General features: G+C 40.7%; 2 protein-coding genes across 3 annotated transcripts; both read left to right on the top strand.

Annotated features, from left to right (window-relative positions):
• The first annotated feature begins 3081 nt into the window (after positions 1 to 3081).
• Positions 3082 to 8579, top strand: MAGEC3 (MAGE family member C3). The gene is made up of 2 exons (XM_074391638.1): positions 3082 to 4338; positions 6915 to 8579. Exons 1-2 carry the CDS (start codon positions 3293 to 3295, stop codon positions 6952 to 6954), a joined length of 1086 nt encoding a protein of 361 aa, XP_074247739.1. The 5' UTR covers positions 3082 to 3292; the 3' UTR covers positions 6955 to 8579.
• A 7902-nt stretch (positions 8580 to 16481) lies between these two features.
• Positions 16482 to 24690, top strand: MAGEC1 (MAGE family member C1). Of its 2 annotated transcripts, XM_074391775.1 has the most exons (4): positions 16482 to 18767; positions 20102 to 20194; positions 20350 to 20456; positions 20792 to 24690. In XM_074391775.1, the coding sequence occupies exons 3-4, from the start codon at positions 20453 to 20455 to the stop codon at positions 24163 to 24165; spliced, it is 3378 nt and encodes a 1125-aa protein (XP_074247876.1). In that variant the 5' UTR covers positions 16482 to 18767; positions 20102 to 20194; positions 20350 to 20452; the 3' UTR covers positions 24166 to 24690. The 2 variants fall into 2 exon arrangements, with proteins under 2 accessions (XP_074247876.1, XP_074247877.1); XM_074391776.1 differs by lacking the exon at positions 16482 to 18767 and having other exon boundaries at positions 19815 to 20194.
• The last annotated feature ends 36258 nt before the right edge of the window (positions 24691 to 60948 follow it).

Raw genomic sequence — 60948 nt, 5'->3', positions numbered from 1 at the left:
TACCGACAGCACATAGTACCAACATAATTTATCACTGATGGTGTTAATTTCATTCCCATGGTGACATAGCGTTTTTCAGTTTTCTTCAGGGTAAAGTTACATTATGTTTTTTCCCCTGTGTCATACTGTTATCTTGGGATGGACGGGAAGACCCAGGACCAGCCAGTAGTCAGATGAGGCCTCTGAGGGAAAACTGCAGAGATTCCTTGCCCACGAAGAGGGGGATCCACAGAAACCAGCTTCCCACCTGCTGTCATCCCTGGGAGGCCCTGGGGCATGGTGGCCCACTGTGATGTCCCCTGACATCTTAGTGGGTAGAAAGAGGAGAGGGCTGTGCTCAGGTGACTCTCATTTCAGATCATGATGAGAGAAGGGACTCAGGACCTTCCAGGCATCCCCAGAATGATGCAGAGGAAGAAGTGGTGAGATATCCCACCCCAGACACAGAAGGACCCACAAAAACCAGCCCTTGTTTTCACGCCTAGGAGGCGTTGGGCAGGGCCATTAGGGAGAGGTGCTAGCGTGATTCATTTCCTCTTGGGGTTTCATGGAAATAGGAACCTGGATCCGAGGAAAAGTCTCTGGAGAGGAGGGGGACAGAGTGCAGGCCCTGTCAGGAATAATATGCTAAAGAAGACTGAGGGGCCTTCCCACCCAGTTTCAGACGGAGGGCAGTGGAGCCCTGCCTGGGGCCTGGGAGGCCCTATCCCACCGTGGATGGATGTGTTTCTACCTCTCTTGCACCTCGCAGGTCTCAGGGATGGGAGGGGCTTATTTGGAGGTGAAACACTCCGACCCACAGAGGCAGTGAGTCCAGGCAGTTTCAGGAGTCCAGGTGCAGCCCCTCAGGAAGGCTGGAAGGAAACACCCAAGGCTGTTAGTGCCCCTCCCCTGTCCCTGTGCCTGCTGCCAGCTCTGGAGGACCCCATCAGGGTCCCCAGATGTTCAACTTTCCGACTTCCATTTTGGGAGTCAGCAAAAAGGAGAGGTTTTCTCGAAGGAGGGCAGTTTCAGTTAAGCAGAGAGAGGAGCCCCAGGGCTGGCCACTGAACAATAAGAGAACTTTGTCGACAGACCGCAACCTCCCAACACGGAGGGGAGTCACAGGCTGCACCCAGCCACTCCCTGCTGTCAGCCCTGGAAAAAGGTGGGCTATGAGTGTCAAGGACTCCGGAGGTGGGAGGGAAGAGGTTGGTAAGGCTTAGGGAGTGAGCAAGAAGGCTTGGAGCGCATCCGAGAGGTGGGAAGGAAGAGATGAAAAACAGGAGGCGAGGTCGGGGATGAAAACGAGGCTGAGAAGGGGCGGGGCGGTTCCTCCGCGGAGACGAGGCCCCACCCCACGCTGCCCCTGCCGTCAGCCCTGGTCAACCCCCGCAGGGCTCCCGGATGTGCTTTCCCAACCTCCATCTTGGAAGCCTTGGAAGGCATTTCGTGAGGAGGCTCGACTTAGGTCAGCCGAGGGAAGTCTTAGACCCGACCAGTTCTCAAGGTAAGGGCCCTGAGGGAGAACTGAGGGACCTCCCACCATAAAGGGCAAAAGCCCCGGCGTGCCCTGCCCCTGCGGTGGGACGTGTAGGTCACAGAGAGTAAGAGGGCAACCAAGGTGTGACGAACGTGTCCTCCTGATGGGAATATAGCAGCCGACGGCTGAGGGACGGATCCTCCTGATGGGAATAGAGCAACCAAGGGCTGAGGGACGGGTGGTCATGACGGGAATTCGGCAACCGACAGCTGAGGGACAGATCCTCCTGACGGGAATATAGCAGCCGACGGCTGAGGGACGGGTCCTCCTGACGGGAATAGGGCAACCAAGGGCTGAGGGACGGGTCCTCCTGAGGGGAATACGGCAACCGACGGCTGAGGGACGGGTCCTCCTGACGGGAATATAGCAGCCGACGGCTGAGGGACCCGTCCCCACCACAGAAGAAAGGAGGTGCTGGCCCTGTAGGGAGTAAATAGGGAGATTTTGAGGAGGATTAAGGGAACCCCCACCTCAGAGGACAGATTCCCAGAGATTCCCACTCTGTCCCTCCTATCAGCCCTGGTAGAGCAGCTCCCCAGTTGCCTCAGGCTGAGCCGCGGCACCTCATTTCTGAGTGAGGGGTGTAGGGGAGGGGGAGGCTTGGTCTGAGGGTCCCACGGCAAGTCGGCAGAGGCAGCTGCCTCCGGTTGGCAGAGGGAAGATTCCCAGGCCCTGCTGGGGATAAGAGTGAGGACTGAGGTGTCACATGTGCTTCAGAGCAGATGTGAGGCTGCCCCGACTGCCCCCGTGGTGGAGTATGGGACGTGGCTGCCTCCTCACTACCTCCCTCTGCTCTCAGGGATGTGGAGGTTGCGCTGAGGTTTTGCCGCAGGCCAGCACAGTGGTGGGGACATGGGCCGATCTGAGAAAATGTGACAACGCTAATTGAATTCTCAGGGGGCCACAAACCCCAGAACTGTGGGGCTCTGGGTGTCTGGCCAGCCCCAGCTGCAGTCTTTAGTCAGAGGGGCTCTCTTGCTTTTTTTCTTTTTTTTTTGGCGGCGGGGAGACGTATCCCTCTTGTCACCCAGGCTGGAGCGCAATGGCATGGTTTCTGCTCACTGCAACCTCCGCCTGCAGTGTTCAAGTGATTGTCCTGTCTGACTCCCAAGTAGCTGGGATTACAGGTGCCCACCACCATGCCTGGCTGATTTTTGTATTTCCAGTAAGACGGAAATACATGTTGTCCAGGCTGCTCTGGAACTCCTGACCTTAGGTGGTCCACCCGCCTTGGCCTCCCAAAGTGCTGGGATTACAGGCACGAGCCATAGTGCCCAGCCCTCTCTCATTTCTTCTTGCAGGTGCTCCAGGAACCAGGAGTTGAAGACCAGGGTCTGAGTTGCACTTCTAAAGCCAGCACAGCAGAGGAGGCGCAGGCAGTGCTAGGAGTCAAGGTGAGTGCACACCCTGACGGTGTACCAAGGGCCCCACCCCTACAAACAGAGCAGACCCGGCAGCACCCAGTCCTAACCACCTACTGTCAGTCCCGAAGCCTGGGGTTCTGCCTACCAGCTGTGCCCCGAGGTGCTTCCTCACATCCTCTTACAGGTTCCCAGGGAACAAACTCCCTAGGAGTATAGGAGACCTGTGAGGCCCTAGAGGACCACTTTAAGAGAAGGAGAGATGGAAGGACGCCTTTGTCAGATCAGTTATGTGTGCCTTTCTCAGCCGAGGCTACTCACACTGTCACTCTTTCCTTCAGGCCTGTGGGATCCCATCATCTCCATTCCTACTCACACGTTTACCTGCTGCTCCTGAACAACAGGCCTCATGCCTCTTTTTCCAAACCTTTCACGCCTCAGCTTTGATGAGCAAGACATCCAGATCCCAAGTGTGATAGAGGACTTGGTAGATGCACCGGATTCCATAGATGAGGAAGAGGAGGATGCCTCCTCCACTTCCTCTTCCTCTTTCCACTTTTTATACCCCTCCTCTTCTTCCTCGTCCTCATCCTCACTTTGTAATCTAGTTCTGAGTGCTTCAGAAGATGAGGAGATACCTGTTGCTGGGATACCACCTCTTCCCCAGAGTCCTCCCGAGATTCCTCCCCAAGGTCCTCCTGAGATGTCTCCCCAGGGTGTTCCACAGAGTCCTCCTCAGAGTCATCTGCAGAATCCTCCCCAGAGTCCTCTGCAGAATCCTCCCCAGAGTTCTCTGAACTCCTGCTCTTCCCCTTTCTTGTGGACCCTATTGGAGAAGGAGTCCAGCAGTGAAGAAGATGAGGAAACACCTGTATGGCAGGCTTTCCCAGATAGTCAGTCCTTGAGCAGGTATGTGCTAGATGAAAAGGTGGCTGAGTTGGTGCAGTTTTTTCTCCTCAAATATCAAAAAAAGGAGCCTGTCACAAAGGCAGAGATGCTGACTACTGTCACCGAGAAGTATAAGGACTATTTTCCTATGATCTTTGGGAAAGCCCATGAGTTCATACAACTGATTTTTGGCATTTCCCTGACTGATATGGACCCTGACAACCACTGCTATTTCTTTGAAGACACATTAGACCTCACCTGTGAGGGAAGCCTGATTGATGACCAGGGTATGCCCCAGAACTGTCTCCTGATTCTTATTCTCAGTATGATCTTCATAAAGGGCAGCTGTGTCCCTGAGGAGGTCATCTGGGAAGTGTTGAGTGCAATAGGGGTGTATCCTGGGAGGGAGCACTTTATATATGGAGAGCCGAGAGAGCTCCTCACTAAAGATTGGGTGCAGAGAAAGTACCTGGAGTACCGGGAGGTGCCCAATAGTGCTCCTCCACATTATGAATTCTTGTGGGGTCCAAGAGCTCATTCAGAAGCCAGCAAGAGAAAAGTCCTAGAGTTTTTGGCCAAGCTATCTACTACCATCCCTAATTCCTTTCCATCCTGGTACATGGATGCTTTGAAAGATGTGGAAGACAGAGCCCAGGCCATAATTGACACCGCAGATGATACCACTGCCATGGCCAGTACAAGCCCCAGTGTCATGTCCTCCAACTTCTGTCCTGAGTGAAGTCTGAGGCACAGTCTTCCCTGTGTTTGAAGAGGGCAGTCGAGGTTCTAGGCAGTGGAAGGCCAGAGTGGAGCTAGAGGGACCACAGTGTTCTTTGTGTTCTTGTTTCATATGAGTGACTTAGAGTTTAAAAGTTTTCTTTGTGTGTGTGTCGGGGTGGGGGGAGGGTGTATTTTACAAATGCTTCTCCTCCCAGTAAAGGAGTTGGTCTTTGACTCAAATTCTAGCATCTTTGAGTTTCAATCTTAGTTTATGAATGTTATTTACACTTATGTTGTCGTTTGTCTGGTTTAAGAGAGAGTGGTATTTCATAAGAAAAATAGGGAAAACCTGTCTTATTCTGTGAACTGAAACAGTATATTGTGATGTTCGGTAATAATTTTCTTTAAAATGTGAAATAACTCTGCAGTTAAATGGTGGAACAAAATAAAGTATGGTTGATATATTTGCATGTCCTTACCCTGTTACTCTGTTGCTCTTCCAAATTAAAGATACTGTACCTGGATTTGCTTGGCTTATTCAAGAAAGTAGCAGAAAATCAATCTTAATAAATGAAAGCCTCAGTGACTATTTGCTAAACATTCTTTGAGCATTTACTTGTGGAGGGTGCTCTTAGTAGTGGGGATACTATGAAAAGCAAGACTTATCTCTACCCATAAAATGGTAGAGTCTAGGAGAGAAGCCATGTCAGGAAGGTGGTAAGATATTCTCTGTAATCTAAAGAACATCTTAAAAATACTGGGGAAGTGGGACTCCAGATGTGAACCTTCAAATGAGTTAAGGCAGTTTTGAGCTTTGGGAAACTGCAGTTGCTTCTGTGGGAGCTGATTGTCATGAAGCTGGGTGGTGGCAGGGGCCAGACTCTCAGAAGGTGAGAAAAAAGCCTGGAGTGGAAAGCTACTTGAGCAGTTCCCTCTGGGTGAAGGATGAGGCAGAGAGGAGTCACCACATGGGGAAGTTATGGGAGGTGTCCTGCAGCTCTCTTAACTGGTGAGCTTGAACACAGTGCAAGAACTAGGTGATTGATAGCAGTCATCTGCAAGGATTTCCTGAGAAATAGGGTGATAATCCCTTGAAGTGTTGCTCAGAAGCCCCTAGGCTGGCACTTATTTGCCTGGCCTGGGAGAGCCAGCACCCGCTCCATTGAAAGACGTTTAATTAGGTATTTTGAATGTAATGTGAGCAACCTGTAAGCAAGGACTAGATTTTTAGTGACAGATAAATAAAAACAGTGGTTTGGATGGATGAGCAATGGGGAAGGTGTAAAGGAGTTTATCTTTGCCTCAAATTCTAGCATCTTTGAGTTGCATTCCAGCTGAAGATGCCTTCCCTCTTCCAAATTATACAACATACCCTTTCAGAAAAAAGTATTCTGAGTTTTATTTACGAAATCAAAGTTTTGGTTAAGTTGGGTTTCCATGATGCATTCACCTGCATATTCTCTGAGATGTTTTGGAAAACAAAACGTAAGAGCTGCATTTTGCCCAAAAGACAGTGGTAACCTTTGGTGTTATAATCATTGATAACAACTGCGATTTATTAAAATTCCAATATATGCCACGCACTGTGGCAGGTATTTTACTCACATTACATGGATTCCAGCAATTCTACAGGACAGGATTTATCAAACCCATTTTACAGATGAAGAACCCAAGGCTCATAATGCGTGATAAATTCCCAAGATTACGTGACTAGCCTGTGACAAGGTTGCGACTTGAGCCCTGATCTGAATTCATTTAGGGCCACACTGTCCCCACCTAGCTTGAGGAAGGCCTTTTCCTGTTACTTCTTTTCACACTTCTTTTTTTCTTGAGACAGAGTCTCCCTTTGTTGCAAGGCGCCAGGCTGGAGTGCAGTGGCGTGAGCTCAGCTCACTGCAATCTCCGCCTCCCGGGTTCAAGCAATGCTCCTGCCTCAGCCTACCAAGTAGCTGGGACTACAGGTGTGTGCCACCACACCCAGCTAATGGTTTCTGTTGTTGTTGTTGTTGTTGTTGTTGCTGCAGTTGTTGTTGTTTAGTAGAGACGGGGTTTCGTCATGTTGGCCTGGATGGTCTTGATCTCTTGACCTCATGATCCGCCCGCCTCGGCCTCCCAAAGTGTTGGGATTACAGGCGTGAGCCACACGCCTGGCCCTTTTCACACTTCTTACTGTCTCTCAGGTGAAATAAAGTTGAACCCTGTGGCTAAGATATTAGGTTAGGCCTACAGATGGAAGATAAAAAAGGGAATAAAGTACAATTCAGGGAATAGTATTGGCTTTCATTACCTAAGGTCCTCTTGTTCTGAGCCCTAGGTTTCTTGAGAGCTGGCTGTCCAGGTGCTGGCAGATTTGTCCATCCCCAGCATTTTTCACATTACAGCCCCCCTCCCTTTTCATCTTCCCTTTGTGCTCTCTTGGTTAGTCCTAGAGTTTTTAGCCAAGCTGTCCAGTACCATCCCTAGTTCCTTTCCATCCTGGTACCTGGATGCTTTGAAAGATGTGGAAGACAGAGCCCAGGCCATAATTGACACCACAGATGATGCTACTGCCATCCCAGTGCAAGCTCCAGTGTCATGTCCTCCAACTTCTGTCCTGAGTGAAGTCTGAGACAGATTCCCCCTCTGTGTTTGAAGAGGGCAGTCAAGGTTCTATTGCAGTGTAGGGCCAGAGTGGAGCCGGAGGTACCACAGTGTTCTTTGTGTTCCCGTTTTATATGAGTGACTTAGAATTCAACATTTTTGGATGGAGTGGGGGGGATTTTTTCAAATGCTTCTGCTTTTGATTGGCTTAATTCACTTCAGGATCTTAGTTTATGAATATTCATCACACATGTACTGCTGTTTATCTGGTTTAAGAGTAAGAATGGGCCGGGCGCGGTGGCTCAAGCCTTTAATCCCAGCACTTTGGGAGGCCGAGGCGGGTGGATCACGAGGTCGAGAGATCGAGACCATCCTGGTCAACATGGTGAAACTCCGTCTCTACTAAAAATACAAAAAATTAGCTGGGCATGGTGGCTCGTGCCTGTAATCCCAGCTACTCAGGAGGCTGAGGCAGGAGAATTGCCTGAACCCAGGAGGCGGAGGTTACGGTGAGCCGAGATCGCGCCATTGCACTCCAGCCTGGGTAACAAGAGCGAAACTCTGTCTGGGAAAAAAAAAAAAAAGAGTAAGAATGTGATAATTTGTAAGGAAAAAATGAAACCCTTCTGTCTCGTGATCTGAAACAGTGTAATGTGGTGTTGGGATTGGAATTTCCTTTAAAATGTGAACGGACTCATCATTTAAATAGTGGAACAAAATAAGGGATTGTTAATTTTTGACTTTCCTTATCCCCTTTATTCTGTGGTTCTTGAAAATTAAAGATATATATTTGTTTGGCTTATTAAAGAATTAACAGAATTTAAATCTTAATAAATAAAAGCATCACCAACTCCTTTACTTGCTGAACATTATTTCAGCATTTGCCTGTGGGAGGCACTGTTGGTAGTGGGGATATTAACAAAACAAGGTTTATTCCTACCCATAACATGGTAAAGTCTAGGTGCAGAAGCCATAGCAGGAAGGGTAAGATTTTCTCTACGATCTAAAGAATGAGTTAAAAGAGTGGGGAGGTGAGACTCCAGTTGGAGCCTTCAAGTATGAAGGCCTTAAACTAAGGCAGTTTGGGGCTTCAGGAAACTGCAGGTGCTTCTGTGGGAGCTGATTGCTATGAATCTGGGTGGTGGCAGGGCTCAGACTCTCTGAACGTGAGACAAAAGCCTGGCATGGAAAATTGCTCTGAGCAGTTCCCCTCTGGGTGAAGGATGAGGCAGAGAGGAGTCTCCCCATGGGGAAGTGACAGAAGGTATCTTGCAGCTCTTGTACTGGTGCACTTGAACACAGTGCAAGGACTGGATGATTGATACCCATCATGTGCAGGGGTTTCCTGAGAAATATGGTGATAATTCCTTGAAGTGGTGCCCAGAAGCCTCTAGGCTGGAACTCATTTGCCTGGCCAGGGAGAACCAGAGCCTGTTCCGTTGACGAGACTTTTAATTGGGTTATTTTGAATGTAATATGGAGAACTGTAAACAAGGGCTAGGTTTTTAGTGAAGCATAGATAGAAATAGTGGTTTGGATGGATGAGCAACGGGGAAGGTGAAAAGGAGTTTGTCCTTCACTCAAAATCTATGATCTTTCAGTTGCATTCCAGCTACAAAAGTCTTGCCTTACCTAAAGTATACGATATATCCTTTCAGAAAGACAATGTACTGAGTTTCATTTAGGAAGCTGAATGATTGTTTGAGTACTTCCTCTGTGAGGTATTCAGCTACATATTTTCCCAGATTTTTGAATCATAAAGATTTAAGAGTGGATTTTTTTTTAAAAGGTAGCAGTAGCCTCTGGGGTTATAATCATATTTGATTACAACTGCCATTCATTAAGTTCCAGTGTATGTCAGACACTGTGCCACGTGCTTTACTCACATTATGTATCTTCCAGCAATTCTGCAAGACAGGACTTACCAAACCTATTTTACACAGGGGAACCTGAGGCTCACAGTGTTTGATAATTTCCCCAAGATCACGTGGCTAGAATGTGACACGGTTGGTACTTGAACCCTGGTATGAATTCATCTAGGCCCACACTGTTCCCACTGCTCCCCAGCCTGAGGGAGGCCTTCCGCCTGTTACGTCAGTTCTCTTCACTCTTCTTAATATCTTTCAGGTGACCTAAAGATAACCACATGGCTAAGATATCAGGTTCAGCCTAAAGAAAGAAGGTGACAATGAAAATGAAATACAATTCAGGAATTGTTGTGGCCTTTCTTTACTTAAATTCCTCCTGTCATGAGCCCTAGGTTTCTTTAGAGCTGACTCTGTCCAGGGGTCAGCAGTTTTGTTCAGTCCCAGCTCTTTCCCACATTATGGGACCCTCCTTGTGACCTTCTCTGCATGCTGTCTTACCTAATTCTGGAAGCTGGCCTGCTGATCAGCTTGTCACTAAGGTTTCTTCTTGTGAAGACTGGGCCTGGCTCCCAGGGTAGTAGCCTGGAGTCAACTGCCCCTTCCCTGACATAAGCCATTCCTACTCCCCACAGAAGTTCCCTGACTGTTTTATTCTCCACCCTGGATCCTCTATGATAACAACAGCTCTTTGATGTAAATGTGCATTTTGGACAGTGATGTTTCAGTACCTACCATGGGCATCTTCAACACACTCTCAAAGCATTTCCACATAAGCTGGTGAGTAGAATCTTATTTGCCACATAACATACTGGTTTTAGGGATGTAATGCTAAAGCCAGAGACAGAGTTTTTGAAATCATCCTGATATTTGACATTAGGAGTAGGACTGTAAAAAGATTTATTTGAAACAGGCCACTGAACACATACAAAGATGAATGAGTTTTCATAGGTAATCCAAAACCAAAGCTACCCTCAAAAACTTTGTAGGTGAGAAAAGACTATAGAAATCACTTTGTAAATAAACAAGAAGCCGAATTTCTTTTTTTTTCGTTTTTTCTTTCTTTCTTTTTCTTCTTCTTCTTCTTCTTCTTTTTTTTTTTTTTTTTTTTTTTTTTTTTTTTTTTTTTTTTTGAGACGGAATTTTGCTCTTTTTGCCCAGGCTGGCGTGCAATGGTGTGATCCCCTTTCACCGCGACCTCCTCCTCCTGGGTTCAGATGATTCTCCTGCTTCAGCCTCCTGAGTAGCTGGGATTACAGGCATGTGCTACCATGCCCAGAAATGGGGTTTCTCCATGTTTATCAGGCTGGTCTTGAACTTTCAACCTCAGGTCATCTGCCCGCCTCGTCCTCCCAACGTGCTGGGATTACAGGTGTGAGCCACGGTGCCTGGCCGAGAAGCCAAATTTCTGAAAAACAAAACACAAAATTCTGACATCCACCTATGATATGAACAAGGGTTCCTTGGTGGACATGCTAGGTCTGATTTAAAAAGAAAGCAGTAGTTATCCATCTTTCCAGTGTCTCTTGTCTGTGTACCTGCACCACAGGAAAATCCTGATCTGCAGTGTGTCACAGACACCTGTACAACTGTAGGAGGCCAGGCGCAGTGGCTAACGCCTGTAATCCCAACACTTTGTGAAGCTGAGGCAGGCGGATCACTAGAGTTCGGAAGTTTGAGACCTGTACAACTCAGGAATGTTCAGTCATTGGAAGGTAGCAGAGGTTCACAGGGTAAGATATATACTGTACATCAAAAGGAATGAGAACATTCTCAGCCTTAAGAAACTTTACAGGTTATTAAAATGGAAGTGCAGAAAAGTGCTATTGAGGGCAAAAGGTGGAGCCCTCCCTGCCAAGAGTTAAATAATTGTTTTAAAACCAGATGTAATATTGTATTTGAAACTGCAAGTTTCCTAATAGGATCTAAAAACAGTTGGATGATTTCAAGGCAATGTTTGCCTTCCCAGAAACTATTATGTTAATAGTTGCTTGTAACTGAGCACTGTAATAGTTTCTGGGTAACAGTACAAGTGCCCATTTCTATCTCATCTGCCTCTCTTTTCTGGTTGCATATTTGTAGTTAGGCCGAAGCCAGTGCAAAATTCACATGCTTTCTCTTCGTTTCAGCAGTTACCATGTTGTAATGTGCAGCTAAAAGATGAAAGCAGCTTTAATTCCTGAATCACATGAGAGCCGAGACTCGTTATGTATTTGTTCATTATCCCATAACAAAATGCCACTGACAGGGTGGCTTAAACAACAGAAACTTATTTTCTCATATTTTTGGAGGCTGAAAATCCAAGATCAAGTTGTTGGCTGATTTGATTTAGTCTGTGGCTTTGTTCTATGGTTTGTAGATGGCTGTGTTCTGACTGAATTCTCATGTGGTTGTTAAGTTGGTGTGAGTGTCTGTGTCCTAATTTCTAATTCTTACAATGACATTAGTCATATTGAATAAGGTCCTACGCATATGACCTTATTTTACCTTGATTGCCTCTTCAAAGGTTCTATCTCCAAATACAGTGATGTTCTGCAGTACTAGGGGTCAAGACCTGGATATACGAATTTAGGGGGAGGGGCGCAATTCAGCCCGTAACACCTTGCCAACTCCAATCAGAATTTATGTGCATAAAAATAACCTTGCTGTGTAAAGCCATTTAAATTTCAGTGATATTTTTTTCTGTTCCTTCAGCTTGCTGTTACTTTAGCTGACTACTGCACTGCTCCTGTTCCTGTTCTTAGGCTTACTTTAATATTTTACTTAAAAGAAGGTGTAGTGCATGTATTCTTCTTGCAAAAAAAATTCTAAAAATACACGTCACAATTTTCCCCTTTACAAAGTTCCTCTAAAATTCAGCCTTCTACTTAGAAGTTAAAAGCTGAGTTCAGGCTTTTATAAACATAGATCTGCATACACACACACACACACACACACACACACACACACAATACATCTATACATGGGAAATGATATAGTATAGATCTGCCACTCGCCTTTACCACTATTCTAAGTTCATCTGCATCCTCTCCAGAATCCTATGTCAATATCAAAATGTGACATTATTTGGAGATAGCATCATTTTAGAGGCAATCAAGTTAACATGAGGTTACTAATGTGGTCCTTAATCTGTTATGACTGGAGTCCTTATAAAAAGGGAAATTTTGGACACAGAGATATGTATACCGATGTGATAATGTGAACAGACATGTGGTGAAGACAGCTATCTACAAGGCAAGGAAAGAAGCCTGGAAAACATTCTTCCCTCATAGCCCTCAGAGGGAACCAACCTTGCATACGCCTTGCTCTTGGACTACCAGAATTCAAAACTGTGAGACAAGAAATTTCTTTTTTCTATCACACTGCTTGTGGCACTTTGCTATGGCATCCTAACAAACCACACTACTCACTTATTACAATGGATGCAGAAGCTTTCCATGAAAACACATATAGATTTATATTACTTTTCCATTTACTCCCTAGAATTATAATTTATTTTGGTGAAATAACAAGTTGAACAAGTCTTCTCCTGATGAACATGTGTTTGTTTCTCCTTTGTGGCTGTAATTAATAGAACTACAATCAACAACTTTGAAGAGAAATTTTGGGCAAATGCATGTAATTTCTTATAGGAAAGGCATATGAATGTGGAAAGCGAGTCAAAGTAAACAGGACATGAATATTTCATATATTTTAACATGTTGCTGACTTATTTCCCAAAATATTTCAGCGATCAATTTCCTCTAAAATAAATGTATATGAATATCTTATATTTTCACACACATCCTTTATCATCTTTTAAATTTTTGTCAGACTTATGAGTGCAATCTTTAGGTGACCTTGGGTTTGGTCACCAAACTATTTTAGATGCAACACCGAAAGTACCAACCGTCTATGAAAAAAAGAGATGAGTTGAATTTCCTTAAAACTTACAAATTGTATTCTGCAACACACATTGCTAAGAGAATGAAAAGCAAGCCAGAAACAGTTATAAAAGATTTGTGAGACTAGTATCTGAGAAAAGACATACATTAAAATACACAAAAAACTCTTAAGATCGAACTGTAAGGAAACAAAAAATTTGACTTAAAATGGGCAAAAAAAAAAAAAAAAAAATCTGAACAGGCACCACAGCAAAGAATGTATGTGAACGACAAACACATGAGAAATTTTTAATATTATATGTCATTAGGAAATTGCAAATTAGAACAACTAGGAGATAGCACTAGATACCCATGAGAATGGCTGAAAGCCGTAATACTGAAATAACAAATACTGACAAGAATATGGAGCAACAGGAACTTTCAGTCATTGTTAGTTGAATCACGTAGAGGAATCTTGAAAGCATATTTCTAAGTGAAAACAGTAATTATAAAAATGGTGCATAATTTATGATTCCAACTGTATTCTTGAATAGGTAACTGGATACAATGAAAAGTTCAGTGGTTTCTGGGCCCTCAGAGCGGGTAGGAGTTGGAGGGACATATATGAATAAGTGAAGCACACAGGAGATTTGAGATGGTGAAGCAGTTCTGTATGTTACTGTAATGCTGAATACTTGTTACACATTTGCGTAACCAACAGCATGTGCAACACTAAAACTGAGTCTTGATGTAAACTGTGGACTTTAATTAATGATGTAGCAGTATCGGGTCAATCAATTGGAGCAAGTGTGCAACATTAGAAAATGTAAATAGGAGTTTGTGTGTGTGCACACGCACAGCGGGTGGGTGAGTGGAGATATGTGGGAACTCTGTATTTTTATTAAGTTTGCTCTCTGCATTTTCCAAACAGCAATACTCTAAACAATCTGTTAATTTTAAAAGATGCAAATGATTTGAACAGACGCTTCACAAAAGAGAATACACCAATTGCTAAGAGGCATGTGAAAAGATGATCAACGTCATTTGTCATTAGGGAAATGCAAATGAAAACCAGAAAATACTCCACTACACACTTATTAAAATGACTTAAATCCAAAAATCTAAAAATACCAAATGTAATAGAGGATATGGAACAACAGGGATTCTCATTCCTTGCTAATTAAAATGAAAAATGATACACCCACTCTTTTAGAAGTGGGTATTGTATGAACCTATTCATATGACATTCTGGGGAAGTTACAACTCTAGGAACTATTAATAAAAACAGCATAGTTGCTAGGGGCTTCGGAAAATTGTAGAGATTGACTTCACGAGGAGATGCTCGGGAATTTTAGACTGATGAAACTGGTCAGTGATACAGGACTCTATGCATTTGTTACAATGCTTATAACTTTACATAATAGTTAAATATATATGTAAGCTTTAAAAATTAACCATGGTTTGGAATTTTTTAAAAAAGTTATTGGCTACTGTAAAGACAATAGATTTTACAGTGATGAAAAAAAAAAAGCAACAATAAGGAAGATGTTGCCATGTTCTAGGAAAGAGATGATGTTAGTTTCACCCAAAGCAATAGTAACAGAGATTTACTGAAATAGATGGATTTGGAGTGAACTTTAGTGGTTGAGAGAACACAGATGCTATTGCATTGGATGGGGATTAAGAGAAATAGAGGCGTCAAGCACATACACACACACACACACACACACACACACGCACACACGCGTGCGCACACATACAACAAATCTTGCCACGTTTTCTATTAACAAAAGCAAGATTGAACCATGATTTGGTTTATTGTTAGAATTTATGTCTATTTTATAACCTCTCTGATACACACATAAATGCTACTTCTTCGTTAAAATCTGGGAATGTCTTCATTCATGGCAACTATGGTACACCTTTGCTGGCAGAGGCAGCATGTTCACTGAAGGCTGAAACTAAGGTGAGAAAAAGAAAAAGGAACTGAAGATGAGTCATGTTTGGAGAAAGGTTGTGTTCAGTCTTCTTTTAAAAGGTCCCCGACACTGCCCCACTGATTCAATCCCAGGAACATTAGTCCCTCTCTTCTGGACAGGAGACTTACTTCCAATATCAGGAGGTCAAAAGATAGATTGTCATTTTCTTTTCACTTCCATAAGAAGTGCTCCCTTTTTGGGACCTCAGAAGAACAACTCCATGAGGATAATTCCCAAGGACATGGGGGCCAGAGCTGGAAATAACCCACCAGCTGCCTCCCAGTCTTGGAGAAGAGCTTCCTTGTCTGTGGATTTCCACCTTGAACACCGAGGTTTGATGTACCATTTCTGGCTATGAGCAGAGGCTGTCTGCCCTGGGACACTGAGCCAAAGCTGAAGAAGGACGTCAGCTCATGAACAGCTTAGTTGATTCTGGCCATAGTGGATAGACAGAACCCCAACCCTAAGTGAAATCTCTGGCACAGCCACAAGTCAACCTCTTTTGGAGTCTCAGGGCTCCTGAACATTAGACCCTTCTGAAGGTCCTGACAAGAGTAAGAGCAGCTGAAATTCCTTTCATGTGGATCGCCAATCCATGTGGAGAGGGAGATAGGCCTCTCCCTACTCCACTCACATTGGGGCAACCTGGCACTGGATTTAAGTTGACAAAGTGTTTGTGGACCTGGTCAGGTTTCTGTCATCAACACAATATCCCCCGTTCATGATTTTCTGGAATAGAGCCACTCACGTTCTCTTTCATAGATCCCCAGAGTTACAGAGGTCAGCAGAAAGACTGGTCAAATAGGAGGGGGAATAAATACCTCATTGTCCCAGGTAGCCTTCCTCTAGCCACTGTTGAGTTTTAAGTCCTACTCTGAGAAAGCAAAAGGCTCATGAAAGTAGCAAGGCCTTCTATAGGCTGAGACAAGGGGCAGAAGGAGCAGCCATTTCCTCTCTTCCCCTTTGACTCATATTATATCTTGCTTCCTTCTGTTACTGACATGACCAGTGACCCCAGCCTCTTTCAGTCCTTTCACCTCTATCCTTACTGATGCTGCAATATATTTTTACTGCTGACTACCTAAAAAATAATCTAAACAGACACTTATTTATTATTCTAAATACGTCTGTGTATATTTGAAGATTTTTTGTAGTATAATATTTTTAAAGTAGGCTTTAAATATCAGTTAAGGGCATATTTACGCAGGTTTTGTTGCTTTTGTTTTTTAGGCCTGTCCACTCGGTTCCATTGGTCTGTCGACCAATTCCTGCATCTGAATCTCAAACTCTTCATTACATTAGCTTCTTTGTAATTCTTACTACCTGGTAGACTAATTACTCTTTTTCAAGAATGTATTGACTATGCTTGACCATTTGCATGTCTTTATATTTAGAATCAGGTGATTCACACATGTCCAAAGCCATTTGGTTGTTTTGATTTGGGATTGCAATCGTTCTATAGATTGCTTTTTTCTGGAAGAATTAACATATTTAAAATAAGGAATCTTCATGCCTATGAATTTATTTTATTTTATGTTTATGTAAGTCTTCATTAATATGTCTCAACAACATTTTAATATTTTCATCTGTAAAGTTATTTTTGGTTAAGCATTTTTCTAAGATACTTGATATGTTAGTATGATAGGTTAAACATTATATATTCTTTACTTTCATTTTCATACTCTCTCCCTGACAGAAAACAAAGTTGACATTCTTTTGAATACTGATCTTATATTAGCAAACTGATATATTATTGTATATTGAATAAATTATCTTTAGTTCTTTTGGATTCTTCTCATGCACAGTCAAAGCATCCATTAATCGCATAAGCTTTGTTTCCAACTGGCCAATCCTCATTCCTTCATTTATTTCTTTTTGTATTGCTACACTTGCTACTACCGCTACTATAAAAATAATAGAAATACTCATAGCAGAAACTCTAGGTTAAGTCCCAAGTTCAAACTAGAAGCTTTCAACATGTAAAATATTTAAAAGATATATCTGCTGTAGGTTTTTCATGGATATCTTTTATCTAGATTGGTAACGTTTTTCATATTTGATAGACTTTATTTTAGAATAATTTTAGATCTACAAGAAAATTATGGCAATGTTCAAGGATATTCTTATATGCCCCATAATATATTACTCCTGTTATTAACAGGAATAAGGATTGGTAAGGTTTCCTAAAACTAATGAACCAATATTGATGCACCAACATCCTTTGTTTATTAATAAACATACTTTACTCATATTTATTTCCTTGTCACAAAATTCTATTTTCTGTCCCAGGATCCCCTGAGGATACTCCATTACATTTATTCATCATGTATCTTTAGATGCCCTTTGGCTGTGCCAATTCACTGAGACTTTTCTTGGTTTTGAAAACATTGACAGTTTGGAGGTGTATGGTCAGGTTGCCTTTGTGAATTAGGTGATAATTTTGTTTTGATTTGATGTAGGTTATGTTTTCTTGGAAGATGAAGTATCATTCCTAACCACATACCGACAGCACATAGTACCAACATAATTTATCACTGATGGTGTTAATTTCATTCCCATGGTGACATAGCGTTTTTCAGTTTTCTTCAGGGTAAAGTTACATTATGTTTTTTCCCCTGTGTCATACTGTTATCTTGGGATGGACGGGAAGACCCAGGACCAGCCAGTAGTCAGATGAGGCCTCTGAGGGAAAACTGCAGAGATTCCTTGCCCACGAAGAGGGGGATCCACAGAAACCAGCTTCCCACCTGCTGTCATCCCTGGGAGGCCCTGGGGCATGGTGGCCCACTGTGATGTCCCCTGACATCTTAGTGGGTAGAAAGAGGAGAGGGCTGTGCTCAGGTGACTCTCATTTCAGATCATGATGAGAGAAGGGACTCAGGACCTTCCAGGCATCCCCAGAATGATGCAGAGGAAGAAGTGGTGAGATATCCCACCCCAGACACAGAAGGACCCACAAAAACCAGCCCTTGTTTTCACGCCTAGGAGGCGTTGGGCAGGGCCATTAGGGAGAGGTGCTAGCGTGATTCATTTCCTCTTGGGGTTTCATGGAAATAGGAACCTGGATCCGAGGAAAAGTCTCTGGAGAGGAGGGGGACAGAGTGCAGGCCCTGTCAGGAATAATATGCTAAAGAAGACTGAGGGGCCTTCCCACCCAGTTTCAGACGGAGGGCAGTGGAGCCCTGCCTGGGGCCTGGGAGGCCCTATCCCACCGTGGATGGATGTGTTTCTACCTCTCTTGCACCTCGCAGGTCTCAGGGATGGGAGGGGCTTATTTGGAGGTGAAACACTCCGACCCACAGAGGCAGTGAGTCCAGGCAGTTTCAGGAGTCCAGGTGCAGCCCCTCAGGAAGGCTGGAAGGAAACACCCAAGGCTGTTAGTGCCCCTCCCCTGTCCCTGTGCCTGCTGCCAGCTCTGGAGGACCCCATCAGGGTCCCCAGATGTTCAACTTTCCGACTTCCATTTTGGGAGTCAGCAAAAAGGAGAGGTTTTCTCGAAGGAGGGCAGTTTCAGTTAAGCAGAGAGAGGAGCCCCAGGGCTGGCCACTGAACAATAAGAGAACTTTGTCGACAGACCGCAACCTCCCAACACGGAGGGGAGTCACAGGCTGCACCCAGCCACTCCCTGCTGTCAGCCCTGGAAAAAGGTGGGCTATGAGTGTCAAGGACTCCGGAGGTGGGAGGGAAGAGGTTGGTAAGGCTTAGGGAGTGAGCAAGAAGGCTTGGAGCGCATCCGAGAGGTGGGAAGGAAGAGATGAAAAACAGGAGGCGAGGTCGGGGATGAAAACGAGGCTGAGAAGGGGCGGGGCGGTTCCTCCGCGGAGACGAGGCCCCACCCCACGCTGCCCCTGCCGTCAGCCCTGGTCAACCCCCGCAGGGCTCCCGGATGTGCTTTCCCAACCTCCATCTTGGAAGCCTTGGAAGGCATTTCGTGAGGAGGCTCGACTTAGGTCAGCCGAGGGAAGTCTTAGACCCGACCAGTTCTCAAGGTAAGGGCCCTGAGGGAGAACTGAGGGACCTCCCACCATAAAGGGCAAAAGCCCCGGCGTGCCCTGCCCCTGCGGTGGGACGTGTAGGTCACAGAGAGTAAGAGGGCAACCAAGGTGTGACGAACGTGTCCTCCTGATGGGAATATAGCAGCCGACGGCTGAGGGACGGATCCTCCTGATGGGAATAGAGCAACCAAGGGCTGAGGGACGGGTGGTCATGACGGGAATTCGGCAACCGACAGCTGAGGGACAGATCCTCCTGACGGGAATATAGCAGCCGACGGCTGAGGGACGGGTCCTCCTGACGGGAATAGGGCAACCAAGGGCTGAGGGACGGGTCCTCCTGAGGGGAATACGGCAACCGACGGCTGAGGGACGGGTCCTCCTGACGGGAATATAGCAGCCGACGGCTGAGGGACCCGTCCCCACCACAGAAGAAAGGAGGTGCTGGCCCTGTAGGGAGTAAATAGGGAGATTTTGAGGAGGATTAAGGGAACCCCCACCTCAGAGGACAGATTCCCAGAGATTCCCACTCTGTCCCTCCTATCAGCCCTGGTAGAGCAGCTCCCCAGTTGCCTCAGGCTGAGCCGCGGCACCTCATTTCTGAGTGAGGGGTGTAGGGGAGGGGGAGGCTTGGTCTGAGGGTCCCACGGCAAGTCGGCAGAGGCAGCTGCCTCCGGTTGGCAGAGGGAAGATTCCCAGGCCCTGCTGGGGATAAGAGTGAGGACTGAGGTGTCACATGTGCTTCAGAGCAGATGTGAGGCTGCCCCGACTGCCCCCGTGGTGGAGTATGGGACGTGGCTGCCTCCTCACTACCTCCCTCTGCTCTCAGGGATGTGGAGGTTGCGCTGAGGTTTTGCCGCAGGCCAGCACAGTGGTGGGGACATGGGCCGATCTGAGAAAATGTGACAACGCTAATTGAATTCTCAGGGGGCCACAAACCCCAGAACTGTGGGGCTCTGGGTGTCTGGCCAGCCCCAGCTGCAGTCTTTAGTCAGAGGGGCTCTCTTGCTTTTTTTCTTTTTTTTTTGGCGGCGGGGAGACGTATCCCTCTTGTCACCCAGGCTGGAGCGCAATGGCATGGTTTCTGCTCACTGCAACCTCCGCCTGCAGTGTTCAAGTGATTGTCCTGTCTGACTCCCAAGTAGCTGGGATTACAGGTGCCCACCACCATGCCTGGCTGATTTTTGTATTTCCAGTAAGACGGAAATACATGTTGTCCAGGCTGCTCTGGAACTCCTGACCTTAGGTGGTCCACCCGCCTTGGCCTCCCAAAGTGCTGGGATTACAGGCACGAGCCATAGTGCCCAGCCCTCTCTCATTTCTTCTTGCAGGTGCTCCAGGAACCAGGAGTTGAAGACCAGGGTCTGAGTTGCACTTCTAAAGCCAGCACAGCAGAGGAGGCGCAGGCAGTGCTAGGAGTCAAGGTGAGTGCACACTCTGTCGGTGTACCAGGAGCCCTACCCCCCACAAACAGAGCAGACCCGGCAGCACCCAGTCCTAACCACCTACTGCCATTCCTAGTGCCCCAGGCTCTGCCTGCCAACTGTGCCCTGAGGTGCTTTCTCACATTCTCCTACAGGTTCCCACTGAACAAACGCCCTAGGAAGACAGGCGATCTGTGAAGCCTACAGTACCATCTTAAGAGAAGGAGAGTTGTAAGGCAGCCTTTTGTCAGAGTCATCATGGGTGAGTTGCTCGGCTGAGACCACTCACACTGTCCCTGTCTCCCTCAGGCCTGTGGGATCCCATCATACATGTTTGTGCTCAGTCACATGTTTACCTGCTGCTCCTGAACAATATTCATCATGCCTCTCTTTCCAAACCTTGCCCCAGCGTTGAGCAAGACTTCCAGAACCCAATTTTAAAACTGGAGTTGGTAGATTCACAGGATCCCACAGATGAGGAAGAGGAGGAAACCTCCTCCATTTTCTCTTCCTCTTTCCACTTTTTATTCCACTCCTCCTTCTCCTCTTCTTCCTTCTCCTCATCATTTTCTTCTCTCATTTTGTATGTTCAAGCAGACAAGGAGAAGCCTGCTGCTGGGATGCCGAGTCTTCTCCAGAGTTCTCCTGAGAATCTTCAGAGTCCTCCTGAGGGGCCTGACCAGTCTCCTCTCCAGAGTCCCGTGAGCTCCTTCGTCTCCTCTTCATTGAGTCTTCAGAGTCCTCCTGAGAGTCCTCAGAGTCCACCTGAGGGGCCTGACCAGTCTCCTCTCCAGAGTTCTCTGAGCTCCTTCGTTTCCTCCACTTCACTGAGTCTTCCCCTGAGTTTCCCTGAGAGTCCTCAGAGTCCTCCTGAGGGGCCTGCCCAGCCTCCTTTCCAGAGTTGTGTGTGCTCCTTCTACTCCCGTTCAGTGAGTTTTCTCCAGACTTTCCCTGAGAGTCCTTGGAGTCCTCCTGAGGGGCCTTCCCAGTCTCCTCTCCAGAGTCCTGTGAGCTCCTTCTCATCCACTTCCCTGAGTCTTCCCCCGAGTTCCCCTCAGAGTCCTCCTGAGGGGCCTGCCCAGCCTGCTTTCCAGTGTTGTGTGTGCTCCTTCTCCTCCAGTTCAGTGAGTTTTCTCCAGACTTTCCCTGAGAGTCCTTGGAGTTCTCCTGAGGGGCCTTCCCAGTCTCCTCTCCAGAGTCCTGTGAGCTCCTTCTCATCCACTTCCCTGAGTCTTCCCCTGAGTTCCCCTGAGAGTCCTCAGAGTGCTTCTGAGGGGCCTGCCCAGCCTGCTTTCCAGGGTTGTGTGTGCTCCTTCTCCTCCAGTTCAGTGAGTTTTCTCCAGAGTTTCCCTGAGAGTCCTTGGAGTTCTCCTGAGGGGCCTTCCCAATCTCCTCTCCAGAGTCCTGTGAGCTCCTTCTCCTCCTCCCGCTCTTCCCATTCCTTCCACTCGTCCCCCTCCACCCCCTCTTCATCATCCTCCTCCTCCTCCCCTCCCTACCCCTCCTCCTTCTCCTCCTTCTACCCCTCCTCCTCATCCTCCCCCCACTCCTGTTCATTGAGTTTTCTCCAGAGTTCCCCTGAGAGTCCTCAGAGTCCTCCTGAGGGGCCTGCACAGTCTCCTCTCCTGAGTTTTGTGAGGTCCTTCTCCTCCATTTCACTGAGTTTTCCCCCGAGTTCCCCTGAGAGTCCTCAGAGTCCTCCTGAGGGGCCTGTGCAGTCTCTTCTCCTGAGTTTTGTGAGGTCCTTCTCCTCCATTTCACTGAGTCTTCCCCTGAGATCCCCTGAGAGTCCTCCTGAGGGGCCTGCCGAGTTTGCTCTCCAGAGTTTTGTGTACTCCTTCTCCTCCACTTCACTGATTCTTCTCCAGAGTTTCCCTGAGAGTCCTCCTGAGGGGCCTTCCCAGTATCCTCTTCAGAGTCCTGTGAGCTCCTCCTCCTCCTCCTCCCCCACCTCCTCACCCCCCTCCTCCTCTTCCCCCTCCTCCTCTTCCTCCTCCTCCTCCTCCTCTTCCTCCTCTTCTTCCTCTTCACTGAGTCTTCTCCAGAGTTCCCCTGAGAGTCCTCAGAGTCCTCCTGAAGGGCCTGCCCTGTCTGCTCTCCAGGGTCCTGTGAGCTCCTTCTCCTCCAGCCCATTGAGTCTTCCCCTGAGTTTCCCTGAGTGCCCTCAGAGTACTCCTGAGAGGCCTGCTGAGTGTGCTCTTCAGAGTTTTTTGTGTTCCTCCTTTTCCTCCACTTCACTGAGTCTTCTCCAGAGTTTCCCTGAGAGTCCTCAGAGTCCTTCTGAGGGGCCTGCCCAGTCTCTTCCACAGAGTCCTATGAGCTCCTTCTCCTCCCGCTCCTCCAGTTCATTGAGTCTTCTCCAGAGTTCTCCTGTGAGTCCTCAGAGACCTTCTGAGGGGCCTGCCCAGTCTACTCTCCAGATTTTTGTGTGCTCCTTCTTCTCTGACTGTTTGAGTCTTCTCGAGAGTTCCCCTGAGTGTCCCCAGAGTCCTCCTGAGGGGCCTTCCCAGTCTGCTCTCCAGGGTCCTGTGAGCACCTTCTCTAGTCCATTGAGTCTTCCCCCGAGTTCCCCTGAGTGTCCCCAGAGTCCTCCTGAGGGGCCTTTCCAATCTGCTCTCCAGGTCCCTATGAACGCCTTCTTCTCTAGTCCATTGCTTCTTCCCCCGAGTTCCCCTGAGTGTCCCCAGAGTCCTCCTGAGGGGCCTTTCCAGTCTGCTCTCCAGGGTCCTGTGAGCACCTTCTCTAGTCCATTGAGTCTTCCCCCGAGTTCCCCTGAGTGTCCCCAGAGTCCTCCTGAGGGACCTTCCCAGTCTGCTCTCCAGGGTCCTGTGAGCACCTTCTCTAGTCCATTGAGTCTTCCCCCGAGTTCCCCTGAGTGTCCCCAGAGTCCTCCTGAGGGGCCTTTCCAGTCTGCTCTCCAGGGTCCTGTGAACACCTTCTTCTCCAGTCCATTGGGTCTTCCCCTGAGTTCCCCTGAGTGTCCCCAGAGTCCTCCTGAGGGGCCTTCCCAGTCTACTTTCCAGGGTCCTGTGAGCACCTTCTCCTCTAGTCCATTGCGTCTTCCCCCGAGTTCCCCTGAGTGTCCCCAGAGTCCTCTTGAGGGGCCTTCCCAGTCTGCTCTCCGGGGTCCTGTGAGCTCTTTCTTCTCCTCCACTTTATTGAACCCATCCAGGGAAGAGTCCAGCAGCCCAGTAGATGAAGATACAAGTCCCTCAGACACCTTACTAGACAGCGAGTCCTTGACAGTCACTGAGCCCTTGTTTACTTATACACTAGATGAAAAGGTGGATGAGTTGGTGCGGTTTCTTCTTCTCAAATATCAAGCAAAGGAACCTGTCACAAAGGCAGAGATGCTGACGATTTTTGTCAACAGGCACACAAGCTATTTTCCTATGATCTTCAGGAAGGCCCGTGAGTTCCTAGAGATTCTTTTTGGCATTGTCCTGACAGAAGTGGGCCCCGACTACTATGTCTTTGTAAACACATTAGACCTCACCTGTGAAGGGAGTCTGAGTGATGAGCAGGGCATGCCCCAGAATCGCCTCCTGACACTTATTCTGAGTATAATCTTCATAAAGGGCTCCTGTGCCTCTGAGGAGGTCATCTGGGATGTGCTGAGTGGGATAGGGGTATATGCTGGAAGGGAGCACTTCATCTTTGGGGAGCCCAGGGAGCTCCTCACTAAAGTTTGGGTGCAGAAATGTTACCTGGAGTACCGGCAGGTGCCCAACACTTCTCCTCCATGTTATGAATTTCTTTGGGGTCCAAGAGCCCATTCAGAAATCAGCAAGAGGAAAGTAGTAGAGTTTTTGGCCATGCTAAACAATACCGTCCCTAGTTCCTTTTCATCCTCATACAAGGATGCTTTGAAACATATAGAAGAGAGAGCCCAGGCCACAATTGGCACCACAGATGATTCCACTGTCACAGACAGTGCAAGCTCCAGTGTCATGCCCCCCAGCGCCTCCTGAGTGAAGTCAAAGGCAGAATCTTCCTTTTGAGTGTGAACAGCGCAGGCGAGTTTCTATGTGGTGGAGGGCCTAGGTGAAGCTGGAGAGAATACAGTGTTGTTTGCTTTTCTGTTCCATATAGTAGTTAAGGGATTTACCTGTTTTACTTTGGGGTATTTTTCAAATGCTTTTCCTTTTAATAACAGGTTTAAATAGCTTCAGAATCTTAGTTTATGAAGTTTATGAATATTAGTCACACATGTATTGCTGTTTAAGTGGTTTAGGAGTAACAGTTTGATATTTTGTAAAACACACACACACACACACACACACACACAAAATTGGGAAAACCTGCCTTATTTGTGATCTGTCACAGGTTATGTCATGTGGTATTACTGTGGCAATTTTCTTTAAACTGTAAAAGAACTCGAGTTAAATAATGGAACACAACAAAGGATTGTTAATATTTGCATTTATTTCCTCATACTCTTTAGTCTGTTGTTCTTGAAAATTAAAGAATCATACATGGTTTGCTTGGCTTGTTTAATAAAGTAGCAGAGGTTAAATGATGATAAATAAAAATATCACTGACTCCTTTATTTGATTAACATTATATCAGCATTTGCTCATGGAAATTACGGTTAGTAGTGAAGTTACTATTAAAAGCAAGACTTATACCTACTCATAAAATGGTAGAGTATAGGTACAGAAGCCATATCAGGAACTTGGTAGGATTTTCTCTTCAATCTAAAGAAGTTTAAAAAGGATTGGGGGGCGGTGAGACTCCGGTTGGAGTCTTCAAACAAAAAGGCCCTGAGCTAAGGCAGTTTTAGGCTTCGGGAAACTGCAGTTGCTTCTGTGGGAGCTGATTTTTATGAAGCTGGGTGGTTGCGGGGCCCAGACTCTCAGAAGGTGAGAGAAAAGCCTGGAATGGAAAGCTACTTGAGCAGTTCCCTCTGGGTGAAGGATGAGGCAGAGAGGAGTCTCCACATGGGGAAGTAATGGGAGGTGTCCTGCATCTCTTGTATTGGTGCACTTGAACACAGTAATTTTGTCCAGCCCCAGGACTTTTCCCACATTATAGCACTCTCCTTTTGATCTCCCCTGTGTGCTCTCTTGTGCAACTATGAAACCTAGCCTGCTGACTAACTTTATCACTGTGTTTCCCACTCTGAAGGCTGTACCCAGCTCTCAGTGCAAGAGTCCAGAGACATCTACCCTTCCCCTAACATAGACCACTCTGTCTCTGCAGAAGTTCCCTGACTGATCCATCCCTCTCCCTGGTTCCTCTGTGATAACAGACCTTTGATGTGAATATACACTTTGAATAGTGACATTTCCATATGTATGCTGGGCATCTTCAACACATTCTCAACATATTTCCAAATGGGCTGCAGAGTAAAATCTAATTTGTCACACAATATAGTAGTTTTTGGGATGTAATCCGAAGGTTAGATATAGCCTATTTGAAATCATTCTAATATTTCATATTGTAGTAGGATTTTAATACGATGCATTATTTGAAACAGGGCACTGAACCCAAATAAAGATTAATGAGCTTTCGTAGGTGATCAAATGCCAATCTTTCCTTCATAAACTTTGTAGATGAAGAAAGACTATAGAAATCACTTTGCAAATGATCTACAAGAAGACAAACTTCTAAAAAAAAAAACAGAAAAATCTTGAAGACTGCTCAGGAGGTAACAAGGGTACTTTGTGAACGTGCCAGCTCTGATGAGAAAAAAAAAAGTTATAGTTAAACATCCTTCCACTGTCTCTTTTTCTGTGTACCTGCCCCACAGGAAAATCTTTTTTTGCAGTCTGCCACAGGCACATGTATAGCTGTTTAGGAATATTCCATCATATGGAAGGTAGCAGAGGCTCACAGGGTAGATTATTTATCATACACCAAAAATAGGAGAGAATTCTCAGCCTAAAGAAATTACATAGCTTATTAAAAGGACAGTGCAAAGTGCTATTGAGGGAATACGGTTGACTCTCCCTGCCAAGATTTACAGAATTGTTTTAAAACAGGATGTAATCTTGTATTTGAAACCACCAGTCACTTTGTTGGTCCAAGACAATGTTGGAAGATTTCAAGGCTATGCTGACATTCTCAGAAATAATTCCAAGAAATGAAGAAACTTACTGTCATAAATTATAATAGTTGGTTTTAATTGAGCACCATAATAACATATGGGAGAAACTACAAGTGCCCATCTTCATTTGTCTACCTCACCTTCCTGGGTGGTTCATTTATGCAGGCGTCCCCAAACATGTTACACATGGGGCCAGTTCACTGTCCCTCAGACCGTTGGAGAGCCGCCAAATACTGTGCTCCTCTCACTGACCACCAATGAAAGAGGTGCCGCTTCCTGAAGTGCGGAGGGGGGCCGGGTAAATGGCCTCAGAGGGCCGCATGCGGCCAGTGGGCCGTAGTTTGGGGACGCCTGATTTATAGTTAGACAGAAGCCAGTGCATCATTCCCGTGCTTTTGTTTCTGTTGAGCAGTTAACATCTGTTGTGATGTGGAGCTACAAGGTGAAAGCAGCTTGGATTCCTGGGTGAGGCAAAAGCCAGGACGGACTGTGTATTAGTTTATTATACCATAACAGAATACCACAGACTGGGTGACTTAAAAAACAGAAATGTGTTTTCTCACATTTCTGGAGGCTAAATATCTAAGATGAAGATGTTGGCCAGTTTGATTTCTTCCCTGGCCTCTCCGTGGCTTGCTGATTGCTACTTTCTCAGTGAATTCTTAAATGGTTGTTCCTTAGTCTGTGTGTCTATATCTTAATCTGCTCTGCTTATGAGGACACCAGTCATATTGAATATGATCCTAACCATAAGACCTCATTTTACCTTAATTGCCTCTTCAAAGGTTCGGTCTCCAAATACAATGACGTTCTGCAGTACTGGGTGTTAAGACGTGGATATATCTGAATTGTACCACGTTAAGACGTGGGCACAATTCAGCCCATAACACCCTGCAAACTCAAACCAGAATTTATGTGCACAAAAATCAACTTGTGTTAAGCCATTTAACTTTCAGGAAATATTTTTCTGTTCCATCAGCTTACTTTTACTTATTCTGACTACTAGAGTACTCCTCTTGCTTTTCTTAGGGTTATTTCAATATTTTACTTAAAAGTAAATAGCACATGTATTTTTGTGGCAAAAAATTCCAAAAATACATAGAAATTGCATTTTTTCCTTTAAAATTTTCTTCAAAATTCAGCCTCCTACTCAGAAGTTTCCACAAGTAACAATGTGGCTGTGTAAATTTTGAAAGATGATTTTCGATTTCCGGCTTTTATAAAGATAGATGTGCTCTTTTATATATACACATATATGTATACACACACGCATATGTAATGATATAATGATATACATATAGATCTGACACTTGCCTTTGCCACTATTATAGGTTAAATTGCCTCTTCTGCAAAATTCAACATTTTTTAAACTAAAATGTGACATGACTTGGAGATAGGATTATTTCAAAGGCAATCAAGTTAACATGAGGTTATTAATGCTGGCCTTAATGGAAGGAAGTCAGTAAAAAGGGGATATGTAACAAACCTACACTTGCATCTCTGAATTTAAAAGTTAAATAAAAATTTTAAATATATACATAAAATTTAACTGCTAAGTAAAGTTTTATTTATTTAGGCAAATATCTGTGGGTTTCCACCTTGAGCGCTGAGGTTCGATACACCAATCCCAGCTATGAGCAGAGGCCATCTGCCCCTGGGATGTGGAGACAAAGCTAAGGAAGGAAGTCAGCGCATAAACAGCTGAATTGATCCTGGCCATAGTGGGTGGAGAGAACCCCAATCCTTAGGGAAATCTCTGGCAAAGCCACAAGTCAACCTTTTTTTTTTTTTTTTTGGACTCTTAGGGCTCCTGAATACTTCTGAGGGTACTTTCAGGAGTAAGAACTGTTGAAAGGAAGTCTGTGGAGCTCTTACGCATGTGGAGAGGGAGATAGACCTCTACTCCTATCATGTCAGCAAACTGGCACTGCCGCTAAGTCAGTAAAGTGTTTATGGACCTGGTCAGGGTGTCTGTCATCAACACAGCATCCCTCCATCATGACTTTCTGGAATAGAACTGCTCAGGTTATATTTCTTGGAAATATATTTAGAGTTCCAGTGGTCAGCAGAAGGACCTTGTCAAGTAAGAGGAATAAATCCATTATTGTCCCAGGCAGCCTTCCCCTAGCTACTGTTGAGATCCAAGTTTTACTCTCAAAAAGCAAAGGCTTGTGAAAGCAGCTAGGCCTTCTATGGCTGAGACAAGGGGGAGAGAGGAAGTGCCATTTCCTCTGTTCCTCTTTGACTCATATCATCTCACTCCTCTTGTTACTGAAGTGACCAATGACCCCAACCTCTTTCAGTTCTTTCAACTCTAGCCTTACTGATGCTCTGATTTACTCATACTGCTGACTCACTAAAACATAATCTATACAAAGATTTATTTATTATTCTGTGCATTTCTGTGTTTTTGAAGTATTTATAATAAACAGTTATAAAGTAGGTTTTGAATTTCCCTGTAATTGCATTTTTTTTATAATATGAAAAAGGGTTCCACTTACATTAGGTTTTTTATATGGATATTCAGTTGTTCCACTAATACTTATTTTAACAAGAGTCTCCTGCTCTAAAGCTGCAACATTTTAAATCAATCAAGCTTGCATTTAGACATGTTTTGTTGGTTTTGTTTTTCAGGACTTTCCATTCAGTTCCATTGGTCTATCTGTTAATCCATGCACCCAAATCTCAAACTCTTTATTACAACAGCTTCTTTGTAATTCTGACTATCTGGTAGACAAATTGCTATTTTTCAAGAGTGCATTGACTATGCTTTGCTATTTGCATGTCTTTATATTTTAGAATCAGGTGATTCAGTCCGGGCGCGGTGGTGGCTCAGGCCTGTAATCCCAGCACTTTCGGGGGCCGAGGTGAGTGGATCACGAGGTCAAGAGATAGAGACCATCCTGGTCAACATGGTGAAATTCCGTCTTTACTAAAAATACAAAAAATTAGCTGGGCATGGTGGCACGGGCCTGTAATCCCAGCTACTCAGGAGGCTGAGGCAGGAGAATTGCTTGAACCCAGGAGGCAGAGGTTGTGGTAAACTGAGATCTCTCCATTGCACTCCAGCCTGGGTAACAAGAGTGAAACTCCATCTCAAAAAAAAAAAAAAAAAAAAAGAATCAGGTAATTCATACATGCCTTCATGTCCAAAGGCATTTTGTTGTTTTGATTTGGGATCACAATTAAACTATAGATTTTTTTTTTTTTTTTTTGAGATGGAGTCTTGCTCTCTCATCCAGGCTGGAGGGCAGTCGTGCAATCTCGGCTCACTGCAACCTCCGCCGCCTGGGTTCAAGCGATTCTTCCACCTCAGCCTCCCAAGTAGCTGGGACTATAGGCGTGTGCCACCACACCAGGCTAATTTTTGTATTTTTAGTAGAGACGGGGTTTCATCATAGCCAGAATGGTCTCGATCTCTTGACCTCGTGATCTGCCCACCTCGGCCTCCCAAAGTGCTGGGATTACAGGCTTGAGCCACCCCACCTGGCTTATAGATTCCATTTTTAACACAAACTATTGGAACTTCATTCCCATGCATTTATTTTATTTTGTGTTACTGTTGGTCTTCATTAATATTTTAAATAACATTTCACAGTTTTTCCATAATGTTTTAATTTTTTTGTTTAAAAATTTTTAATGTACTTAATGTTTGGAATGATAAGTTAGAAATTATATTTTCTTTCCTTTCTTTCTTTCTTTCTTCTTTCTCTTTCTTTCTTTTTCTTTTTTGATACAGAGTCTCACTCTGTCACCCAGGCTGGAGTGTAATGGTGTTATCTCAGCTTACATCCTCCACCTCCTGGGTTCGAGCAATTCTGCCTCAACCTCCTGAATACGTGGGATTACGGGCATCTGCCATCATGCCTGGCTAATTTTTGTATTTTTGGTAGAGATGGGGTTTCACCATGTTGATCAGGCTAGTCTTGAACGCCTGATCTTTGAACTCCCAAAGTGCTGGGATTACAGGCGTGAGCCACCATGCCCAGCCTTATTTTCATATTCATTTTTGCTGCAAGAAAATAAAGTTCATTTTTTCTATGTTTACTTTATACCTAGGAAACTTACATATTTTCATTTATTGATAAGCTTGGCCATTCCTCTGTTGCTGATGATATGCCCATTTGAGCATAGACTCTGCTGCTGCTGCCCCAGTGAAGCACTTTAGACAACAACCATCAGAGTGTTGTTGTCAGTGGACAGGGAACACCTTGGCATCTGTAGCACAGCAGTTGCTTTACCTCATGGAGAGAGAGAACAATGAGGTGGGCCTGGTACCAGTCCCCAGAGTTGGAGTGCATAGCCCAAGAGTCCTGACCAGAGTTTTTGCCCACTAAAATCTTCCAGAAATGAAGCCACTTGACAGAACCCACCACTGTCAAACCCTCAAAGGCATCAAAGAGTAAAAAGAATAAAAAACCCATTCAACTTATACCAAATTCAATTAATAAAGGAACATCAGCCCACACAGATAAGAAAGAACCAGCACAAGAACTCTAGCAACCCCAAAAACCAGAGCATATTCTTCCCTCCACACTACCACGCTAGTTCTCTAGCAATGGTTCTAAACCAGGGTGAAATGGCTACAATGACAGACAGAGAGTTTAGAATCTGGATAGGAACACAGATAATTGAGATTCAGGAGAAAGTCAAAACCAAATCCAAGGAATCTAAGGAATCCAATAAAATGATATAAAAGCTGAAAGATGACATCTTCATTTTAAGAAGGAACCAAGCAGAACTGATAAGGCTTAAAATCTCACTGAAGGGATCTCATAATACAATTAAAAGTATTAAAAACAGAATAGACTTGGCCGGGCGCGGTGGCTCACACCTGTAATCCCAGCACTTTGGGAGGCCGAGGTGGGTGGATCACGAGGTCAAGAGATCGAGACCATCCTGGTCAACATGGTGAAACCCCGTCTCTACTAAGAATACAAAAATTAGCTGGGCATGGTGGCGCACACCTGTAGTTCCAGCTACTAGGGAGGCGGAGGCAGGAGAATTGCTTGAACCCAGGAGGCGGAGGTTGCGGTGAGCCGAGATTGCGTCATTGCACTCCAGCCTGGGTAACAAGAGCGAAACAACTCCATCTCAAAAAAAAAAAAAAAAAAAAAAAAAAAAAACAGAATAGACTCAGCAGAGGAAAAATCTCTGAGCTGGAAAACCAGTTGTCTGAATCAACTCAGTCAGAACAAATGTATATAGAAAAAAGAATAAGAAAGAGTGACTCAAACCTCCAAGAAATTTGAGATTATGTAGTGAGATCAATCCTGCAACACATTGACATCCCTAAAAGGGAGGGAGAAAAAACAAGCAACTTGGAAAACAAATTTAAGGGTATCATTCATAAAAATTACTCTGCCCTTACTGGATGGTCAGCATTCAAATTCAGGAAATCCAGAGAACCCCTGTGAGATGCTATATAAGGCAACCATCCCCAAGTCACATAGTCGTCATATTCTTCAATGTCAACATGAAAGAAAAAAATATTAAAGGCAGCTGGAGAGAAGGAACAGGTCACCAAGAAAGGGAACCCCAACAGAGTGGATATCAGGGTGGATAAATACCAGGTAATATTTATTCTGGTAAATAGCAACATCACTCGCTGAATAAATAATCATTTACATAGTAGTTGCATATGTTTATGGATTACATGAGATGTTTTGATATAGGCTTGCTATGTGTGATAATCATATCAGGGTAAATGGGTTATCCATCAGGACAGACATTCATCCTTTGTGTTACAATCCAATTATACTCTTTTAGTTATTTCAAAATGTACAATTAAATCATTTTGATTATGGTCATCCTGTTGTGATAGCAAATACTAGGTCTTATTGATTCTCTCTAACTGTTTTTTGTAAATATTAGCCATCCTCACTTCTCCTCCAGCCCCCATCTACATTTCTCAGTCTCAGGTAATCATCCTTCTACACTCTGTCTCCATGAATTCAGTTGTTTTGATTTTTAGCTTCCACACATAAGCAAGAACATGTGAAATTTGTCTTTCTGTGCCTGGCTTATTTCACTTACCATAATGACCTCCAGTGCCATCCATGTTGATGCAAATGACAAGATCTCATTGTTTTTTACGGCTGAATAGTACTGCATTGTAATACAATTTCTTTATCTATTCATCTGCTGATGGACACAGGTTGCTTCCTAATCTTGGCTATTGTTAATGTTGTTGCAGCTTACGTGGTTGTGCAGATATCTCTTCAGTGCACTGATTTTCTCCATTGACTGATTTTCTTCATTTTGGGTAAATACCTATGAGTGAGATTACTGGATAGTATGGTAGCTTTGTTTTCATTTTTGAAGGAATCTCCAAGCTGTTCTCCATAGTGGTTTTACCGATGTACATTCCCATCAACAGTATAAACAAACTGGGTTACATCTATACAATGGAATACTATGCAGCCATAAAATGAAAAGACCTGTCAAGCCATGGAAAGACAGGGATGAACATAAAAAGTATGTTGCTAAGTGAAAAAAGTTAATCTGATACCTTAGTTATCATTTACTCCTATTTCAATTATCCAAACTATGGTGCCCTTTTTATGTTAAGATTCCTGGCCAGGCATGGTACCTCGTGCCTGTAATTCCCACACTTTGGGTGGCTGAGGAGGGTAAATCACCAGAGGTCAGGAGTTCAAGATGAGCCTGTCCAACATGGCAAAACCCTATCTCTAATAAAAATAAAATAAAATAAAAATAAAAATAGCCAGGCATGGTGGCGCGAACCTGTAATCCCAGGTACTCAGGGAGCTGAGGAATGAGAATTGCTTGAACCTGGAAGGCAGAAATTATAGTGAGCTAAGATAGCACCATTGCACTCCAGTCTGGGTAACAGAGTGAGACTTCCTCTCAAGAAAAAAAAAAAAAAAATAGATTCCTACATGACAAGATTGGATTGATCAAATAACATCAATTATATTTGATACAATCTCATTCTCATATTGGCTTTTTTGTTTGGGGACCTCCCCTGTCAAAACTCATAGGTTGTAACCTAATCCCCAATATTTTTATATTTTCATTATGTCAGGATATTTTGTTATAGCAACCCAAAATGACTACCACACTATTCTCTGACTCTCTTTCTCGTACTCTCACTAGAAAGTGGGCTTCTAGTATTTTCCACTATGCCATCCACTTACTTTGAATGGGTCTACTCCCTCCCTGACTAAATAGTGAGAACATATAAAGAGAAAAATAACAGAGAAGTTTTCTCCCACCCTTTTTGGAACAAAGATCTTCTTGTCAGAGAGAAAGATGTTCCTACTCAGTTTTAGATGCCTGACCAGCTGTTGCTAGTGCTCTCCTTGGAGGATTGCAACTTCAGGAATGGGGCTGGCTTGCCTGGAGGCAAAACTTGAAGAAGAAAGGAATTTCTCTTGTTCTCTTTGTCTTTTAGGAATCTCCTATCCTATTTATTCAAACACAAAGGTTTTTCTAGAAAAAAAATTAGAAACGAATTTGAGGCCTTTCTTTAAAACACTTTATCTCTATATCATGTGAAATTCTTCAGTTTTATATGCCTTTAAGTCCAAGCAGGAAGACAGAGAAGGAAGAAAAGTAAAGAAAACTAACCACAATATCAAAATAGTACTTTGAATTCTAGTTTCCTTCCCCAATTCTCCTGCTTCTGTTTACTATTTTTATACAGTTTTAGCTTTAGAATAGTTTTAGATTTACAGAAAATTTACAAAGATAATACAGAGTTTCCATATACATGGACCCAGTGTCCCATATTATTAACACCTCTATTAGTATGACATATTTTTATAATTAATAAACCAATATTGATGCATTACTATTAACTAAATTTCGTATTTCATTCAAATTTCCTTAGTTTTTGCCTAACATGATTCTCTGTACAAAGATGTCATCTGGAATACTATAGTCCATTTTTTCTTCATATCTCTTTATGTTTAACTAGTCTGTGACCATTTTTCAGACTTACTTTGGTTTTATGAACTTGACAGTTTTCAGAAGTACACTGAGTATTTTGTAGTATGACTATTTTAATTTGTCTGATTGTTTTATGATTAGACTGAAATTACTGGTTTTGGGAAGCAAGACTAGAGGACTTAATTGCCATTCTCATAACATTATATCAAGAGTTGAAGTTAACTTTGACCACATGGATAAATGTAGGGTTTGTTAGATTCCTCCATTGAAGAAGCATTCCTATACACCAATAATAGACAAGTAACGAGCCAAATCATGAATGAACTCCCATTCACACTTGCTACAAAGAGAATAAAATACTTAGGAGTACAACTTAAAAGGGAGGTGAAGGACCTCTTCAAGGAGAACTACAGAACACTCTTATAATAACTAACCTGCTTCATGATAACCCATTAATCCATGAATAGATAACTCCATTCATGAGGGCTGAGCCCTCATTACCAAATTACCTCTTAGAGGTCCTACCTCTTAACACTGTTACACTGAGCACTGAGGGTTAAGTTTCAACATAAGTGCCAGAGGGGACAAACCTTCAAATTATGACATTCTACCGCTAACCTTCCAAAATTCATTTCCTTCTCATATACAAATGTATTCTTTCCATCTGCATAGTCCCAACATCTTAACATTTTCCAGTATCAATTTAAAAGTCCAAACTCATCTGTAAGCCTGAAAAATCAAAGCAAGATATCTACTTCCAAGATACAATGGTGAGACAAGTATAGATTACACATTCCCAAAGGGAGAAATAAACCATAAGAAATGAGTAATAGGTGCCAAGCAAATTTGAAACTCAATTGGGCAGTAATTAAATCTTAAAGCTGGAGAATAATCACTTTTAACTTCATATCTGGTATTCCACAGACACTGGGGTACTGGGGTAGGCAGTGTGTCCCCCAAGATATCAGGCAACCTCGCTGCTATGACTTTCCTGGGTTCAGCCCACATGGATGCTCTTACAGGTTGGAGTTGTACATTGGTGCCTGCAGCTATCCCATGTGCAGGTCGCAGCCTGTCAGTGACTCTACAGTTTGATGAAAATGTAAGTTAGCCCAACTCCTGTGGAAAGTAGTCTGGAGATTTCTCAAAGAACTCAAAACAGAGCCACCATTTGACCCACTAGTTCAATTATTAGATATATAACTAAAGGAAAATATATCATTTTCCTTTGACTAAATCGCCAGGGTCTTTGTGGTGATGGAATTATTTTGTACCCTGACTCTATCAATGTTAATATCCTGCCTGTGACATTGCACTATAGTTTCACAACATGTTACTATTGAATACAATTAGATATGCTTAATCTCTATAGTTTGTTTATAAATTTAATATTTATTTGCAGAGTCTTCTGTATCTATCTTTTGATTATCATTCTGGGTTCGTAGTCTTATTAAAGAGTTCATCCTTCCTTAGATTCTACATATGGTCTCCTCAGCTTTCTTCTAAGAATCAATTAGTACAGCTGGAATTCATTTGGGAGAATGATTTAATATATGAATCTATTTGTTTTTCCACAAGGATATCAAGTAGGACAAGCCCCTTTTATCAAAATAGTAATCTTTTACCCTTTACCATCTATTTTTTAATGCTACACTTTCCTTGGCTTATCTTGAGCATTCATTTTTGTTTTCAAATAATCATTTAAACCATTTCCTCTAATGGAAATATTTTATTTGGCTTACATTTGAAAATGTTTGTAGGCTGGGCATGGTGGCTCACACCTATAATCCCAACACTTTGGGAGGCTGAGGTGGGCAGATCACCTGAGGTCAGAAGTTCAAAACCAGCCTGGCCAAGATGGTGAAACCCCCGTCTCTACTAAAAATACAAAAATTAGCGGGGGAGTGGCAGCAAGCACCTATAACCCCAGCTACTCGGGACGCTGAGGTAGGAGAATCACTTAGACCTGGGAGGCGGAGGTTGCAGTGAGCTGAGATCGCGTCACTGCACTCCAGCCTGGGCATCAGAGCGAGACTCCATTTAAAAAAAAAAAGTTTGCAGTTATATATTAAGTATGGGAGGATTTATATTTTCATGATTCGTTTTATGATACATAGATGTTGCCTTTCACATCTGCAGCCTTAATGGTAGGGCCTTTGCTTCACACATTAGCGAAAAAGAAAAACAACACAAACGAAAACAAATGCAGGCAAGACAGTATGGTTGGATAAAAAGTTGTTCAGTTTGCCAATATTAATGACTTCATTTTGTAAAAAAAAAAAATGTGTTTTGGCAGATATTTTACATAAGACACAAAATTGGATTTGCATTTAAAATGTTTAGTAAAGTCAATGACATGAGTGAAAATTTTGTGTTTGTTTCCTGTCTTTGTCTGTGTTGGAGCAGGGTAGGGCAGGAAACCACAGCTCTACATAACAGCGGTACAGGTCTTGGAGCTATGATATCTGCTGGTTAAAAGCTTGCCTCTACAGGGCACGCAGCAGGCTCTCTTTTCAATTTAAAAACATTCATTTGAGCATTTGAGCCTTTGCCTTGTGGCCTCTGCCCAGGTTGGTGCACCCTGCTTAACTCCAAATGTGTGGAAGGGTCAGTCGTGGAAGATACAACTCCAAAATTACTTAAAAGTACAGAATTCTCCACCAACTGAAGAGAGGAAATAGTGTCAGGTGACAGTCTGCATGTCACATTTTCAGATGCCTTTAGCTATGCCTTTGCTCTAGCTGCTAGAGCTAGAAGCTTACTGGGCGAGCTTCTTAATCTCTTACGTAAAGCAGGAATAATGGTACTTTACCTTCAGTGGTAATTAAAATGCATTATCAGCCACTCAGTGTAAAACATAAATAATGGTCAATTTTACTAGACTCCCGAGCTCCCTGAGAGCAGAGCAGAAACTCTTTATTTTGTTTACTATTGTGTATTGACAACTCCTTGGCACAGAGCAGTAGTCTCTCAAATATCAGTTGATTGCTGAATGTCAAATGATTGACCTAAAGGACGTGAATACTACTTTGTAACATTTTAGGCCTATTTGTCAAGTTTAATTCTCCCTTCAAAAAAGAGAACTTAAAGAAAAAGAATGTTTTTGATGACATGACATTCCATATTCAACTAATGTGTTTTAATCGATTTTCTGATGTCCAAATGTATGTTCTCACACGTTTCTTGTTTTTTCCTCTATTGAAAACTGGAAAAGCTCCTCAGTATCAGCTCAAATCCAGACTCTGTTCTAGCATGGCAAATTTGATCATCAAGCTGTGCCAAACTTGTCACTTAGACCTATCAGAGTCTGAGCAGTAATTCTTGCTTTTATGACCCCATTTCTTACCATTCCTGGTGCACAGCTACTCCCTTTTAAGTAATCCAGTTGTGAAGAGAGCTTTTGGCACATCCCTGCTCGAAACCAGGCCCACCTTGAGGCCAGATTTCTTGTCAATTTCCATCAGACCAAGATCCTCGGTGGTTGGAAGTTTGAATTTTCTATTATTTATCTCCAACCCTGTACAGTGCTCTTCATGAAACAGGCATTTGATGAATGAAGTCTTCTATTATCAGAAATTTTCTTTTGAGTTGAAAAGAAAATCTGACTCTATATACTCCCTCATTTTGCTGATTGAAAAACAAAGACCAGAGTGGTGATGTGAATGTTTTGTCTGCTTAGATTCACAGAGTCTAAATTAAAATCCAATTCCTCGGGACTTCCAGTGCAATGTACTTTACAGTACCTCAGGCCGCTGTTATCCATCAGTGTTTTGCTAAATCACCCTCTCTCTCTCTTCTACCCTCTTTTCTCTATAATCATATGCCTTTTTTAGATTTTAAATTTTTATTTTTATTTCTATTTTTTGTAGGTGCATATAGGTGTATATATTAATGGATTGCATGAGACATTTTGATATAGGCATGCAATGCATAATAATCACATCAAGGTAAATGTGTAACCATCACCTTAAGCACCTATCCTTTATATTACAAACAATTCAATTCTGAATTTCTTTTCTTCTAGTTTATATCTTTAGTTTTCTTACATTTGTATATATTTTAAATTCTCTGTGGACTTTCTCCTGAGCCATATCCTCTTATCAATTATTGTAACATTTAACATTTTTGTATAACTCTTTCAAAGCATATTTAAAAACAGATACATATTCTTTCTATAGCTATGCTTTTAAGTAATAATATTGGAGATGAAATCCTTGTAGCTGAGAAAAGAAAAGACTGGTGATACGATACTCCACCAAAAAATCTGCAAACAAATTTTTCTTTTAAAATATTTTGTTTTTTAAATGTTTTTGATTACTGTACTTCTTAAGTGTGAAAAATTGTTTCCTGGACCCATTTTTCTCAGAAGGAAATGAATTGCAATCAATATATGAGATATTTCAGGCTCCTGAGAACTATGGCTTGTATTTGGGAAACCAGAGACAGGGTTGGAGAAATTAAATCATTGAGATATTTAGTTTCCTTACAATGCTTGGAAACAATCTAAGCTTTAAAAACTTCTTTTAAGGTGTCTGCCTTTCCCATAGTCAATTATAATTAGGGTTGATTGACTTTCAGAGATTAAAGAAGCTGTAACTTTTCTGTAATTCTCAAAAGTGTTATAAGCATTAGAAGGTGAAGCCATCCTCTTGTTGACAACAACACACTTACAGATTATCTAAAAGAGATGAATTAGTGGACTGCATTAAATTAAATGAAAATACTTAAAACACCTGTGTGGCTATCATCAAGATAAATATGTTGATTTTACTCAGTAGTGCTAATCACAAAAGTTTCATAAGTTAAAAAAAAAAAAAAGATTTCACTGGTGACCTGGATATACATGTTTTTCAGCATGCCATATTTATATCCAGAGACAATTTGTCCTCAAAAGAAAAGCTTGCTTTGCTATATGTGCATTTTTTACATATGAATGTTGATTTTTGCTTCAGAGAATGCAGCTTTTTGACAGTAGACTCTTCCTAAAGTCCGTGGTAGCAATAGCATTTATTGAAGAGACTTTAGGATTTATAAAACATCCCTACACAGTCTGTTTTCATGTGCCTTCTGTGATGATTTCTCAATGATCTTTTGCTGGATTAGTGGTCATACTGCCTCATGAATATGTTGATTTTCTATTATTTTTGTGAATTATTTTGGATTCCATTTTGACATATCATTTTGACTCTTTTTTATCTCATTTTTCTTCAGTGGAGTCCTTCAAATTATATAACATATGGATCAACCAAAATGCCAAAAAAATTATAAATCAAATTATGTGGATATTAAGCATTTTGTAGTGAAACAAGACTTACTGCAATTCATCATCTATGAGCTCCATGTGTGTCAATTCATCACTATAGCAGCCTTGTCAGTTTTTACCTTGGTAAATAATTATTTCCACATCTAGTCTTCTAGGAGGCTTGGCAGGGTATCTTGCCAGCTGGTCCACATTAATGAATACACAAACTGCTTATGAACTGTGGCTATGCTTCATTTTCAGCTGAGTGATATCACACTTTTATGCAGAGTGATTATTCTGTTCGAAGCTCCATTTTCACTTGAAGGCACTTTCTTCTCACTTTGTGGAAAACGATTTTTAGTTTGTCAGGAAAGGCTAGCAGATTGCCAGCCTAACAAGTGAGGAAAGATTGGTTATTTGTTTATCTCTGGGGCAACACTAATACTAAATAGATGGCTTATCAGAATCGTCATCTCTGAGCTATTTTACAGCTTGTGACTAACATTTATGGGCATGCAACAATCAGAATATCATGACCAGATGCCAGTATGGAAGCCATTATATTCCTTTCCCTGGGAAAATTGTTTCTGTGTCTACACACCTAATAAAGTCACATTGATATGGTTTGACTCTGTCCCCACCCAAATCTCGACTTGAATTGTAATAATCCCCACATGTCAAGGGTGGGGCTAGGTGGAAATAATTGAATCGTGGGGGTGGTTTTCTCCATACTGTTCTCCTGGTAGTGAATAAGTCTCACTAGATCTGATGGTTTTATAAATGGGAGTACCTTCGCTCCTCCTTCATCTTCCATCATGACTGTGAGGCCTCCCAAGCCATGTGGAACTGTGAGTCCATTAAACCTCTTTCCTTTATAAATTACCCAGTCTTGTGTATATGTTTATTAGCAGTGTGAAAAGTAACTAAAACACATGTCAAAACAAAATCAGTGTTGTTACACTCCACAATCCTATGTATCATCTAAGTATGGTTTCTTTTGATATTAAGAGAAATTTTTTTTTAGAAAAGGTATGAATATATGAACTACAGAATACTGTGATGCTTTAACGTGTGTGCATGCAAACATATCCATACATTTGTATTTATTTTCAAAGGAAAAAAATGGACTCCTGTTATGGACATTTGTTTTTAAAGTGTACATTTGATTGTATGATTTATTGAGTGGGTATCTTATAAACATTCATTAAAAACTAAAAAGCCACAATGATCTTACCTTTTGTGACTACAACACAACCATGAGATTTCTTGCTATCTACACAGATGATGTTACCATCTTATTTCTGTGTCAGTTTTAAGTGGGTAAAACATACAAACACTAACAATTGTCTCTAGCAGATGTTGGCACTTCATTCATATCACCTTGACTTACATTGGAGTCTCCTGAAGAGTTACAATACAGGTATGGATTCTTACTTCTCTCCATTTGGAAGTGTTCTCTGACCACCCTGAACTGGGACAGACTGGAAGTGCTATAACAGTATCATCCCAGGAGCTACCCTCAACAAATGAAGATCAGAAATCATGAAATAAATATCCCAGCTTCCTCACTTCTTGGTAGAATAATTTTGAGACAGATCTACACAGCATCTCAGAGGATTGCCAACAGGATGGATTCCCATTTGCCTGCAGTAGTAACCTCATCATCAACATAGTTTATATTGACTCGCCTCTCTTCCCTTTCTCTTTTCCCACTGTCTTCTGTGCTTTCTGTGATGACCGCCCAAATAAACAACTTAGAGTTAAATCTTTGCCTCAGAGTTGACTTTTGTAGGAACCCAAATTAAGACATTGAGTTTAGCCAATAAAATAACGAAGACAAATACCTAGTGAAAAACTCTTATTCTAGATCCCTAAGGTGTAGTATTTTAATTTTATTGCATTTACCAATTTAGCTAAATAATGCCCCTTTCATTTGAATAATTAAAAATATAGCTGACTATACTGCTTGTGCATAATCATTTGCTAATCTCTTTTTGGAGATTTATCCTATTAATTTTATGTAAGCTACCATCTCTATGCAGATAACTCCCAAGTTTACAGTTCTATTAAACCTTCTCCTGTTTTCTATTCTCCACTTTTCCTTGGTCTATGTTTACTGGGATCACGTTTTTGAATGAAAAAGTCAAACATTTCTAAGCTTTAATTATTCATCACTTTCTCCTGTCTCCAAACCAGCAGTTCCCTACCTCTAATCTTCTGTCATCTGCTGTCAACTCTACTTTGTCAGTTCTATCTAGTCAACAATCAAGTGCATATCCCTTCATAATACCTTCCATGACTGTCTTTATATTTTCCTATTGCTCACTTAGTTCCAGCTTAGGTTCAGACTATGATAATAACTTCACAACTGTTTTTTTTTCTGCCAATTTCCTGGCCCAAATACTTCTTTTTTACCAATATGAATTCATCTTCCTAAAATTCTGCCCACTGCATATGAAATGAAGTTCAAACTTCTTAGAAAGATATTCAAATGCCTCCAGAAACTAAATTGCCTGCTTTGTTTTCCAGTATTTTCCCATCTGAACATTGTGTTTTATTTATTCACTCTATCCTTGATACATGTGATCCTTTCCATCTTTAATAACTTCCTCTAAGTTTGTGGTCTGATGCTTGTTTATTCATGTCTGAATCATTCTCTAATTCTAACAAAGGCTCCTAGAAGATTATTTCTAGAAAATTCCTATCATTTCATTGTACAGGTGGGTAAAATCAGGCCTGGAGAAGTAGTGTGATTTGCTTAAAGACATAGATATTAAGTAACAGATGCAAGAGAGAATAGAACAAAGTTTTCAAGGGAGTATTGTATTAATTATTCCAAGCCATCTCATTCTGACTTGCCAGGGCAATGATTTTCCACATGATTTGTGTTACAATTAATAGCACGCCTCAAGCTTACTATTTCTTTAATTATTTGAAGTGTAGACACAAACTATTACTTCACTTTAATATAATTTTCTCCCAAGGTTGATTCAAAGCTCTTGAAGAAAGGGACCATATCTTTTACTTCTTTTTACAGTTCAAATAATGGTAATGAGGTAATGATTATGGAATACTAACAATATTTTTGAGCATATTTTATGTGTCAGACACTGTGATAAAGTCATTATACATACAATTCCATTTAAGTTTCATCACAACTTTATGTGGCAATACTATTATCATTGCTTTTGTATATAAAACAATGAATCAGAAAGAAGTTAAATAACTTCAAGGTCACAAAGCTAGTAATTACCACGGACAGCTTTTGATATTATGCTTGTATAAATGAAATTCCTGAAATATTTATTTAACTTGTAAAAAAGATTTGGCAATTTGGAATTTTTGGGTATTGAATAATTGTAGTCTGTTTACTGCTTCTCATTTTGTTCACAATGTAAAATTCAGTGTGTGCACTACATTTATTGCTTTGACTAATCTATAATCTTTGGTTTAGTGTGTAATCACAATTACCCAACAAAACCAACATGAAAGAGAGAGTTCTCACCAAGGATGACCTACCAAGGTTACATTTATCAAAGTCACTGATTCTGGAAATCAGGAGAATATGGTGCTCTGATAGAGATAATGAATCTGTTTTCTGCTTATGGAAATGTTTCTTTAATGTTTTTTTTAAATCTTGTGGACATATAGTAGATGTATGTATATATTTCTGGATTACATGAAATATCTTGATGCAGGCATGCAATGCCTAAAAGTCATATCAGGGCAAATGGGGTATCTATCACCTCAAGAATTTATCCTTTGTGTTTCAAACAATTCAATTATACTCCTTTAGTTATTTTAAATGCACAATTAAATCACTTTTTACTATAGTCACCCTGTTGTGCTAGCCAATACTAGGTCCAATTCATCATTCTAACTAAACTTCTGTACCCACTAACCATGTTCACTCCTGCTGTCCCCACTAACTACCCTTTCCAGCCTCTGGTAATCATTCTTCTACTCTCTATCTTCATGAGATCAATTGTTTTAATTCTTAGCTCCCACAGATTAGTGAGAACATGTGATTTTTTTCTCTCTGTGCTTGGCTTATTTCACTTAACATAATGATCTCCAGCTTCATCCATGTTGTTGCAAATGACAGGATCTTTCATTTTTATGCATTTTGATGGGCGAGTAGCACTCCATTGTGTATATATGCCACATTGCCTTTATCTGTTCATTTGGTTGATGGGCACTTAGGTTGTTTCCAAATCTCGGCTGTTGTGAACAGTGCTGCAACAAACATGGGAGTGCAGATATTTCTTTGACGTACTGATTTCCTGTCTTTTGGGTTTATACCTAGAAGGATGATTGCTGGATCCTATGATAGCTGTATTCTCAGTTTTTAGAGGAAACACCAAACTTGTCTTCATAGTGGTTGTACTAATTTACATTCCCACCAACAGTGTACAAGGGCTCTCTTTTTGTCCACATTCTTGCCAGCATTTGTTATTGCCTGTCTTTTGGTTATAAGGCATTTTAACTGTAGTGACATGATATCCACTTGTAGGTTTGATTTGTATTTCTTTGATGATCAGAGTGTCTGAGCACTTTGTCATATACCTGTCTGCCATTTGTATGTCTTCTTTTGAGAAATGTCTATTCAAATCTTCTGCCCATTTTAAAAATTGGATTATTAGATTTTTTCCTATAGAGTTATTTGAGCTCCTTATATATTCCGGTTATTAATCCTTTGACAGATATGTAGTTTGCAAATATTTTCTCCCATTCTGTGGGTTGCCTCTTTACTTTGGTGATTGGTTCCTTTGTTGTGCAGAAGCTTTTAAACTTGATGAGATCCCATTTGTCCAGTTTTGCTTTGGTTACCTGTGCAGACGGGGTATTATACAAGAAGTCTTTGCCCAGCCAAATATCCTGGAGAGGTTCCCACAATGTTTTCTTTGAGTAGTTTAATAGTTTGAGGTCTTAGATTTAAGTATTTACTCCATTTGTATTTCACTTTTATATGTGGCAAGAGACAGGGTTCTAATTTCATTCTTCTGCATGTGAATATCCAGCTTTCCCAGCACCATTTATTGAGGAGACTGCCCTTTCCCCAATATATGTTCTTAGGATCTTTGTGAAAAATGAGTTCATTGTGGATTCGTGGATTTGTTTCTGGGTTCTCTATTCTGTTCCATTGATCTTTGTGTCCGTTTTTATGCTGATACCATATTGTTTTGGTTATTATACTATAGCCCTGAAGTATAATTGAAAGTCAGGTAATGTGATTCCTCCAGATTTATTCTTTCTGGGATAGCTTTGGCTATTCTGAATTTTGTGGGGTTTCATGTTAATTTTATGATACTTTATTTCTATTTCTTTGAAGAATGTCATTGGTATTTTGAAAGACAGTACATTGAATCAGTAGATTGCTTTGGGTAGTAAAGACATTTTAACAATACTGATTATTTCAGTCTGTGAATATGGAATACCTTTCTAGTTTTGTGTCCTCTTTGATTTCTTTCATCAGTGTTTTATAGTTTTCATTTTTCAAGTCTTTTACTTCTTTGGTTAATTTCTAAGAATTTAATTTTATGTGTGGCTACTGTAAATGGGATTACTTTTTTATTTCTTATTCACATTGTTCACTGTTGGCATATAGAAATGCTACTGAATTCTGTATGCTGATTTTGTATCCTGCAACTTTGCTGAATTTATTAGTTCTAATAGTTTTTTAATAGAGTCTTCAGGTTTTTTTTTTTCAAATATAAGATGATATCATCTGCAAGCAAGTATAATTTCACTTCTTTCTTTCCAGTGTGGATGTCATTTATTTCTTTGTCTTGTCTGATTTCTCTAGACAGGACTTCCAGTACTATGTTGAATAACAGTGGTGGAAATGGGCAACCTTGCATTCCAGATCTTAGAGGAAAGGCTTTCAGTTGTTACCCCTATTCAATGTGATACAAATTGTGGGTCTGTAGCATGTGGCTTTTTAAATGCTGAGGTATGTTCCTACTATCGTAAGCTTTTTGAGTGTTTTCATCAAAAAGGGATGCTGAATTTTATCAAATGTTTTTTCAGCATCAATTGAAATGATCATATGGTTTTTGTCCTTCATTCTGTGATATTATGTATCACATTGATTGATTTACATATGTAAAACCATCCTTGCATCCCTGGGATAAATCCCACTTGGTCATGATGAATGATCTTTTTATTGTGTTGTTGCATTTGGTTTTCTAGTGTTTTGTTGAGGATTTTTGCATCAATATTAATCAGTAATATTCACCTATAGTTCTCTTTTTTGATGTGTCTTTTCCTTGTTTTGGTATTCTATGAATACTAGTCTTATAGATTGAGTTTGGAGGCATTCTCTCCTTTATTTTTCTGAATAATGGGTATGATTGGTATTAGTTCTTCTTTAAATGTTTAGTACAATTCAGTGGTGAATTTCTCGAGTCCAAGTATTTTTTATTTTATTTTATTTTATTTTTTGCAGTGAGACTTCTTTTCATTAAAGCTTCAATCTCATTACTTGTTATTTGTTCTGGTTTTAGATTTCTTCATGGTTCAATCTTTGTAGGTTGTATGTGTCTAGAAAGATTTCCATATCTTCTAGATTTTTCAATTAATTGGCATATATTTTCTCACACTAGCCACTGATAATCTTTTAAATTTCTGTAGTTTTAACATCTCCTTTTTCATCTCTGGTTTTATTTATTTGGAACTCTCTTTTTCTTAGTCTAGCTAAAGGTTTGTCTATTTTGTTCATCTTTTCAAAAAATGTATTTTTGTTTTATTGATCTTTTATGTTTTGTTGTTTCAATTTCACTTATCTCTGCTCTAGTTTTTATTATTTATCTTCTTCTAATTTTAGGTTTTGTTTGATTTTGAATTTTTAGTACTTTAAGATACATCATTAGATTATTTAATTGAAGTTTTTTCTTTTTCTGATATAGGCACTTATATCTGTAAACTTCCCTCTTAGTGCTGCTTTTGCTGTATCTCACAGGTTTTGGTACATTGTGTTTCCATTACCACTTGTTTCAAAAATATTTTTCAATTTCCTTTTTGATTTTTTTTAATTGACAGTCTGGCCATTCAGGAGCATATTGTTTAATTTCCTGTATTTGTATATTTTCCAAAATTCTTCTTGTTGTTTATTTCTAGTTTTAATCCATTTATGGTCACAGAAGATGTTTGATATTGTTTTAATTTTTGAATGTTTTAAGACTTTTTTGTGTGACCTAAAATATGGTTTATCCTTGAGAATGATCCATGTAGTGAGGAAAGTAATGTATATTCTGTAGCTGTTGGAAAAAAAATGTTCTGTAAATACCTATTAGGTCCATTTGTTCTATAGTGCATAGTAAGTTCCATATTTCTTTGTTGATTTTCTGTCTGGACAATCTGTCCAGTGCTGAAAGTGGGGTGTTGAAGTCTTCAGCTTTTACTGTGTTAGGGTCTATCTCTCTCTTTAGCTGTAACATTACTTCTTTTATATGTTTGGGTGCTTCAATGTTGGGTGAATACATAGATACTTATATATAAATGTTATATTCTTTTGAGAAATTGACTCCTTTATCATTGTAGGGTGACTTTGTCTCTTACAGTTTTTGTCTTGAAATCTGCTGTGTCTGCTGCAATTATAGCTACTCTTGCTCTTTTTTGGTTTCCATTGGCATGGAATATCTTTTTTCATTCCTTTATTTTTAGCCTATGTGTGTCTTTATGGGTAAAGTGTGTTTCTTATAGGCAACAGACCATTACATCTTCTTTTATCATCCATTCAGGCACTGTATGTCTGTTCATTGGAGAGTTTAGTTTACTTACATTCAATGTTATTATATTATTGATTAGTAAGAACTTACTCATGCCGTTTTGTTATGTGTTTTCTAGTTGTTTTTTGGTATTCTCTTTTTTTTCCCCTGTCTTCCTGACTTCATTTTAGTGAATGTGATTTTCCCTGGTGGTACAATTTAACTTCTTGCTTTTGATTTTGTATGTATTCATTATGTTTTTTTTGACATTATCAGGAGGCTTGCAAATACGATGTTATAACCCATTATTTTAAGCTTTTAACAAGTCAACACTGTTTTCATAAACAAACAAAAAGAAAACTAATGCAAATTGAACATCTTAACTTTAACTCCTGGTCTTTTAAGTTTCTGTAATTTATATTTATATTTTATTTTACAGTGTATGTCTAGAAAAGTTATTATAATTACTATTTTGGATTGGTTTATTTTTTCATCTTTCTATTTAAGACAAGAGTAGTTTATACATCATAGTTACAGTTTTTTAGTATTCTGTGTTTGTTCTGTGTACTTATTGAAAGGAGTGAATTTTGTACCTTCAGATAAATTCTTATTGCTCATTAATTTCCTTTTCTTTCTGATTGAAGTACTCCCTTTAACATTTCTTGTAGGGCCTATCTGGTGTTGATGAGATTCTTCAGATTTTGTTTGTCTGGATAAGTCTTTATTCTTCATATTTGAAGATTATTTTTTGCTGGATATATTATTCTAAGGTAAAATATTTTTCCCTCAGCAATTTAAATATGGCATGCCACTCTCGCTGGCCTGTAAAGTTTCCACTGAAAATCTGCTGCTGGTCATATTTGAGCTTCATTCTAGGTTACATGTTTCCTTTTACCTGCTTCTTTTAGTATCCTTTTTTTATCCTTTGGGAATTTGATTATTTAATATCTTGAGGTACTCTTTAGATTAAATCCGCTGGGTTTTCTATATTCTTCTTGTACTTGAATATTGTTAATTTTCTCTAGGTTTGAGGAGTTGTTATTACCCTTTGAGTAAACTTTATACTATCACTTCCTCTACTTCTTCTTTAAGGCCAAAATCTCTTAGATTTTCCTATTTGAGACTGTCTTCTTTATCTTGCAGATGTGCCTCATTCTATAATAGTTATTAAATTTGGTGTTCTAGATATTCTGCCTTTTTGCTCTGCTCCCAACAGCACTTTTTTTTTTTTTTTTTTTTTTTGCCTTCATGGTGAAACCACGCATCTCGTGAGATAATAATTATGAAATGAGTATGTCTCCATTAAGATGCTGTAGTGTAGTATCATTAATTCAATAGCTTTAAGAACTCTGTGTTGCTTGGAAGATTGAAAGCGTTTTCTGAAAGAAATATCATGTCACCTCCTAAATTTTCACAAACTTTCATGCATTGTAAATTCTAGATAAAAAGTTTAGGGTATCAGTGAATATCCACTCTAGTAAAGTTCACAATATGTGCCTGAATTGTTCAAATTAAAAAGCACAGTGCCCAAACTAGTTAAATGACCTAAACTAGTAGTTCTTAACTCTGATTTCACATTAGAATAAACGTTTTAGCTTTAAAATAAATCCCATATACAGATCTCTCAAAAAGTCTGAAAAATCATAATATCTGGGTGTGGGATACAGGACTGCTATTTTTTAGAAACTCAGTCATTTATTGTGCCATAAGGGTTTAGAACTACTGACCTGAAACAATATTCTTTGCTTAGTTAGAATATTTTCAGTATAATGTCTTAAAAAATGATTTTGCATGTGTGTGTATATATTGTAGTAATGCACTGATTTTTTTGTACATATTAGGCAATGTTTTACCCAAAGATTGTATGTTTTCTGACATTTTAAAAAATTGTAAACTGTTCAAAACTCCTGTTCTGCTTTTCTGGGCTTAATTAATAAGTAGCCATTGACATCATATAGCAGACCTAACACAAATGTTTTATCCTGGTAGGGAGCAAACATCTGAAGCCCTGATTTTGCATGCTAAAAAAGCTAGCAATTCTTGAGTATCTTAGTATGTTACAGGCCTTGTTAAAACACCTTACCTGTATTAAAATATCTACCACAGGTAGCCATTTAATAAGATTTTTACAGAAAAAAATTGTGACTTAGAGAAATTAAGTATCTTTTTAAGTCATATAGTTAGGAAACTGAAGAACAGGTATCAGAAGTTAGGAAAACAGAAAAATAATCCATAATTCTAATTGCTACCATGTACTTCTCTTTAATGCATTCTTTTTGTAATTAATATGGTTATTGGAAGATCAGATAATGAAATAAATTGGTTACATCCCTAAGACTTGATTATCTGTACCTGCAGGGATAGAATTCCTAAGATTCTCTGAGAAACATTTAGATACACTGAAAACTTCTTGGAGTGTTAGAAAACTCAAAAAGGGTGGTTAGACATGTAAATTTCTTTTTTTTTTTTTTTTTTTTTTGAGACGGAGTTTCGCCCTTGTTACCCAGGCTGGAGTGCAATGGCGCGATCTCGGCTCACCGCAACCTCCGCCTCCTGGGTTCAGGCAATTCTCCTGCCTCAGCCTCCTGAGTAGCTGGGATTGCAGGCACGTGCCACCATGCCCAGCTAATTTTTTGCACTTTTAGTAGAGACGGGGTTTCACCATGTTGACCAGGATGGTCTCGATCTCTCGACCTCGTGATCCACCCGCCTCGGCCTCCCAAAGTGCTGGGATTACAGGCTTGAGCCACCGCGCCCGGCGCAGACATGTAAATTTCAATGCTTGTTACCTAGGATTTGCCTTAAGGATAGGAACCAGTGGCAAACTACTAGGGTAATGCAACTCTTCATTCTGTTTCTGAAAGTGGCACTAAAAGACATTAGTTTACACCTTCCTTCCCTTGTGGGATCTTTAATTAAACTACTCTATAAAAATCAGCTGGGGAGCTTTGAGAACTGCTGATATCCAGGGATCATCTTCCATAAATGTTGCTTCTGTTGGTCTGGGATTAGGGCACAGGCATAAGCAGTATTTATGAAGTTCCCGCAGGTGATTCTAACATTTGGCCAGAGTTGCAATCCACTGGTATGATCCATCAACCTGAAAAAATAAGAAATGCACGTTAATATCCCTAAATTCTCTTAACAGTCTTGTGCTGCTTCAAAGTATGCATGATCTTTAGGTCAATTGTATTTACGTTGATCTAGATAACTTATAGTTCCTCAACTTGTTACATTTTACAGAGCGCGTATTCAATATTACATAACATGTGTATAACTATGACGGTGATAGAGACAGGAGACCGCCAAGGGTCGCGAGCAAAACACCACCTTCAAACCTAAAACAGCCTGAAGGCTGAAAAACTGGACTGCTGGTCCCAGGTGAAGCCTGCTCTTTCCCAACTGATTCATTCTGAATAATGCCCACCTGTGTGCTAGAAGGACCGGGTGGAGCCTCAGAATGTTCCTACCATTTGCAGGGGGTAGGAGCCTGGCTTTTCCTGTTCCGGTATGGTGACCTGGGAATTAATTTGTGAGGCGGGAAAGCGGCTAGCAGGACTCTGTCTTGCTTTGCTGAGTTATTTTTCCTTATTCCTTTCCGCCCAATAAATTCCATTTTCCTCACCCTTCTATGTGATCACAGGCCTAATCGTTCTGGTTGTGTGACAAGAAGCCATCTTAGCTGAACTAAGGAGAAAGTTCTGCAACAGTTTTGGCATCCAGACATGGGGCTTGTGGAAGGGTGAGTAAGATGCAAAGATAAAATCTTTTTTCCTTTCGCTTCTAAGCCTTTTTGTCCTCAGACATTTTTTGAGAGTAAAGGAAATTATGCCTTCTCCCACGTCACTCCTGGGGGTTTGGAATGTTGGCGTTTTCCTTCTCCTTTCAGGATGCATGGGTGAACCAGAGGCTCCCCAGCTCCCAAGTTTCTCTCCCTGTTAGAGGAATGTATTGGTATAAGAATAAGAGGTTCTTCCCCCAGGCAGCTTTCAACCCTAAACTTTTTTCTTTTCTCTACCCTGTCAGAACATTTATATGACACTTTTTTTCTTCTTAGAAAAAGTTTTACTAGGCCAGAACCCAAATTATCACTGTTTATATTATCTGTAAAGTTTTAATTACAAAAAAGGATTTGTGAGGTTGGTCATAAGCTGTAGCCAATTTGGTGTGCTCTGCATGACTTTCTGTTAAGGTCAGGAGCAGACTTTGCTGCCGGTCTCCATCTTGTTTTACGTCCTTGGGAGAGTGATCTGTAATCATATGGCGATGTTTTGTTTAGCTTCCACCATTTTATAGTGGAAGCCAGGTTCAATCCTGACTTAGGGAATGAGTACTTTTGGGTTGATATATCTGTGACTTTTGCTAGTTGCTGATTCTTTTCCCTTCCATGAACAACTTCTAGTCTTTTTCTTAAGTCGTCCTTTCTCTGGGTGACCTTTAAAGGTTCTAAATTTTGTAAGAATTGCTTAGTCCCTTTGAAAATACCTCATTCTCTTGTGGTTAAATCATTACTTTAATTGAGGTATGTTGATTTCACCTGTGAAGCAACCATCAGTAGCGTTTGAAAGCCAGAAATATTGGCCACTTGCTGCGGCTGAAGTTGGGTAATAAGGGAGTTAAAAGGATTTTCTTAGTGCGCAACTTAATTAAAAGTGGTTATTCAAGTTATAGGTATATTTAAAAACCTTTTATGTTTTTCTTTTTTTGAATCTTGTTTTGCTGGAAAAAAGTGTCTGTTTTCAGTCCATTGAATTATTTTTCTCTGTTTTGCCTTGCCACTTTTAATACACGCATGGGATGGGAAAGATCTGTTCCCCTCATTCCACACCCGGAATTAAAATTGGATAGATCCCTCTCAAAATTTGTTTTTGCCACCTACCTATGCGTGTTTGTTAAGCCTTAGAAGCTGCATGTTTTCCTAGCCTTGTCTCTTGAAGGCCTCCACCCAGAGGCCAAGAATCCAAATAGGCAAATGGCAAATGAAAAATCTTATGGCTGCTGGATTTTCTTCTGCTTGTATCTGTAGTTATATTTTATGTTGTGTGTGTGTGAGATCTATTAAAAAAAAAGGAGCTCTAATAATTGACACAAAGGAAGATGAGCACTTGGATCAAATATTTTGTAAAGGGAAGATAAAAGCTGTGGTAACTTTTAGTTCGTGTGACTTTCCTTTGAGAAATAAAAACAGCCTTAAAAATTTTGGTAAAATGCAGATGCCATCAAATGTAAATAGGCGAACTAAATTATGCAGGATTGATACTAGCTGTGCTAAATGTTTTAAGGTTATAAGGTAACTTTTTGGTTTTTGAGAACTTTTCAACTTGCCGGCTTCACAATTGGTAAGGCCTGGGACATATGGAATTAACCACACCCTTAATCATGCTGGAAGGAGTCAAACCTTGGCTGCACCTAGCACATAATTAAAACAATTTACCAGGTTTTACATTAAAGTTAAAATTGCTAGGAGTTACCATTATAACATGTAATTTAAACTACTGGAACTAGATTTACATGCAAGGTGTGTAAGAACAGTAAAATGGGTTTTTAGTAAAAAATTATGAGAAGGTGCAGAAATAGGGTTCTTGCCTAAAGTTAAAGGATTGCTTTGAATTAAGATAAGCTGGAGGTTTAAACAAATAATGGCAGGATTGTTAAAATTAATCTTGCAAAAGAAATTGTGTGTGTGACTATATTGACTAAATTCAAAAGGGCTTCTCTGTAAATTGAGCATTGAAATCAAAGCACAACAAAGTACACTTATGGCATTAATCTGCTCTAGCAAAATTTATAAAAGATTATAAAAGGTTTTTGCTTTTTAAAATTTCTAAGTTATTTTGGCAAAATAAATAACATGGTAATCTGGAATTCTATTTCAAAACATCAAGTGTTTTAAATCTCTAACATGTTTAACAGGATTCCCAAATGCAAACTTCAGTTTCAAAATTCTTTCTTGACACCAGGCTTTTAGATGCTACAGAGGGCCCTGGAATATCCAAAAGAGTAGTAAACAGGATTAATTGACATGTTTAGTTACATGAGATTGCCAACATAGTGTTTAATCTTCTTTAGGTTCTATTTTGGTGAATAATACTAATATATGTTCCAAAACTGTATGAGATTTCTAAAACTCCAGTGTTGAAAGTATATGTTCTCAATCATAATTAAGGTTGTGATGTGAAGTTATTGTAAACCACAGAGATAACCAAACTTCTTTGTCAATTATGTTTCTAGCTGTAACTACCCTGGACCTCTTGTTATTCACAGACAGTTGATATCTTGTTTTAATATTTTTCAAAAGATGACTTATCATAAGCCATAGGACTCTTGATAGGTGCTCTCAGATACAGGTTTCTGATAACTTTGGAGATTGTGACATTGGAAAAAAAAGGAAAATGTACAGGACTTGTGAAGAGCTAAAATGGACTGAACTCAGAAAACTGAAGGAATCTTTCTGACTTTTGTGTGGAATGTTGCTGATTCTTGTTTTTCACAGTCAAGGAAACTTAGTTTAAACTATATACAGCTTTTCACAATTGAGTAAGGTATATTCCTGTAAAGAAAATTTGGAGCATATTTGTCTTTGTCTGTCTGTCTCTGTCTCTCTGTTTCTCTCTCTGCCTGGGTTCTCCAGAATTTGGAAACTAGTTGTAAGTATTCTGAACTTAAGGCAATATAGTAGTTTGCCTCAGTGCAATAAGAATCCATTTTCTTTTGCAACAGGACACAATTGTAGAAATGGGTTGTTTTACCAAGACTTTGACTGGAAAGATATGCTTCCCTTTAAGGAGTCAAGTTCAACTTGCAGAGCTGATAAAGCCCCTTGGAAAAACTGGCCTCATATCCCTGTCTATGCAGAATCCCAGGTCAGTACAGTGTTCCTGACCTGTAATAAGTAAAGAATGTCACTTTCTGACAGGCCCAGGAGCTCCAAGTTTATCTTTGGATCTTAATAGGAGAGGATTTCCCAACTCATAGGTATGTGAAGATACAAACCCACTGCTGGACCCAGCTTTAAAAAGTTGTATCTCAGATTCCTTGTGGAACAGAATTCCACAAAGCCAATTTAAAAATCCTATGTAGAAATAATTATTGTTGCAGCACTTTATGCAAATAATCAGGCCAAGTATAAGACTAAAGTCTGTTTTGTAAACAACTCATTCCTATTATTATTTTTTTAACAAAAATGAGGACTGGAAAGAGAAATTATGTTTCAAAACTTATGCATTTGTCATTAAATTCTACACTCATTAGTTGTTTTTAAGTTTTTGCCTACATTTTAAACTAACACTGCTTGTTCCAGTGAACAAATCATTAAGTCTCTAGATGCAGCTCAAAAATAACAAAAGGGATGGGTGATGTAAAATTCTGGATCAATATTCTACTTCTGAGCAATTTTTCTGTAAATACTGCCAGGTGATGGGAATAAATAGAATGCCCGTCACCCAGAGGTTTCCTTTTTGGGAAAGTAAGACCATGTGAGCTAACCAAAGCCAAGTCCTATGCATCCAAATCTTAGCAAGCATAACTATAGCCACTTATCTGGGCATGTTGTAAGACATCCTTTTCTCCCCTCTGTTGGTGGAGGACTCAATTCCACAGCTTCACTTTAGCATTTCGCTTATGATAAGGAGTCCATGTAACACCTTGGAGACACATTTTTGTTCCAAACTCAATTCCAAGCTTCAGTTCAAAGCTCTAGGAAAGAAAACTAGATCTGAGGGATCCAGAGACAGATGATAATGGAAGTTAAAAGGCACAGCACAGGTAAGCATGACTGATTCTTGACCATTAAGCCAGGCTTCCCATTTCATGGATAAAAGTCATGTTAATAGACATGGCATAGTTCCCAAAGTCTAGTGAATTAAAGGCTACTGACAGCAGGCAAAATAGGGCATATGTGGGTAAGAGTGAATACTGCTACCCTCTAGGCCGCTCCTGTTAATGTGGGTGAAAGCCACTTTGACACCCATGATTGCACCTTGTAGTCTTTGGGATTTCGGAGTACAAGGACGAAGGAAAGAACAGGAGCACTTTGCTTTTCTTCCCTCACATACCCTGGGTATTTGCTAGGAAGAGAAGGAAACCTGGGATGCCTTGTTCTCCTTTTTCTAGATGAGTAGCTATTCATCTTCAGTCTGTACCCCTTTTGAATGCATCCTGATTACCTCGGACATCCTCAGCAAAAAAGCCTTCTATTTTCCTCCTCTGTCTTCTCTTCTCTGATAGCTAATCGTGTCTCCATACTATGGGACACTCCCCTCGGATGCATCCTCCAAACTGGGAAAAGTTAATTTCCCAAACCTTAAACTGGTTGGCTTAGGATTGGGCTCAGGGGAAGGGAAAGCAGAAGTCCAAAATGCCAGCAAAAGGGTAAAAGTTTTTCTTTTACCAGTGGGGCTTTTGACCCCCCTCTCCCTGTACAAACTGGTAAAAGGCCTGGGGATTTTAGAGCTGTCCTCATTCCACCTTGTTCTGTTTCAATACATGTTTCTAATAACTTAGTTTGTCTCTTCTCACATTCGGGCCATCAAACTCCAAATGGTCACGCGAACCAGAGCCTCAGATGATGGCTCCTTTTGCTGGAGACCCTTAGGTAGACCTCTGAGGGAGATCTGACTGCTGTTTCTTGTTTTCAAAACAGCACTCTCTGTCAGCAGGAAGCAGTTAAGATCGTTCTTGGTTTTATCCTTATCCTTATTCTAATGGCAGTTAGATGTATTTCTTTAGAGGAGAGAATGACAGAGAGAGGAGACTGACAAGGGTCCCTGGTGAAACACTGCCTTCAAGCCTAAAATGGCCTGAAGGCCGAAAAAACAGACAGCTTGTTCTGGACGAAGCCTGCCTTTTCTCAATTGTTTCCTTCTGAATAATGACCACCTGTGCTCTAGGAGGATGGGGTGGAGCCTTAGGGAGTTTGTGTTTGCAGCAGCAAGGAGCCTAGCCTCTCCTGTTGCTGTGAGGTACCCTGGGCTTCACTCTGTGAGGTGGGAAACCTGCTAGCAGGACTCTCTCTTGTTTTGCTGAGAATTATTTTTCCTTTTTCCTTTTCACCCGATATTCTGGTTTCCTCACCCTTCTATGTGTCTGCGAGCCTAATCTTTCCCGGTTGTGTTACAAGAGCCTGGTTTTAGCTGAACTAAGGAGAAAGTTCTTTAACAATGGTATATGTGAAGCTTTGAAAATGCAGTACCTCAAATAGTCACTAGGGAAATGTGAATTATGCAACTTTTAGAACTTTATCATAAACGAAAGTGGGGGAACTTTTTGAAGCCTTTTATAAACAGAATATGCTACCTGCAACAATTAGAATGCTTTAAATATGGTAACAAGTTTGCTTTGTTTATGAAATAAAAAGGGTCCTGCTTGGCCTGGATTAGTTTATTCTTACTATTTAAATCTGAACTAATAGATCCTAATGATTGTGAATAGACTTTATATTTCTTCTGGGACTTAAATCCATCTACCTGTTCTCGCAAGGCACCTCTATTTCTAAACAGAAAACTTTATGTCATGGCATTTCATATTATGTACTAGATTTGAGGAAAGTAATTGAGTCTCATGGTTTTATAATTACCACAGTAGAGAGCATATAGTAAATATTCAATGAATACATGTTGACAGGTGATTGTTTTTCTTCAAAAGTTTTGGCAATTATAGGGAATACCAGCAATAAGTGCCTATAGGTCTAGAAGAAACATTTTAAATGTATATTCTATGTTAAGATAGTTTGTTCCATGTTACCAAACAATCCTATATATATCTTCTATTTTAAACCATTTCTAGAAAAGGATCACTCAGTATAATAAACTTCCTAGGAATCTCATGATAGTACAAGATCAAATATAGTATCAGTTTATACTTACATTTATATATTGACTGAAAATAAGCTACTGGATGTAATGAATTTAAGGCTGTGCATTGTCAATTTTGGAATTTAGGTAATGTTTACTCAAATATGGATGATTATCATCATGAAAACACGTTTTCAGAAACTGCAGTGAAGACAACCTGTTCAGAAATAATTTAGATTTATTCTGCAAAAGAAAGTTAGTGGTTTTCTTTCTTATTTCTTTGTTTCTGCGTGCTGCATGTATTTTAAAGTACTAGATAATTGTTATTTTCCTGAACAATATTAAACCTGCTTCTTAGGGATGGATGCACTGGATAACCCAGGGTGATGGCTAGGTTTAACTGCGTGATTCATTAAAGATTGCATATTTTCCGAGTTTATGAGCTAGCGGCAATCTAAATTAAAATCAATGAAAATAAAATTACATTATAAAGAATCAATGAAGGAATTTGCAAAAAAAGGAGATATTTACAAATATTATTCATAGATGTTAATCAAATGCCATGATTTAATTGTTAGTAGATCTGAGACGGGTTTCATAGTCACTGTGTTTTCAAGCTATGCTTTCTCCTGTATCCTATTTGAATCTGAAATGAGGAGATTCAAGAAGGGGAATTTGAATCTGTTTGTATTTTCTTCTCTTGACTTAAGGAAACACAGGGGAAGAAAGTGGTTAGCCCTGGCCATGTCTGCTTCATTTGTCATTTGTATTCCTCTAGAGTCCCTAAAAGAGAGTCACTCCTAGAGTCTGGATTAGACCTTATTTTTGCCTTCTGTATACCAATAAGCCATTGCTCATTTCTAGTGGTGAAATATGCTCTTCATTTATTTATTTTCCCTAGTTGTGGAGTAAACTTATTCTTACTGTCTTCTTAGCTCATGGTGACCTATGGCATGCTATGTAAGATGATTAGCTGGAAACTTGCTAGAGGGGTCTTAAAAGCATGGGTTCTGGAGTCAGGAAGCCTTGTGTCAAATCCTGGGTAACTTTGGTCAGATCACCTAACCTCTCTGTGCCTCCATCTCCTTATCTGTAAAACAACTCTAACAATCACATACCTCTCATGGGATTGTAATAAGAATTAAATAACTTAGTATGTGAAAAGCACTTATAATTGTGCCTGCATCATGGTATTTACTATACAAGTACATCATTTTTATGATAATAATACAGAAATACAGGAATGCATTCCTTGACCTTGTCTTCCTCATCTCTTTCTTCCAAACCATTACCAAATCCCAAAAAAGTGTTTTTCAAACTCTAGGCAGCAATTCTTTAGTGATTTGAGAGATCCGTTTTGCAGTGTGTGGCTTATGTTATTTTTTAGTTGAAATAGAATAGAAAAATACCAGAGCTCATCACACATAGGACAAATACCGTTCTATGAAATGATTGGTTCAACTCTGTGTGTGTGTGTGTGTGTGTGTACGCGCGTGTGCTCACAATTTGAAATGGATTTTATGCCATGTGCATATTTTATCTGTCCCACTAAACTTAGAGGAAAAGAAAAGACTTCGATGGCGTCTGCAACCATTTACCCAGTCCCAACATGCCCAAGATGTATGTCACTCTTGTTGATATATGTGACTCGATACAGGAAAAAAAGCCTACCTCCAAAGTCTGTGATATGTATTCCTGGTAGCTCTTGAGGAAAGAAGGGCAGAGGAGGCTGACATAAGTTCCATGCACTTTTGAGAATCACTGCACTGGACTATAAACATCTTCAGATCCAGCACCCATCTTTGTATTTTTTATAGTGCCCTCCATTTTTGAGATGTGTAATACATATTTATCTAATAAATTGCCGCAATTTACACAGAGCTGTGTTTAAAGAATACCGATAATGCTTAAAGAGCAAATGCATTTATTAACTACTGTTGGGGGTAAAATATGTTTTGCTGTATGACCCAAAGGAAAGCGTTGTCAAATTTGGACATGAGTGAATATTTGTCGGGGAAGACTTTCTTTCTAAGGATGCTGTTAGAATGAATGTTAGCAGCTCTCCTTTGCCAGATATGCCAGTCTAAAGATATGACATTGCTAAAGTCAGCAATTTGTCTGCAGTCTTGGTTGGATGTAAATACAGATGTATCTTGCTTTATACAAGACATAAATATACAAGAATCATTATTTACAGGAAGATTTACAAAAACCTTATTGAAAAATAGAACAACTTGCTGTATTGTGAATATCTTTTGACAAATTTCTCAGAATTTCCCTCTACTCACCAGAAAATTTCCTCCATGTCTCATCACAATTTGAATATAAATGAATTCCAATTCACAAGCTTCACATGCCACTAACTGCCTCATATTCTTTCCTGAATAATGCAGAGCCTTTCATCCAAGTACCTCGAAGGCATATCTGACTTTCTCCTAAGACACCTTAGTTTTTCGTAGATATGATACTATAGGGACCTTCCCATCAAGTTGCTATGATTGATATAGAATATTCCAGAAGCCACTTGAGAGCAATACCTCACCCTTGCCTCTGCTACCAGCATCTTCATGAGAATGTGGTCATTTGTGGCTAGGGTAGAACCCTGGGTGCTTCCAAAGTGGCAAACCCTAGATGTAATCAAGCACTGCTGGATTACTACAGTTTCTACTGCACTGGAGCCGTGCTGTCATCCATGAGAAATACAGAGGTTGTCCCTCTTTCCAATCGAGTCGTACTGTCAGATGTGAAGTTTCATGCATGGCTACTTGTATGCTTTTGCCAAAACACTTTTTTGAACTTTTATCTGAAGCTTCTATTCCTCCTTAGGTGTCAAGCAGGAATCCATGTGGCTGGCAAGGCCACTGATTGGTATTAGCCACCACAGGAATGATACCTAGGTGTCAGAAGCTTTGCAAAGGCCTACAAAAATGCTTGACATACGAATCTTTAAAAAAGACTTCAAAAATATAAAAAGTGATATACTTTGGATATTTGTACCATCCACATCTCATGTTGAAATGTAATTCCAAGCACTGGAGATGGGGCTCAGTGGGTGATGTTTAGATCGTGAGGGTGGATCCTTCATGATCAGTCATGTAAGGTTCCTAAGGCCCTTACTAGAAGTAGATTCTGGAGCAATGCTTGTACAACCTGTAGAATTGTAAGACAATTAACTTTTTTCTTTGTAATTAACCCAGTCTCAGATATTTCTTTATAATAATGCAAGAATGGCCTAATGCAAAAATAATACTAAAAGTCAAAATTAATCTACAAAATGTAACCTCATAAAAGTATGGATTCCAGCTCAGACTATGTGGCCTGTGCTACAAAAGAGCCAGTTTTCCTCATCTATAAAATAAAGATAAAGCAAATCCTAGCTCATAAGGTGGTTACGAAAATGAAGTGTGTTAACAAAAAGTTCTTAGAAGTGTGCATGACACGTGGTATTTGTCCAATAAATGTTACCTGGTAGTATATTTAATTTTCATCATTAGAAAACAACTTTTAAACTTGCCATTGTGATTTCACAAGAATTTCTGATTACAGACTGCAAGTGTAGAATTATAGCCAGTAGAAAATGAATGACTTACTTTTAAGATAATTTAAAAATCAATATTTCAAAATTATTGTAATGCAAAATGTGTCTTTAATATATTTGACATGATATACGTAGTGTAGAGCCAACAAAGGTGAAAGTGTACATCATCTACTCTCTTAACAAATGATGATGTTATGGCCTGGGGAGTGGGGCTTCCAGAGTACATCCAGGAAGGTGTATTTTTTATTCACCTTTCCTTGATTTAGACATAATAATGGGCTCTTAGTCTAGATCATACTTTCTAAGAAGAGAAAAAAAGTTGCATTCTTTCACTAAAATATCTCCAATTCATATTCTGTTTAAGTGGCTAAAGTTCCAAAGTTCGGGGTTTCAAGGAACTCTAAAACTGGTTATGTCCTAGATTGCTATTTCCCCAAAAAAGTTTTGAAAGGTGAAAAGGTAAATCTCTAATGGAATACTTATCAAACTCCAAGAGAAAATGAATAAAGTG

The sequence above is a fragment of the Saimiri boliviensis genome, chromosome X (genome assembly GCF_048565385.1).
Source record: "Saimiri boliviensis isolate mSaiBol1 chromosome X, mSaiBol1.pri, whole genome shotgun sequence".
Classification (NCBI taxonomy): Eukaryota; Metazoa; Chordata; class Mammalia; order Primates; family Cebidae; genus Saimiri; species Saimiri boliviensis.
Note: the sequence above shows the minus strand (reverse complement) of the source record. Positions and strands in the feature narration are given on the sequence as shown.

What these genes read in the sequence shown, in the direction of transcription:
- MAGEC3 (XM_074391638.1), top strand. Translation starts at nt 3,293, where the DNA reads ATGCCTCTTTTTCCAAACCTTTCACGCCTCAGCTTTGATGAGCAAGAC. An exon ending in AGCAAGAGAAAAGTCCTAGA is followed by an intron (nt 4,339 to 6,914) that starts GTTTTTGGCCAA and finishes TCTCTTGGTTAG; the next exon opens with TCCTAGAGTTTTTAGCCAAG.